The following is a 70,050-nucleotide window of genomic DNA, read 5'->3' on the forward strand; positions in this document are numbered from 1 at the left end:
ACAGTGCCGGGAGTGTCCAGGACAGTGCCACAGGGTCAGCAGGACCCAGTAGAGATCCAGAGCCCACTTAAGGAACAGCCCCCCCCAGCAGGTCTTCTCCCCGAGCTCCAAGGAGCCTCCCCGCCATGGGTCCCCTTCCAGTGCCCCCCAGACATGAGCTCCCAGCAGCCTGTGCTGAATAGGCACTCGGACTTGACCCTGGGGCCCTGGACACTGGGTGTGGGGAGCCAGTCAGCCTCCCCCTCCTCTCTGCTAGGCCGTTGGCTTCCCCTGAAGCCCCCTGGACGGGCTGCTCAGCACCCCAGGCCCATGCTCCTTCCTCAGCAGGTCACCGGGTGCCTGCTGTGGGTGGAGCATGGTGCAGGGGTGGGGCTCTTCCCTGCTCAGAGGATGGTGCTCCTGTGCCTCCCTCAAGGCCCGGGCACATGTCCAGCTGTCCTTCACAGGCAGGAAGTTGGCAAGCCCCTGGCCAAGCTCTGGGACCCTCCTCCACTGTGCCGTGCACCTGTCATTTACACCCATTAGCGTAACCTGGTGGAAACAGCTCCCATCACACCCCGGGGTGTCACACAGGTATCCCCAAATCCTCTGTCTCCACAGCCCTTCGAGGGCCGCCGGCCATTCATACCCATCCTCTGGGAGAAAAATAAGTCTCTCCATAATGCACACCTCTCTGCGGAGGCGCTATAAATATGTACCATGACATCGCCAGCAGCGCGGCTTGTGTGAGTGATGTAATCTTGGGGCGTTGCCTAGCAACCCCACAACGTCTGGGAGCTCCACTCTGGAGTGGGGCAAAGTCACATTTATGCAGTTCAGTTAATCAGCTTCCTGGCAACTCCGCCAAGATGATCTCATTTTATTCATGATTATTTTATGTGAAATGCACTTTTAGCTCTAAGAGAACACAAAGATTTAATTCAAAACCCGCTATTGCTTTATGTTTCCAGGGTGTCGTTAGCACGGCGTCCGTGCAAATAACCATGGTAACACATGGGTAATTAGTATATATGGCACGCGGCATTAATACAGAGCCGGCCGCCTCCCAATCAGCGACGATCGCTGCGTGTTATTACTGGAGTAATTACCTGCACTAACACGCAAATTGAACTAATGGTCAATTGAAGTAAAGTGAATGGCTTTTTATTCTAGTCCCTAAATAATGTGTCTGCCTGGCTGAGTGGTTCAAGGTAAATAAAGCTCTTAAATTGGCGGCTCTCCATCGGCCCTCCGGCCCTCCCCCGTGGAGAGCGAGGCTCGCAGGTCCCTAAGTCGGCAGACAGCCCCACGTGCTCAGGGGCCTCCTCCCCCAGCCTCCCGCCTCCCACCTCCCCGAGGGCTACCTGTGTGTGGGTACCCCACTCTGCACCCCTGAAGTGCTCTGGCCCTTCTTGAGCATCCAGATTTTGGCCTGTCTCACTCATCCACCCCCCAGGGGAGGGCACAGAACTTTCCGGAGCGAAGACAGAGGGCAGAAGGCAAGGGTTCTTCTCCCAGGGATGTTTCCTTGCCCCTGGGGTAGGTGGGGCAGAAGCCAGTCTCTGGCTTCCGATTACAGGATGTGGGGGGGAGGGAGGTCAAAGGTCACCTCTGCTCTTATTAACAGAGCATTTCTGAAATTCCATAGACTTAGAAAGTCTTCAAACAGGAAGTCACCCTGGCCCTCTCCAAGAGATGTGCACATTCCAAATTGGAGCCTCCACACGCCCCTCAGGGAGGGTGAGGAGCGGGCAGTGCAGAGCAACTGCCCGGAGGGTAGACCAGGCCCCAGGGTCAGGTGCCCAGAGGTGGGGAAAGGAGTGAGGCCAGCCTCCCTGGACTCCCGGGGGAGGCCGTGGGGATGGTGAAGGGCCTGGATTTGAAAGGTCCTCCAGAGGGCGGCCACCAGGCCTGGCTGATGATTCCCCAAAGGCAAACTCGGGTGCCAGGGGAAGCGAGTGGGGGCCTCCTGCTCCTGTCTCTGAGGAAGTGGGTTTAAGCCGAAACAGGAAGGGTGGGGCAGGTCACCCTGAGTAGGAGGCCGGAGGAGGAAGGTCACAGTCAGAGGACAGTGGCAAGAAGGCCCTGAGTCTGAGGGTGACCAGAGGCCACTTGCAGAGCCACATCCCCAGCCTGTGATGCCACAGGCACAGCAAACCCCTGGCGCCTGCTTGGCAGGGTGCGGGACTCCTCTCAAGCTGGCGAGCCAGGGCTGCTGCCACCCAGAGAACACCAGGAGGCCTTTGTCCCCAGAGCGACGGCCCACAAACGGAGCAGACCCTCTCCAAACAAGGGCTCCGTGACCCCAAAGCCTGCAGATGCAAGCTGCCCCCACGCTGTCCCCACAAGGCAGCAATGGGCCTGGAAGGTGACCCAGGACCGAAACGAGGGCCCCACCCCAGGACCAGAGCAGAGGGCGCAGGGCACCACGGCCTGTGGGCAGGGCAGACTGTGTCCAGTGAGGCAAGGGACAGGGGAAAGGCTGAGCAGCCCTCTACTGAGGGTGAGCTGTCGGACACTGCAGCTGAGGAGGTGACCTCTGCCTCCACAGCTGGGACTGTGTTGTGCCCGCCGTGTCCGCTGCAGAAAGGCCACGTTAGCACCACATGCTGATGAGGCCCAGGGGCAGATGTTGGACAGCAGTCGGAGCTGGACGTGAAGGAGGTGGAAGGGCTAGGAGCAGACGAAGCAGGCCCACAACCTGCAACCCAGAGACAAAGACACGGAGAGGGACGGATCAATCGCAAATGGCAACATGGCAGATCCCACAACAAGGTGCTCAGGCCAGAAGATGTGGGCGAAAACCTGACATCTGCTGGAAGTAAGTCCCCAGGGGCAGGGGCCACACCTAGGACCCCAGGGACTCAGGAGGCTGAGGCAGGAGGCTGAGGCGGGAGGCTGGCAAATTCCAGATCAGCCTAGGCAACTTAGTGAGGCCCCATCTCAAAATAAAAAATAAAAGGGGCTGAGGATGTGGCTCTGTGGTTAAGCACCCCTGGGTTCAATCCCTGGTACAAAACTAAATAAAGTGAATTAATACATCTGATAATTGTATGGAATTAGATAAAATGGGCCAATTCTTCACAGTAAATAAATATGTGACTCATTGAAACAAATTGGAAAAGAAATAGAAAATTAATAGAAAAAGAAAAACTAGTCCTTTAATCGTAACATGAACTTAATCAGTAACTAAACAGAACTTCCATAAGAGAGCCCAAGGACTGGGTGACTCCACCTCGAGATCCACTAACTGCTTAAGAACAGCAGGGATCTCAGACCTGCAGACTCCACCAGAAAGCAGAGCATATGTGCCTCGAACCATTGTGTAAGGGTGGATGAGTTAGAAATCAACAAAAATGTCCGAGAAGATTCAGGCCAGGAGATGAGCAAGGAACCAAGAGCCCCACATTCAAGAATCAGATTGGAAAAGAGCAGGACCAACTTAGATTTTACACCTCGGGGACCTTGTAGTCCCAGCCCTGGACAGAGGAGAATATGTAGATAGACATATAGATATTCATAAATATATAGTGCAAAAATATGAAGATTAACAAACTGATGCAATAAAAAGGGCAGATTATCATTAAAGAGTTGTCCCTATATCAGAAATATACATGTTATTATCATTAGAAAAGCAGCCAATGTGATCCACCAAAGTAGGGAGAAAGAACAGAATCTCACTACCAAAGACATTTGAGAAAAGTGAACGTTCATACATAACTAAAACTAAAACTGGGGCTGAGGCTGTAGCTCAGTGCAGAGCACTTGCCTAGCATGTGTGAGGCAATAGGTTCGATCCTTAGCATTATGTCCATCTACCAAAAAAAAAAAAAAAAAAAAACACACAAAACAAAACGAAAAATTCTCAGCAAACTGGAAATAAGAGAACTTCCTTAATATAAGAGTACCCATAGGAAGATAGCAGCACTCTTCATCCTTAATGGATAAATGTTGAGACTTTCCCTCCAAAATTAGAAGCAGGCATGGGACTCCTCTCACCATGTCTATTCCATATTGTAGTAGTAGCAGTAGCCAGTGCAATAAAGTAAGAAAAAGAAATAAAAGGTGAAAAAAATAAGAATCCAGGGATAGAACTATCATTTTTTCAAAGATAGCACAATTGCATACATAGCTCTAAAATAACCTATAGGTCAATGATTACATTTACTAAAAATTTAACAAGGATATTTGATATCAAATCAACATATAAAATATTTATTTCTATGTAATGAGATTAAATGAATAAAAACAAAAATTTAGAGCTGGGCATGTAGTCCAGTGGTAGAGCATTTGCCTAGCATACAAAAGGCCCCAATGCTCAATTCCCAGTGACAAAAAAAAATTTAAATGATACCACTTCAACAACATCAAAAGATACTAGGTTCAGCCTCTGGCAAGCACTGATCTAATTTTTTGTCTCTATACCTTTGCCTTTCCTACAATGTCATGTGTTGTGCATGCACAGTACTGTGGGCTGATGGACCACTGAGCTACACCCCCAGCCTCTGTCCTTTTTATTTTGAGACAGAGTCTCACTAGATTGCCCAGGCTGGCCTGGAATTACGATCCTCCTGCCTCAGCCCCCCGAGTTGCTGGGATGGCAGGTGTGCACCACCACTCCTGGCTCTAGGATGTAGTCTAAGCTCTAGGGTATAAACCAGTCTTTGGGTTTGGCTTCTTTTCGTTAGCATAGTTCATTTGGAATTCATTCATAATCTTGCATGATCAATAGCTCATTCGTTTTTGTTGCTGAGCAGTGTTTTACTGCATGGATGCGCCTTGGGTTAGACGATATTTGAGTTGTTTCCACTTTGGAACAATGATAAACTCATCTGTTGTAAACACTTATTCACAGATTCTCCTGAGTCCCGAGCGTGAGTCCCGAGGAGGGGGACGGCTGAGTCATGCCATGAGTATGTATTTAACTTTACAAGAAACTGCCACCCTGTATCCCAGAGTGGTGGGACCGCCTTGTGCTGCCATCAGTGATATCTGAGAGTCCCACTTGCCCCACATCCTCACCAATCTTAGGCATTTTCAGGGCTTTCTATAGCTTTTGTTTTTGTTTTATGAGGTGCTAAGGATGGAACCCAGGGCTTGTGTGTGCTAGGCAAGTGCTCTACCTCTGAACTGCATCCTGAGTCCCTGCCATCAATTTTTAAAAAGCCACTCTCATAAGGCATGGTGGTGGCTCATCTCAGCATCTATGTAATGACTGATCATCCTCAGCACCCTTTATGTCCCCATTTGCCATGCAAATATATTTTTTGATGAGGTGTTCAAATATTTTGTCCACTTTTTATTTGGGATTTGTTTACTTATTATTGAGTTTGGAGAGTGTTTTATATATTCTGAATATAAACACTTTTTTCAGATTTGCATCTTGAAAATATTTTCTTTAAACCTGTGGACTGTCTTGCCATTTAGATTTTTTAAAGTTTTGATCGTCTAATCTAACAAATTTTAAATGAATTGTGATTCTGTTGTTAGATATAAAAAACAATCATTGCCAAAACCAAGATAATAGATTTTTTTCTTCTTTCCTTCTACAAATTTTATGGTTTTAAATTTAAAATTTGCTTCCATCTTTTTTTTTTAAACAAGAGATGGGGGCTCCCTAATGTTGCCCAGGATAGAGTGCCATGACCGTTCACAGGCAGGATCCCACAACTGATCAGTGTGTGCCACCTGGTGGTCCCCTACTCCTGGCAAGTCACCATACTAATGCCAAACACAATGGAGGCCCCTGATTGGCAGGCAGAGTGCACTGCAGCCTCGAATTCCTGGGCTCAAGTCATCCTCTTGTCTCAGCCTCCCAAGTTAGCTGGGACTGTAGGACTCAATCTTCCATTTGGAGTTTATTTCTGTATTGGATGTAAGGTATGGGGCAAGTCTCTTTTCTTTCTCTTTCTCCCTCCCTCTCTCTCTCTTTCTCTGCATGAGAATATCCAACTGCTCCTGAATTTTGTATAAAAGAGTTTTCCTTCCAAATTTTCTTCCAAATTTTCACACCTTTGTGAAAATCAATTAAGCATATACATAAATAATTGTGTATGCAATTTAGCGAATCAATCAAGCATATAATTGGGGTCTATTTTGAATTCCACTTTGTTCCACTGATCCATGGGTGTGTCCTTTTGCCAGGACCACACTGTCTTGATGACTGTAGCTTTAAAGTAAGTCTTAAAATCAGATGGTAGGAGTCCTCCAAGTCTTTTTGTTGTGTTTTTTTTTTCCAAATATATTTTGTCTCTTCCGGCTCCATTGCCTTTTCATGAATTTTAGAATCAGCTTGTCAGTTTCTATGGACATTTCTCCTGAGATTTTTGTTGGAATTGTATTAACTCTCATGTTCATATTAAGTGCAGAGTCCTCCAATCCATAAAAACAGTGTCTCTCTCCATTTATCTAGGTCTTCATTTATCTAGGTCTTCATTTTCCCTTCTTGGTGTTTTATGGTTTCATATAAAGATCTTGCACATGCTTCGTTAGATTGTACCTAAATAGTTTATGGATTTTGTGGCTCTTTTAAATGATTTATTTCAAGTACCTAAGATTTTAATTATTTCATTGTATATTAACCATGTATCTTGTGACCTTGCCAAATTCACTTATTAGTTTTAGTAAATGTTTCATAGATTCTTTGAGATTTTCTTATAGACAATAATGAATGAGAATACAAGCAATTTCATTTCTTCATTTCCAATCTAATTATCTATATATGTGTATATTTATGTGTATATATGTATACAGGTGTACATACTTATATGTTTTGTTTCTTTTTCTTGCCTTATTCCACTGGCTAGGCTCTCTAGTACAATATTGTTAGGAGTAATGTCACTGCATACCCTTGCTTTCTTCTGACCCTCAAGAAAAATATTTAGTATTTCATCATTAATTATGATATTAGTTGTAGGTATTTTATAGATGCTCTTTATAAAATTGAGGAAGATCATTTCTCTCACTAGTTTTCTGAGAATTTTTCATGAACAGACGTTGAATTTTGTCAAAAAATCTTGACATCTATTGATGTGACCATATGGTTTTTCTTGTTTAATCTAATGATATGATTAATTGGATTGATTGATTTTTGAATGCTGAATCAGACTTTCATTCCTGGGATAAATCCCACTGGCAAAATGTGTTATTCTTTTTACATTTTGCTGAATTTGACTTTCAAATATTTTACCGAAGATGTTTATGTCCATGTTCACAGGGGAAATTGGTCTGCAGTTTTCTTATAATGTGTTTGTCTTATTTTGGTATCAGGGCAATGTTGACCTCAAAAAGAGTTGGGCAGCTGCTCTCCCTGCTCCTTTCTGGAAGAGATTGTGTGTGATTGGCATTTGTTTGGTAGACTTCACCAGAAATGACAGTTAGGCCAAGAGTCAGTTTGTTGTTGGATGATTTTTAATAACAAATTTAATTTCTTTAACATCTATACGGGACCATCTATTTTTTTCTGAGTTTTGTAAATTGTCTTTTGCAGAATTTGTCTGTTTCTTCTAAGTGGAAAGTGTATGGTCATAAAATTGCTTATAATATTCCTTCTTGACAACTTGGTATCAGCAGAATGATGTTCCCTGTTTCTTTCCTGATTTGGCAATTTGTGTCTTTTCTCTTTTTTTCCTTTTTCAGTCTAATCATAGACCTGTCAATCATGTCAATCTGTTCTTAAAAGCAGCTTTGCTTTCCTTGATTGTTTCTTCTGTTTCACTCTTGTCTTTACTGTTTCCTTCCTACTTTTGTTTCGAATTCAATTTGCTCCTTTTAAAAAATTTCTTCTTATGAATATTTAGATCACTGATCTTTTTTAATATAAGCATTTAATGCTAAGATTTTTTCTCTATTGTTTTAGCTATATCACACAAAATCAATATATTGTGTTTTAATTTTCATTCAAAATATTTTGCATTAACCTTGGTCTTAGCCCTTCCCCTGTGCTGTGTGGCCCTGGGTGAATGGGATGAGCAGGGATTGCAGGGGCTGAGGGTGAAGAGGGAAAACCACCTGGGACTCCGGGGTTCTGTGTCCAATATCTGGATATCCAATATTCCACCCTGCCCCAGGCCAACCCCAAGAAGCAGCTCAGAGGAGAGGTGAGCCAGACTCCAGGAGGCCACCTGAATGCTCCTTTCTGGCTCAGCCATCCTCAGCTCAGTCTGCCTGGTATGGCACCAGGCCCACAGATTCCTGAAGCCTGGGCACCTCTTGGACACCAAGGGTCACTCAACTTGTGGTCCCAGAGGGGAGCTAGCACTTCCCAGCCCACAATATTCCCTTCATAGCAGGGAGTACTGTGATTCCTATCCAAGGTCACCCAGCCAGGAGGGTCCAGTGTCAGCAGAGGTGCAGGGCAGGGGTCTTCCCTTTTGACCCACAAAGGTAGCCCCAGAGCTCAGGGCTCACTTGTTGCTGGGTGGAATGAAGCCCAGGGCCAGGGCTGAGCTGTCTGGCTCTGGGGAGAGCTCAGAATTACCTGCTGCTGATTCTCCAGCAAGTTCCTTCCAGTCTAGAACCTGGCCAAGGGGCAAGGATGCTTTTGAGGAGAAATACAAGTCCTGCTCCCACAGTCCGCAGTGGCCTGTCCCTGTCCCTTGGGGTTAAGAGGTATCAGGTTCCCAGGGCTGGCTTCCACGCCATGTTTCCCAGGCCCCTCCTGCGTCTCCTGGTGCAAGAAGGGAGGCAGGGGGAGTGAGCCGGCTCCTGGGGGTCTGCCCGGGAAGCACAGCTCCCTGGCAGGCATCCTGCTCAGCCCCAGCCCCCAACCCTGCTGGGCCAACGCTGCCCGCCCCATGGGCCCATGACTGCAGGTCCTCACCCAGGGCCCTGGCTGGGGGAAGGGGCTAGCAGGGCCCGGGTCCTGCGCCCCACCCCAGACACTCCCTCCTGGCCTCAAGGTGCACCCTGTAGGCCACACCTGCTGACTCCAAGGTGCAGACGTGGCCGTGGCCGTGACAGCGCGATCCTGTACCACAGCAGCCACACTCAGCTCAAGTGCCTGCCGCCTGCTGCCCACCACCCTCCCCGGGGCTGACCCACTCCCTTGATGCCACCTAAAACCCACAGTCAGCGTGGCCCTGGTCCATCCTCAGCGCTCCTCCGGGAGACCTTCCCCCAGGGTTCCGGAGCTGCTCTCCAGCCAGGGCTCCTTGGTGCTCATCAGAAACACAACAGCCATGGTTCTGGGCTCTCTCCACTGAGGACTCTCTCACAATTAACCTGGGACTACTACGGAATGCAGGGACCACACAGGGCCCTCCAGGCAGGAGTGGTGGGCACACCGTCCCTTTTTAGCCCACCCTCTCTTCAGTGGGGGAGGATGGAGATGCAGGAAGGACCAGCAGGAGGAGAAAGAGCCTGGGGGGAGGGGTGTCTAGGGGAGGGGGAGGGGGAAGGGTGTCTAAGGGAGGGGGAGAGGAGGAAGGGGTGTCTGAGGGCAGGGAAGAGGGGGCAGGGTGTCTAGGGAAGGGGGAGATGGCCAGGGGTGTCTAGGGACAGGGGAGAGGGGCAGGGGCTCTAGGGGAGGGGGAGAGGGGACAGGGTGTCCAGGGGAGAGGGAGGGGCCGGGGACACCACATGCATTCCCATCTTTGCCCCTACAGCAGTCCCTTTGCCTCTGCATCCCCCAACCCACCCACCTCCCACCTCCCCAGCCACCTGGGCCCAGGCCATGTCACCCTCTGTTCTCCTGCACACCTGCTGCCCCACCCCAGGCCACTCTCCTGCCCCCAAGGTCTTTCCCAGTCTGGCCAGTCCTCCCCGCCTGCCCAGAACCCTCTGGTGCCCGCCCCTTTCGTGCACCTGTGAGTCTCTGGGGCAGCTCCTCCCCAGGTGCCTCCTCCTCTGGAAGCCCTCCTGGATGCCAGGTGCGCTGGGGAGCACCCGTGCCCTGCAGCCCCTCCCTCTGTACTGTCACTGCACGCTGTCTGTCCGCCAGGGAGCACCTGTCCCTGATGTAGGTCAAGGTGGCTCAGAGCCAGTGCTCAGGACGTAGTGGCAAGGTGCTGGCAAGGTGCAGGCAAGGTGCAGGCAAGGTGCAGGCAAGGTGCTGGGATGTTGAGAGCCACATCTGAGTCGGAATGGCCCTGGCATTTTGCCAGAAGTAATGGTTGAGAGGCAAGCCATTAAGATGATGATAATTAAGTTAAGCTGTGTATAATTGCTGTGACTGGATGATGCTGGATTGAAACAGGCTGTGTATTCAGTTGTATATAGACCCCTGCTGTCTGCCTTGGGCGCCCGCTACTTTGGAGTTCTCTCAGGGATTCCTGGGGAGTTTGTGTTGGTTGGGGAAGTTCCAGTGGAGGGAGTTACGGTTCGTGTGTGTGTGTGTGTGTGTGTGTGTGTGTGTGTGTGTGTGTGTGTGTGGTGTTCCTGAAAGGGCCACGTGGGTGGCATTCGGGGGAGTTCGGAAATAAAGTTTGTTCCTGCTTGAGTGGCTCGTGATTTGTGCCCAGCCAGACTGAGGCAATTGGTGGCCCGAATGGGGAACGAACTCGCGACTTTGGCGTTATCAGGCACTCTCCAGAGGCCCCTGACTCTGGGAGGGCAGGCCCCACCTCCAGAAGCAAGGCAGGACTCTAGACAGAAAGCTCTGGACACCACCTGGGCACCCGCAGACCTGGACACAGTGTGTCCTCAGTGAGCACTTCCCCAGGGTAAGAGCCACATCCTGGGGGGACTGAAGGGCACATGCTGGCCTTAGGAAGGGTGCAGGAGAAGCGTTCCCGACAGGGGCGTCCTTCGCCCAGATACAGAGGTGAGCCAGGCACCATCTGGCAGGCTCAGGAGGGCAGAGGGAGGCACTGGGGCTGGACCCCAAGAGCACTGAGGAGCCATGGAGGGCTTGAAGCAGGGGAGGGCCGTGGTCAAGACAGATGGCTGCTGCAAACCCTGAGCCACATCCCCGTGCCCCTCCCCACCTGCACCCCAGGACGTGCTCCTGCCATTTGGACAGCTGAGGACCGCTGCACTGACAGGTGGCTTCAGGACTGGTCTGGCCCCGCCCACATTTAGAACCAGCGGAACTCCCAGGGTCCCACACCCCTCTCCCCAGAAAGAGCTGACCAAGAAAGGGAGATGTAGCCCAAGACCTGAACCAAGGACAAAGATGGAAATTGTCACCCCGTGCACCTGGCCACTGGCCTGCTGTCACCCCCCAAAGGCTCCTGGGGCCTCCCCTGGGGTGCAGCTGGAATTCTGGCCCTGGACACAGGTTCTTCCTCCAAAAGCCCCCACCTCGGGTGGCCTGTCTGGGTAGGGATTCCTGCCAGCCAGGCCAGGACCTCTGGGGCAGCTGTGCTGGGAGACCTGGCCCAGCCAGTGTGGCACTAGACGGCCGGACTCCTGCTGAGAAGAGCACATGGGTGTGTCCTGGGCACAGCTCATCCCGACACCATGCTTCTTCCTTCTTTTCCATGTGGCTGCCACACGGCCCCAGTCGCTGGCCACCTGTGCTCCTGGCTGCACTGGTGTGAAGCCCCTTGGCTCTGCTGGAGGAACAGGGAGGTGCAGGGGCTGCTGGGATGCAGGATAGGGAGGGAGGGCACGGGGCGTGGGGATGCCCTGGGCCTCTGGGTCCTGATCACGGCAGCAGAAGGGAGCCGTCAGGGAGGGTCAGCAGTGGGGAAAGCGCCCCCACCCCACTGTGCTCAGGGGCCACGGTTCCTGTGCCTCTGCTCTGGGCTTTAGTCCCCTGCTCTGGGCTTTGGCCCCTGGCCTCCTGGCCAGGAACTTGGGCCCTGCGTCACCGAGACTCCAGACTGAGCTGCCTCCCTCGGGTCTGCTCAGAGGAGGGGTCGCTTGTGATCTCTGCCCCACTGAGGGGAGGGAGCAGGAAGAGCCTCCTGAGCCTGAGGCCAGGTCCAGGCCACCCCTCCACTGCTGCAGGACCGCAGCTCCCACCCTCTGCTGCCACCCCCACCCCCTCCCACCCCTCCCAAAGGGCCAGAGAAAATACCCAGTTAGCACATCCCTGCGGCCATCCTGCTGCCAGGCGCACAGCTCCACCCTCTGGTTCTCCACACGCTGAGGTCTCCACCCTGTCCCTCTGTCTGTCTGTCTCCCACCCTCCCTCTCCCCAGCAGCCTCTAATAGCACCAGCCTGGGGGGGGAGTGGTGGCCCCGCACACGCCACAAATCTCCTGTATTATCCCCTCTCCTTTATTTACACCGGGCGCACAGTAGCAATTCAATCTGAAAAAGGGCCGTGTTTTCGGAGGCGTGCGGCCCGAGAAATTGATGTTTGTGTTAATCAATCTTGTAGGAGCCTGCGGGCTCAGAAAGGTGCCACACGAGAGATTTCTTCTACTGATTGATTGGATTCCGAGCAGGGAGGGGTGAGGAGAAAATCAAACATTCTGCATGCCTGAAATCCTGGCGACGGGCAGGGGTCCCCAGTGGCCCCCCAGCTGAGGCGCATTTGGGGGTCCTGTGCTCCAGGGCCCCCATCACCCTCTCCTCCTCCCACAGGGAGCCAGGCTGGGGGCCGGGACTCCCATGCCAGTCGTGGGGCTTGGGGGTCACCCTGTCTAGAAGGTCTGGGGACACTCCAATCTTGCCCCACTGCCTTCTGCTGCCCATCTGGGAGGCCCGACCCTCCAGAGGCTCCGGGGCCCTACCCTGAGGACCTGTGTGGCCCAGGGCCTGCATGGGGAGACAGGGCTCTGGGCAGAGCCCCACCAGAGTATCTGGGCTCCGCCTGCAGCAGCCTGTCTGCTGGCCCGGCCGGTGGAAATGAGGTTGGCACACAGGTACAGAGTCGGCGTGTCACCCCCGTTGCCAGCAGCACACCAGGAGGGCTCATTGCTGCCGCAAGCCAGGCCCAGCCTCTGCTGGCCTCCTGGCCAGGCCCCGGGAGAGCCGGAGGTGGCAGGGACCCAGAACAAGCCCCTGTGTATTCACAGGGGCTCACAGGGGACCCAGGGGCTGGCACTGCCTCAGGGGCAGGGTTGGGCAGACACTGCTCCCCAGACACATTTCGCAGGAGAACACCGAGTCCATCCCCAGCAGGAGAATGGAGGGGAACCTGAGCCAGGGCCTCAGGCCCACCGTCCTCTGCAGTCCAAGGACCCGGTGCCAGACGAGTGTGTCACCCAGACAGGAGGACTGAGCCCAGGCGTCCCTGGGGGATCGGCCATCCAGCCACTGCCTTGACGGAGGCAGTCCCGACACGGGGGAGGGGATTGTGCCCAGACCCCCGGGGCCGCTCGAGCTCCCTTCCTTCACGGGCAGCCCCTGCGCCGGCTTCCAGGAAGGCCGGCCATCAGCAGCTCCCACACAGACGCGCCCCTTCCATCCATCCCAGGCATCCTGGTTCAGCTCCTGCTGTGTGCAAGTGGCTAAATCCTCCATGCCTGGCACAGGGCTTGCAGTGTGACCCGTCCCTGGTGAGCGCCTACAGGTGGGGCTGACCACACCTCAACAGTGAGGGGCTGCCCGAGGTGTTCTAGGAAGGTCAGACTCCGCCCTCCTCCTGCACCCACCCGTCCTGTCCCTCAGCCAAGCCCAGCCCTGGCTCTGCAGCGCCCGTCCTCTCCAGAGGACAGCGCCACCTGCCACAACCACGCGCCACAAGAGCCACACCATTCAAAGCTCCCAGCGTGCACCCCGGCCAGACACCACCGAAGGGCAACTGGGCCCTGCTCATAAAATACTGAGGGATCAGAGCGAATCCCAAAGCCGAGCCGAAGGGGAGAAGGCCGACTGGGGACACCTGCAGAGGGGAGCCGGACGCCGAGGGGACGCCCTCGCACTCCGTCCCCAGCAAAGCCAGGATACTCGCCAGGCCCACTCAGACCACCCACTGGGAAATCCCAAAGGTAAAGAGGTACAGCCCTCTCCCACCCCTGCCACAGTGGTAATGCTCGATGACAGTCCCTAAGCGGGATGAGGAGGGAGGCATCTAGCCTCTGGGCTGCCGAGAAGGGAGCACGGCCAAATTTGCCCACAGATGGACAGCCCTGAGGACGGCCACCCCATTCTGCGCCCCTGCCGGGGAGGCCGGGTCAGTGGAGGGACATTCAGGACAGCCCATCCACGGGAGCCTTCCCACCTCTGGAGACCTTGGGGACTCTAGGTCACGTCGCAGATCTCACCTTGGAAGGCACGGAACAGGCAGCAGGGAGCAGTGGGGGCAAGCCCCGGGGACAGCACCACATCCCACAGCACATTCACATGACATAGTGCCACACCTGTGCCACATACACCATGTCACCCGCCACGTCACGTGCCACACAAACCACGACACGTGCCACACATCAAGGCCACACACACACACATCCATACATGACGTCACGTGCCACATGCTTACACCACACCCCCACAAGGGCGGCTCCAGGCTCACCCGGGGGCGCCAGGCAGCACACCGTCCTCCCGTCACCCCTCGCTCTTCCTCTTCTGAGCACTGGTCTCTCTTGGACTCTTTCATGATAATAAAACTAAAAATTACTGCTTTTCAAAAACCCCACGGTGCCTGGACAAGGGCTGTAGGAAAGCTCCTGGGTCGTGTCACAAATCCCACAGATGTTCAGGACCCGCTGCCCGTCCCCAGCCTCGGTCCTCACCTGCCATGGGTGCTGATGCCCAAGGGTCACCGCCATCTTGGGGCAGAATGGGAGCCCTGGCACGGCCACTGTGGGCCAGCCCACCACCCCCTCAGCTAGGGACCATGGCTGAGGCCACCTGATGAACTACTGCCCACCACAGGGACGAGGCGCCCTCCACACCAGTTGGACAGGCCTAGGAGACACAACGCAGGCTGTGCCCAGGACCCAGAGGACACAGGCCTGAAGGGGGCACAGTGGCGAGGCTCTGGCCAGAACCCCGCCCTAGCCCCTCTGCTCCCCCTTGCCTGGGCCTCTCCAGGTGCCCACCTGCTCCAGGGCCCCTGCCTCCGGTACCCGTCAGCCCTTCTGTCCTCCCCCTCTGTCTCCTCAGCTCCCTCCCACACCCCTACTGGGACTCTGCCTGAGCCAGGCCCTGCTGAGGACCTCAGGCCCCACAATGAACAGAGGAGGCCCCCAGTGTGAGGGGACAGGTCACCAAGAGGTGGCTGTAAGGACAGAGACAACCAGGGGCAGGAACAGGATCTGGTGGGGAGCCGGGGTGTGGAAGGAGTGGCCAGGGAAGGCCCCCAGCCCAGCGATGAGAAGTGGGGAGTGGGCAACGGTTCCCAGCCACTGGGCCAGAAGCCATCCAGGAAGCAGCATGTGGAGCTGAGGCCCCAGGGGTGGTGGACACATCCCATGGGCTGATATGTCCCCTGGAAACCACAAGGGTGACCTTACTTGGAAAAAGTGTCCTTGCAAATGGGATTAGGTAGAGGACTTTGAGATGAGATCAGCCGTAAACCCAAGGACAGGTGTCCTATGAGACAGCAGGGGAAACAGGCAGGGGCCACGGGAAGGCAGAGTGGACCACGCACACCCAGGCCAGGGAGCACGGAGGCCACAAGGGAGAGGTGGCCACCTGGAGAGGTGGGAATGACCCTGCCCTGAGCCCCAGCGGGGAGCAAACCCCTTGAGGCCTCCAGGCCTGGGAGAGAGTCAATTCCTTCTGCTTGGAAACCCGGGAGCTTCTCTGGCCCTCCGGGCGGAGCAGGGATTCAGCCTGGGAGGCAGCATCAGAGCCAGGCTGCTGCCTTGGCCAGAGTGTGGCGAGCCCAGCCGGCCCTCCTGCCTGCGCTCCAGGCTCCCCCAGGCCCCTCGTCCAGCCCAGGCCCCTCGTCGGGAGCACTGCGGCCCAGCCCTGGGGTCTCCCGGGTGGGCTGGGCCCAGCGTGGTGCCTGCAGGGAACCGTGGACGTGAGCAGGCTCCAGCTCGGCAGAACCAGAAATAGCAGTTTCCCAGGCCACGGTCACTGGGTCAGGGTCAGGACACTCAGGAGACCAAGAATGGACTAGCCGCAGAAAGCACCAGGCCTCCAGTGGGCCACCACCCCTGCCACCACAGCACCTCACTGCTCACAGGAAGCCCAGCTTGGGACCAGCCCCACCCCCACCCTGGTGCCCTGCGCAGCCTCCTCTTCTGGGAACAGGCCTCAGGGGCAAGCAGGCATCTTGCCGGCCGCCTCAAGTGGCCAGCCCCTGGCCACCATGACACCGAGTGGACGGGAAGTGGGGACACCTCAAGGGGCACCCCTCCACACCACGTGCAGGCAGTAAAGGGCCAGGCTGCCTTGTCCCCACCCCAGGGTGACCTGAGAGAAGCCTGCATGCTGTGGGAGCCCGCCTCACTCCCCTAGGCCTCCCGTGTACCCTCAGCCTGGGCCCAGACCTCCGGAGCTGGCCCCAGGTCCCAACCCCCACTCCCGCCCCACTCCCAGCCCAGAGGCCCTGCAGGGCGGGAGGCCGGCTGGACAGCAGCAGGCTGCGTGGCCGGCCACAGCGCCCTCCGCCTCCACAGTAGCACCTGGGACGGCAAGACGGTGGCCAGTGCTCTCAGCCAGTTCAGGCCAGCCCCCATGCACTCCCAATGAGCAGGCGTCCCCTGGACACAGGGGCTTCACAGCTGCCGCCGGCCAAGGGCCTCCTGCCCAGGGCACTACATCCCTCAACGGCCCACAAGGTGGGCACTGCCATCCCCACTCCTCAGCAGAGGGGTCCAGGGCCGGGCTCGCGGGAGGCCCACAGAGCTCCTGCAGGGGGACGCCAGCCTCCTGGCAGCCAGCTGGCTGGTCTCAGCCGATGCCCACCCACAGAGAGCCTGCCCAGCCCTGCCCGGGGAAAGACAGGCAGGCAGGCAGAGACGGGCCACCTCCAGACTCTCCACAGGCAGCTGCCACCGCACAACCTCCAGGGCCAAGTTGCAGGCGCCCAATGGAAGCTGGGGAGGGCGGCCGAACACTCCTGAGAGCCCGCTGCCGGCTGCCCCAGGACCGCAAGTGAGTTCCCAGTGCATTAGCCATGCTGGGCCGGGTTCTGGCTCCCCGCAGACCTGGTCACCAACTTGGTCCTGTCAAAATCAGGGGCGGGGCTGGCCTGGCCTTTGCTGTCACCAGAGCTGCCTTCAAATCCTTCCTCAGGACTGGCTGGGGTCCTCTCCGAACTTCAGCTGTCTCCTCTGTCATGAGTAGAAGGCAGCGGCCCTCTCCCCAGGGCCAGAAATGCCAAGCAGCAGGCACCAGGAGGGGGCTTTGGTTGGCAGAGGCTGGCACCACCCCTGCTTCCCCAACCAATTCCGCATGGTGGCACTTCTGAACTGATCTTTGAGGGTGGGTGATGGTGGCCAAGGGAAGGAGCCTGGTGCTGTGTTGGCAGGCGATCCTTCCCACGGGGTGGGCCTTCTCGGGGTGAGTGCTCATCAGGAAGCTGACGGCTCCACCTGGAAGACCCAGAGCTGCCCTGGGCTAACCTGCGCCCTGGAGCTGGGCCCGGACGCCACCAAGGGAGAGCAACCTCATGGGCACTGCGGCCTGAGATAGAAGGTGGCACAGGCACTCGGCACACATCAAGGGCCAGAGGGCATCCCCACCAGAACCATGGCCTTTCCCTACCCACAAGCACAGGGCCGTGTGAAGGCACGAGCCTGGGGTGGCACCGAGTGGCACCCCGGCTGGCCAAGACCTCAGCTCGGTGTTGGGTCTCAGGGCCACTCCCAAGAAGGCTCCACTGACCTCTCCGGCCTCGAGGAATGACCCCCTCGGCCAGCAGGCAGCCAGGCATCGCCCTTGCTCAGGCTGTGACCCCTGCTGGGGGTCCAGGCAGCTTCCACAGGGAAGGACTAGCCTCCATCTGCCAGGAGGCCAGCCTCCCCAAGTCCCCACCTGACACAGGTCTCTGGGCCCAGTGCTCCTTCCAAAGCTGCGCCTGCTGCCGAGGGTCCGGCACAGGCTGGCCAGGCTCTCAGGCAGGGCTCCCGGCCCCCCGCTCTTCACCCGCCTCCTCACTCCCTGGGGCCCAGGCCAGGAGTTAGCCTGTCCACGCTCTGGGCTTCTCGCTCCCTTGTGGTGTCATGGCCCACTGTCCCCAGAAGACTGCGCACCATCCCTCAGCACCCCCGGAACCCTGAGGGTCCACAGGAACTAGACACTCAGTCCCGCCCCCATCTGGCCTTCCCACCCTCCAGTCCCATCTGGGCCTCTGGAAGGGGGGAGAAGTCATCCCCCCGCCTGTCCCCAGCCCACATCCACAAACACCTGTGGAAACAACTGAGTAAGAGAGAATTAGGCCAGGCCCGGTGGCACATACCCGTAATCCCAGCGGCTCCGGAGGCTGAGGTAGGAGAATCGCGAGTTCAAAGCCAGCCTCAGCAAAAGCAAGGCGCTAAGCAACTCAGCGAGAGCCTGTCTCTAAATAAAATACAAAAAAAGGGCTGGGGATGGCCTCTTCCACAAATGGTGCTGGGAAAGCTGGAAATCCACATGTAACAAAATGAAATCAAATCCCTATCTCTCACCATGCACAAAACTCAACTCAAGGACCTGGGAATTAAACCAGAGACCTTGTGCCTAATGGAAGAAAAAGTAGGCCCCAATCTCCATCATATCAGATTAGGCCCCAACTTCCTTAATACGACTCCTATAGCACAAGAATTAAAACCAAGAATCAATAAATGGGATGGATTCAAACTAAAAAGCTTCTTCTCAGCAAAAGAAAGTGAGGTGAAGAGGAAGCTTACAGATGGGAGCAAATCTTAACCACACGCACATCAGATAGAGCACTAATTTCTAGGATACATAAAGCACTCAAAAACCTGAACACCAAAAAACCTATTAGCCCAATCAATAAATGGGCCAAGGACCTGAACAGACACTTCTCAGAAGATGTTGTACAATCAATCAACAAACATATGAAAAAATGTTCATCATCTCTAGCAATTAGAGAAATGCACTAAGACCCTCCCACTCCAGTCAGAATGGAGCTATCAAGAATATAAACAACAGGGCTGGGGTTGTGGCTCAGCGGTAGGGCGCTCGCCTTGCATGTGCAAGGCCCTGGGTTCGACCCTCAGAACCACATAAAAATAAATAAAGTTATATTAAAAAAGAATAAAACAACAATAAGTGTTGGCGAGGATGTGGGAAAAAGGCACACTCACACACTGCTGGTGGAACTGCAAATTGGGAAAGCACCATGGAGAGTCCTTGGAAATCTGGGAATGGAACCACCATCTGACCCAGCTATCCCTCTCCTTGGACTATTCCCAAAGGACTTAAAGACAGCATACTACAGGGACCCAGCCACATCAATGTTACAGCAGCACAGTTCACAACAGCTAAACTGTGGAGCCAACCTAGAGGCCCTTCAGTAGATGAAAGGATTAAAAAATGTGGCAAATATACACAATGGAATATTACTCATCAATAAAAGAGAATAAAATCATGGCATCTGCAGGTAAATGGATGGTGTTGGAGAATATAATGCTGAGTGAAGTTAGCCAGTCCCAAAAACCAAAGGCTGAATATTTTCTTTGATATGAGGAGGCTGACTCATAACGGCGATGGGGGGAGCATGGGAGGAAGGGAGGGACTCTAGATAGGGCAAGGGGGAGGGAGGGGAAAGGAGCGGGCAAAGGGGTAGTAATGACAGTGGGATGAGTTAGACATCATTCCCCAAGTACGTGTGTGAAGACCCGAGTGGTGTGAAAATACTTGTGTACGATCACTGACTTGAAACACTGTGCTCGGTATGTATAATATGAAAGGGATTGCATTCTGCCATCATGTATAACAAATCAGATTAAATAAAATTTAATTTTAAAAAAGAAATATTTTTAAAAAAGGGGCCTGGGGATGTGGCTCAATAGTCGAGTGCTCCTGAGTTCAATCCCCAATATGCCCCCACAAAAAAAGAAAGAAACTTCCTGACTTAATTAGGGGCCTTATAAGGAGCCTGTAGCCGGGGCGGGGTGTAGCTCAGTGGCAGAGGCCCTGTCTAGCGTGGCAAGGCCCTGTGCTGGATGCCAACACTGCCAAAGAAGAGAGGGTCCGTGGCTGCTTCATAGTGCATGAAATCCAAACACTAATAAAACTGGATTATAGCTGGCCGTGGTGCACGCCTGTAATCCCAGAGGCACAGGTACCTGAGACAGGAGGATCTTGAGTTCAAAGCCAGCCTCAGCAAAAGTGAGGTGCTAAGCAATTCAGTGAGACCCTGTCTCTAAATAAAATACAAAATAGTGCTGGGATGTGGCTCAGTGGCTGAGTGCCCCTGAGTTCAATCCATGGTACAAAAAAAGAGAGAGAGAGAGAGAGAGACAGACCGAGAATTACAGCAGGACTCCTCCTCCAGGCCATCCCTAGGATCTATGACCAGCCAGACAGTGGGCAGCCCTGAGAAGGTTCTGGAACAGCTCTGGGCCATCCCATGTAGGCATAGAACATGTATCTGATCCAGCATGGTCCTGCAGCCCAGGCTCTGTCCCCCCACCCCACCGCCCCACCCCCTGGCCCTCAGGATGCTCCCAAGGAGCTGGTCACAAGATGTTCACATCCCAGAGGGAGGGCAGCCCCGGTGCTGGGTCCACACAGGGTTTCCGGTCTAGCAGCATCAGGGGCCAGCCAGGGCAGCACCGAGCACTCTAGAGGCAGCTGGGTCAGGCAAGAAGGCCTCCAGTCAAACGCTGGCCCTGGGAATGCTCCGTCCCCTCATCCCCACCGCACGTCCAGGGGTCAGCGGTCACTTTATTAATAGAGGTCCCTGAGGACGGGCCTCATCCCCTGGATGGTCGCCATCCTCCCTTCCTACAGTAGCAGAAAGGCCGCCCCTGTGCAGGCTTGGCCAGCGGCCCGGGGGCATCCCTCAGAGGGAGTGCAGCCTCAGCCACCACCCTGCCCGGGGCCTGCAGACGCTGCAGGAAAGGACAGGCAGGACTCCAGGACCCAGCCAGGGGCCCTCCTCCACAGCCCTGCAGGGCAAAGCACGTGGGGAAGGACTGCAGGGACAGTGAGCAGGGCCTGGCGCCAGCGTGAAGGGGGACGACCTGTGCTGAGCCACTGGCCCTCCATACACAGAGCAGTCCGGGAAGTTACTTGCCAAAAGGCCTGTCCAGCCTCCCTGCTCTGCCCCGCTCTGCCACGCCATGCCACGCAGAACGTGGAGCACAGAGAACAGCTCACCTGCTGTCCTTCCCAGCCTCCCGGCCAGGGCCTCTGAACCCCTCACTGCCAGAAGACAGGAACAGAGAAGCCACAGTGCCAGGAACGACCCCGGTCCACAGAAATGCAGCCCCTGCGCCAGGGAGGAGCTGGTGCCGAGGGTCTGGCTCCCGTGGGCCCAGGTCCTCTGCTGTGACACAGACAAAGTGGACCTCTGACAGAGCCAGGGAGAGGAGGTGGGGACACTGCCGGCTCTCACCAGGAACCCTGCAGGTGGGCCACCTCCAGGCCACTGAGGCGCCTCCCAGCACCCCACCAGCCCAGGGTCACCTTAAGGCATCCCATAAACACTCTTGTAAGCACCGGTTCCTCTCTAGGAAATGAGCCAGCCATGGCCAGGCTCTGCTGAGCCCTCCCCATGACCAAGCCGAGGTGGCTACTTGCAGCTCTGTGGTCAGACCAAGGCACAGAGTGACCAGGCCACTCGCCTAAGCCCACACAGAAGCCAGACAGTCAGCCCCGCCCAGGGGGCTGAGGCCTGGAGGTCGGGAGCCACACGGCTCCTTGCCCAGGGCCTTGCTGCCTGGCTGACCCAGCACCTCGGAACTCTGAGCGGCACCATCCCGCCCCCTGGTGGTGGCTTCGGGAATCACCCAGCGGGGCACCGCAGGAGAGGAGTTCCTGTGGCCCACAGTGGATGCCCACATATTAATGCCCAGAGGCCTGACACTGAAACCCCATTGCCCTGGGCTCTTCCCAAGCAGATGACTGCAAAGGCCAGGGATAGGAACCACTACCCAGGTAGCCCACCAGTCCCTGTAGGGCCCACAGCCACCAACTCCAAAGGGTGCTGGTTCAGTGTGGTGGCCTTCACAGTGGCCTTGAAGCTGACCCTGTGGGCCCCAACAGTCACTCCAGAAGGCTCATGATGGCCCCAGGAGGGACCCAGGTCACCAAGGCCTTCTATTTCAGAGGCAGTGGGTCCCTGATGCCATTCCAGCGCCTGTTGTTACCCTGACTCTACTGCCCCAGAGCCTCCCAGGAGCTCAGAAAGGCCAGCTGTGGTGGAGGTCTGTGCGCTGGAGGCGGGCAGCAGGGGCCAGGCTGCCCTACAACACCCTCGCCCTCGCCCCACAGACACTGCCAGGAAGCTTGTCTCCCAGAGAAACCCCTCCACCTCAGCTCTGCAGGGCTGATCTGCAGATGCCCCCACTGTCTCTCCTCTCTGGTGCCCTCCTTCCTATGGCACCCACAGCTTCCTGCTGCAAAGGGCAGGCCCACCTGGCCATCCAGAGAGCCGGGAAAAGGAAACGGACACATCCAGGTGCCCAAACTGGCCTCAGATTTTCAAACAGCTGCCTGGGTCCTGATTCACCCCCTTCCCCAGATCCAGGGCAGAGAATTCATCCCAGGCCTGAGAAATGCAGGCTCCCCAAAACCCCGGGGGCTTGGATATGAGGCTGTAACCAGGCTGAAGCAGCCTTTGTTCCGAACGGTGTGGATGGACCCCTGCCTGAAGCCAAGCATTTGATGCTTGTCCAAGAGCACTTCCCAGGGCCCAGGGACATCCTAAAACAGGGCTGGGTTCTGGCAGTATGCCAGATGGTGCCCTGTGACCTCTGGCCAGAATTAGGCCAAGGTAAAGCCATCATCAGCCTTCCTGCCTGCCTCTGGCCCCCCTCTTCCTCTCATGGCCCTCCTTCCCTGAGCCCAACGTCCTCCAGACACTCACTTCCTAGAACACAGAACTCAATCCACCAGGCTAGGAACGCACTGGCCTCAATGGGACTAACTGCGCTCACCCCCAGGCCTGGTTTCCACCAGCCCACCACCCTTCCTTACAGAGAAAGGGATTCTGCAATTTTATCTAACACAGAATTCATCAGTTTTCCTCCCTTTTCCCATGGGCATCTCAAGGGACAAGTGGCCACTAGTTGTTGGGGAAAGCTGCTTTGTGGGCAAATGACAAAAGTGCCCCTCCTATTATGAAGCAGCAGAGTTTAGAGAATAAACGCACAGGACCTGACACCACTTGTGGCCTCGGGTGAAATAATGTTTTAGTGAAGCCCATTCTCTGAAACCCTTGGGACATGCACTAAAAAAGTCATCACTGATAGTTCACCCAAGATTCCAGTTACACTGGGCACCTTGGGTTCTACCTAGTGACCCTACCAGTGACAGCTGAAAGGAAAGGTGAGCACAGGCTGGGCTCCTCCAGGTCTGTATGCTAACCCTTGCCAACCCCTCTCCATTCCCAGCTCCTAGGAGCAGGCTAGCTGGGTCCCCAACCCGACCTCCCCAGTGACAACTTGCCAGGTGCCCCTAGGAGGTTCCTCTCCTCTGTGTGCCTGCGTGTATGGAAAGTGCAAGTGAGCAAGGTGACCTCACCTTTTCTTACTTCTAGAACTTTCTCTGTAGCTCCTGATTTAACATAGAAGCCTTTGAGGATGCCCTTGGGAGGAGACTCAGCGAGGAACCTTCTAGATAACTCAGGAAATGCAGAGCAAATCCCATAGCGAACACTCGGATGGTACCATCTGTGCTTCCACCCCAGGCTACATGGACACGGGTGCAAGGGCCTTCCTAGTGTGCCTCCTCCTTCCTGGGGTGGAGGTGCGGAGGCCAGCATGCAGGCTGAGGTGGTGATCCCCATCCTGATGGGGCATGTTCAACAAGGCACTGGGATCAGAGTGGTGGTCAACAGGACCCAAGGCAAAGCACGAGGCCTAGCAGCACCAGGGACACAGGAAATGCTGCCTCAGTGAATGCAGCCAACAAACAGCCCACCGCTCACCAGTCTGCAGGGATCTCAGGAAAGGGCGGTGGCCTGCCAGGGACTTCCAGTCTGGTCCTGACTCTGCAAAGACCCTCGGCTGTCTTCCTCCATCCTGAGTCACTCTTGCTAAGTCCACAGATGAAAACTCCCCACCTGCACCCAAACACAGGCCGCCATGAAGCAGGACCCCAGGCTTCATGCCCACAGATCCCTGGGCCTGATACCTGCATCCAACTGGGAGCAAGAGCGTGTATTTTAACAATCCCAGTGTTGGGAGGGGCCTGGTCTGGCCTTCAGGAGGACCCAGCTGCCCCCTCACACTCCAAACAATCAGAGACCATGAACTTGCAGACTGAGGAAAGAGCAAGCCCTGCGCCTAACACAGCCTCCCGAGTGCAGGGCTACAGCCAAAGCCACCAGCTGTGAGCCATGACACAGGGAAGCTGACAGACAGGAGAGGAGCAGACTGTCCAACCAGCTCCTGCCCACAGCAGGGAGCTGTCGCTGTTGGCCTGTGGTCTCCTCCTTGGGACACCCTCTTTCTGATGGGGCTGGGGGCCAAGTCAGAGAACACCTGGGTGGGACCTCCCTGGCCTCGCACCCAGGTGGTGCCCAGGCCTGTGCGGGGTCTACTGCCCACCCTCGCCCTAGCTGCAACCCCTCCCCAGCCACGACAGTGGTCAGGGCAGGACCTGGCAGTGCTGAGGGCCGAGGGCATCCCTCTTAACCTCACCAGGCCACTGGGACCCCCAAGGCGAAGTTAGGGCTTAGCATTTTCACCCCCCGGGCCTCCGGGTAAGATGGCAGAGTTCAGGGTCTGGAACAAACGGAGGCCAGGTGAATGTGACCAGGACAAATGCGACTGCAGGCAGGTGGCCAGGATGTGAGGGCTGACGGTCCCCAGGCCGCAGGTCCCTGCGGACTCTGGGGCCCGCTCCAACCTCTCCTTCCGCGGCCTGAGGGCAGCCTGAGGGCAGCGTGCCGCTCCCGCGGGCTGCCTCCCCCGCGGCCCTGCCCTCCGCTGCCCCTGCTCCCCGCGCTCGCTGTCGCCAACGCGGGCTCGCCCAGCTCCCCGGCCGGGCACCCGGGGCCGAGGCGCGGCCGCCCTGCCCTCTGCGCGGTGCCCACACGGGCACGCCTGGCGCCGCGTCCTCCCGGCGCTCGGGCCACTCCGGGCCGTCTCCAGGGGAGGAGGCGGGGGTGCGCGTGTGCACACGGCCTGCGGGAGTGAGTGTGTGCACACGGCCTGCGGGAGTGAGTGTGTGCACACGGCCTGCGGGGGTGCGCGTGCGGATACGAGCGCACGCGTGGACACACCGTCGTGGTGTGACGATGAGGCTGGCGCCGCCTGGCCGTTTGAGCTCACTGGCTTTTTTTCAGAAAAGAACTGAGCCTGAGCGCCTGGCGCAGGAACGACAGCCGGATGCCAGTCTGCAGCGCCGCACCGACATCCCGGCCCGGAAGAGAACGGGCGAGCCAGAGGCGGCGCGAGCTCTGGGATTCGAACCCTCAGCGAAAGGCGGAGCGGCATGGCGCAGGCGCGGACCTGAGCGGAAGCGCAGAGCAGGCTCAGCACCCACAGTTCCGCGCGTGGGCCGCGTCCGGAAGTCCGATGCGGGGAATCTCCGATCCTCGTCCTCTGATTCGTTACCCGCCATTTCCACTTCCGCAGACAATTCGGTTCCTCTTCCCGCCGTCCGCGAGACATGTACCCATCCGTAGGAAGTGCGCGCCCGCCCTGTTTTGTTTCCGGGGGAGTAGGCTTCTTAGAAAGACACTCGTGACTTCCGGTGTTCCCCTTATCCTGATTGGCTGGATTTGTGAATTCATTAAAGCATAGGAAAAAAAAATCTGCTCTCTTCTTACTCAAATTAATAAAGGCGATCAAATGTAGTAGTGGTGACTCAATAGTCAAAGAGTTGTGACCACCTATGTCTGCTACTGATAGCGAACAGAAAGTCACCATTATCAAAAGGTGTGCAGGAAAGCGGTCCTTAAATAGCCACCTCGCGCAAACGCCAGCGTGTTGTATGAAAGGAGAGAAGGTTAGCACTCCCCTTGACAAGGATGGAAGAGGCCCTCGGGCCTGACAACACGCATACGGTTAAGGCATTGCCACCTACTTCGTGGCATCTAACCATCGTTTTTTTTTTGTTTGTTTGTTTGTTTTTCCTCTCCACCCCACCCCACCCCCGCCCCCCGTGGTCCAGGATGGAAAGGCACCTGGTACCGTGCCTGCGTGTCGCGGGCGGGTCCAAGAGTGTCCGCAAGTGCGTTAAAGCACAAGACAACTGAGAGAGCGTCAGATCCTGACGTTCTAGGGTGGGACAGTGTAGGGATAGTCACGCTCACAGGACAAACTCTGACCTCCAGGGAACAGCAGCAGAGGACGGGACATGAGGGCTGCGTGATTTTGGCAGGGGAGACAGGATCTGGTTAAGTTGATCAGTTGGCCTCAGGCACGCGCCACCACACCGGGCCTCCCTCTCTCCACTGCTCTGTCTGAAAGCTTCTGTAATAGTGACTACATTTAAGACATCCCGAATTGTTAGCAATGTTAGAAATTTGAGTTATTTATCATCTTTCCCCGCCCCCCGCCTTTTTTTAAAGTTATAGTTGGACACAAAGGTATTTACCTTTTTTATTTTTTTTGGATGGAACCCAGGGCTTCACACCTGCAGGCTAGCTCTCCACCACTGAGCCACAATCCCAGCCCCCAGCTTTGCACTCTTAATGTCAATGATTAACACAAATATCTAACTTCCACAATAATAGGTTATTTTTTAAAACCATGCAAAGCACACTGGGAGACACTGATCAGTCTGAGGGCCAATGTCAAGGACCGTCACCCTCCTCATCTTAACTACATTGTGAGTTAGAAATTTAGGCCATTTTGTGCACCCCTGGTGCTTGCTGGACCCACAACTTGTTGAGATTTGTTTTGTTACTGAGGACTTAACCCCAGTGTGCTTTACCACAGAACTACATTCCAGCCCTTTTCAGTTCAGTTTTTACTATATTGCCGAGGCTGCCCTCCAACTTGCAATCCTCCTGCCTCAGCCTCCAATCACTGGGTGTACAGTTGGGGCCACACTGCCCCACTGGGAGGACTTCTAAACCTCACACCTCTGAAGGCCACCATCAAAGCTTTTTTTTTTTTTAAGTGTGTGGGTGGGGTGCTGGGGATTGAACCCAGAGCCTTGTGCAAGCAAGGCAAGCACTCTACCAACTGAGCTATGTTCCCAGCTTTTTGCTGGCTGTTTAAATGGCATTTCTGGGACTGAAGTGAGCACAAGCTGTTTTCTAAATCAGCTAGTTCTTCACATGGTGGCAACACCTTCACTAGCCTGGGTGAGCAGAATAAGATGATCCAGATTCAGCTCACCCAAAAGATGGAGAGCCACAGTACCTACACCCAGCCAGGCGCTGTTCCCCACTGTCTGGACACCAGAACGTGTCCCTACACATCTCTACCTTTAACACACGCAATTTCAGAGAGTGCCTAATTTAAAACTTTAAGTTGAAATTCAAAAATAAAATCAATCTATTTCATGGGGATCCTGTAGACAACCCCAAATCTATAAATGGCCTTTGATGTTCACTGTGGCTGGAGGCACCCACGTTTTGGAACCCTAATTACAGAAGGGGCTAGCAGAGGAGTGACAGCAGAAAGGCTGAGTGGAAACAGTACACTAAGACTGGTGCCCTTCCTGTGTTGCAGGAGGAGCAGGCACACCACCTCCCCTCACCCACACAAGCTCCCGCAGGATGGAAGGTGGCAGTGCCCGAGGAAAGGCTGCACTCAGCTCAGGTGAGGGATGTCCTGTGTGCACCAAGGACATACCTGCCTGGGAAAGGCCACTCAAGCCCCAGGACAGTGTGAGTTATGGCCAAATTCCAAAACCAGCTTCCCACTAAGCCCTGGACACAGGGATCGTGATGTTGCACCCTTGAAGGACTTCAACCAGCTCCTTGTCAAAGGAAGTGAGAAATAAATCTGTGCTATTTAAAAAAGAAATTCTTATGGGACAAAGTTACAAGACATGAAAATCTTTATTTCCAAAAAGAGGTGTATTTTTACATAAATCTACAACAGAATTCAACTGTAGAAAAAATAAACTATATTCAAGAATACAGCGTTGAGCATAGCAAGCTCCTCCTCCTCCCAGGAGGGGGCTGTACCCTCAGAAGGCAGGGTGGGCAGGCGCCCCTCAGGAAGTGCCAGGGGAGCCGCAGCAGCACAGCCATGAGGCCAGTGGGACCCTCTGGTGACGGTCAAGCAAGTGGCAGTACAGGACTGCAACCGGCATTAGAAGCCACCTCTTCCTGCAGCAGTGGGCTTCGTGAACAGATAACCCACGTGCTTACATCTTTCCAGGAGGAGACAGAAACTGCAGGAAGCTTCCTTATAGGATTTTTACCTCACCCTGTTTAGCCACTGGAGGATCCCCATGAGCCTGGCTAGGGACAGCTGACTGACCCCACTGCCCCTCCAGGAAAGCCCCAACTCCCTCTCCCAGGCCTGTCCACCTGGGGCCCTAACAGGGGAGCCGGCCTGTCCTAGCTGAGGCATCTGCAGACCCAAACCTGGCAGGCTTCCCAAGCACAACAGCACCAGCTCCACGCATTTCTGTAGTCAGGGCACACAGGTGAGGGGACAAGCCTTCCACCGTGTCCTCACCAACAAGGTCTCACCCAGCAGACCTGGGTTGGAACCCCTGCATCCATCCTGCTCGGGGCCAGGCTCCCCAGGAGCACAGTGAGGCAGCAGCTGTGACAAACTGCAGTTGAGGTTCTGAGCTCGGCTGCCACCTCCCAGACCTGCCAGATTGCTGCAGAGGCTCCAGATGGGGTGGGGACTGGAAGGGGCAGGCCCACTGGCAGCACTCAGCATCCCTGAGGAGCCCGCAGCAGAAGCCACCAAGAAGGAAGGAGGTCATGCCTTCAGGGGCAGCCGACCTGCTGGTCCTCAGGCCATCAATAAGGGAACAGGCAACACCTGCCCTCCTCCCTCCTGCACAAATTGGCCTGAGCCCAACCTGTTTACAGCCGCTCAGGCGCCTCCTGCCACACAGGCCACTCCAGGGCTTCCCTCCTTGACAATGGAGAGCGACCCCTCCCACTGGCCTTCAGACAGGAGGCAACAGGCAGGGGCTGGGACAGAGCCCCTTCCAACCTCCTGCCCTCCTCCAGGGGACGAGCTTCACATCAGAACGCCGTGGACAAGTGCATATAAAATCCCACCTTTTATTACAGCTCGTGTGCAGCTGTGTGAGTGCTGTGCACGAAGGGGAAACTGTCTGCAGCCACCAAGCTGCCAGGCCACCAGCCTCCAACTCCCAAAACACAGGACTTCACACGGGCAACCTTACAGCGCTGCACCTTCCAGGAAGACTTGGAAACGCGCCGGGAACTACAACAGGCAGGGGTCGACGGACAGGCAGGCAGGCAGAGCTGCGGCGTGAGGACACCACGCAGCAGGCGAGGGTAGGAGGGGCCGGGGAAGTGGCCCAGGGCCCCAGGAGGGGACTGTTCACAGCGCTCCAACTGGGTAGTAAAATATCAAAAATGTACAGAACAATTACTGGAAAAAACACAACCCATGATAAATTGAACTTCACTCTTGTAATAAAAAATTAAAAATCTGGTTGCCTTTCTGAGCACAACAGACTGGGATCTCCTCCCAGACAGGGCAGAGTTGGCAGAAGTGTCACAGCAACCTCTAGAACCTTCTGGTGGCGTGCACTTCCCCTCGGCTACCTCAGGCCTGAATTGGGCCCCTCTGCCACGTTTCTTGCCCATCAGGGTCAACGTCCCGACAGCCCCTGTAGCACCAGGGCACTTAGCAGTCACTCTTCCACAGTTTAATGGTCTTGTCATTTTCTAGCGCAGCTGAGGCGATGATGTTCTCTGTTGGGTGACAAGCCGTGGAGATCACAACGTCTGCAAACAGAAAGGGGTCAAGGCCAGCCTCACTGCCCTGCTCGCCTCGGAGAACAAGGCCACACCCTGCCCAGCCAGTGACCACCCAGGAAGGGTTCCAGGACAAGTGCTGGAAGTGCTGCTAGCAGCAGGGGTCACTCTTCTCTCAAGGTGACCACTGTGCCTCCCCCCACCACGGAACGGAGCCCAAGCCCCACCAGGATGCTCGGCCTCCTTAAGGCAACTGCACACCCGGCAGGGACGTGGGCACCAAGGAGCTGGCACAGCAGGCTGGCACTGTCGGGTGTCTGCAGCCTTACGTAAACCGAGCCCCAAGACTGCCACCTCAGGGAGAAAGCGTAGCACCCCTCAGTCTTCCAAAGGAGCGCCACACCCTGCTCCCAGGACCCAAGGGGAAGAGCAGGGACAAGGGCAGCTAGGGGACAGCGGAGGGCACTGGGAATGCACAGGAGCCACCCCCTCAGAGCCAAGGACGCAAGGCGCCTGCTCAGCACACTGCTGGAGGTGGGAAGCGCCTCCTCAAAGAGGCTGGAGCCTCTAGAAAATGCAGCTTGCCACCAGGGGACCATCGCACACTTCAGCCACCTGGGGAGTCACAGAGCCAATGGACATCTGGCAAAAGGAGGGCAGGTGAGGCCAAGAGCCCTAGGCATGAACCAGGAACCACAAGCCAGAACTGACCAGCTCTGGGGCCCAGCGCTACACACCTGGCAGCAGGCCTGGAAAGAGGAGCAGGAAGCAGGGACTTCATCCCCAGAGCACGCCTCCCGCCCCTAGGCAGTCACCCCACAGGGGGCCCACCTGTGTGCCCCTGCAGCTTCTGGACAATCTCCTTCGTCTGCAAGTTCCAAATGTACACCAGGTTATCTTCAGAGCCAGACACGATCCACTGAGTCACCATAGCCGGGGACAAGAGAAGACAGGCCAGAGCTCAGCATGGGGACAGCTGAACTTCCAGCTACATACCCGGGCGCCGTCCTTCCCGTGGCTGCTATGCTCAACCCAAAACACAAAGCTCCCCGTCTCCAGCAGGACTGCCAGTCGCCCTGACCCCTCACCCCAGCCTGAGCTGAGACTCAAGAGCTCAATCCCCCGAGGGCCTCCAGGGTGTGAACTGCTCTCTTCAGCCACCACCCTTGGGCTCTGCTGTGGTTCACACTCCGCCCAGAGTCACCATCTACTCTTAGGTACTGGACAGAGTCAGAGCTTGACACCAGAGTCCAGGCCGGGAGGACAGGCCTGGGAGGACAGAGGGCTTAACGCAAGCCACAGTCGTAGCATCCCAACTCCAGAAGACAATGCTGGCCAGTGACAGCTCGGCCCCTCAGGGAGGCTGGCCCCAGGAGTGAGGTGGGCCCAGCAGCAGGGGAGGAGGTGCCCCTGCACTGCACAGCTGTGACCCGACCCTGTTAGAACACACATACCTTGTGGGCTCAGGAAAACTTGAAGGACATGAGCCACCTGTGGGGTGGCAACAGGAAGAGAGGAGGAGGGTGGCAGGCTGCTCAAAGGGGACTCACCTTCCCACCAGTCACAGAAAAGTTGGCAAAAATGCAGTACTTCTCATTCTTGTGCCCAGTGTACGTCTTCAGGCACTGAAAAGGCAGATGCAGCAGGGTCAGAGCCCAGGTCCCTGCATTCTGGAGAACGCTCAGATCCAAGCACAGTCTGCTGGCTGAACTTGACTCTGGAAAGTATTCTAAATACACAGAACCCACACAGCCCAACCCCGGGTCCAACCACAGTCTAAGCTTCAACCTGCAGGCTGGTGGCAAGAAACCCCAGGTCTGTGGGCCCCGCAGCCCCTTCTGCTTCGGCTTCCCAGACTGCCGCACTACCGCCAACAACCCCGGGCCGGAGCTCACCTTGCCCTTGCTGTAGTCCCAGAGCTTCAGCGTGCTGCAAGACAGAGAGGGGTGAGGAGCTGCCGCCACGCCACCACAACCGGAGACCACCAGCACCAGGCACGAGGCCGCTGGGATCGGAAGCCCAGCCCACCAGGGAAGGGCGCCCAGACCAGGGGGACTCAGGTCTACCAAGTCCAGCAACCTGATGGCACGCTGGAGCCAGCAGGAGAACCCCCCACATGAGCAGCTCACAGCCAGACTTCAGTTTCTGGGGGCTGTAGCCCCTCCTTCAGCTGCCAGTCCCCAAAAGGTGGGGCAAGTCCTCAGTTCCAGATCCCACAGACCAAACCCAGGGTAGTGAGATTCACCCTGAGCCCAGGGAGGGTGCAGACCATGGAAAACACCCAGCCACGTGGGCCATGCCAAGCATGCACGCAGGGGAGACCTCTATCCAGTCTGCACGCAGGGGAGACTCTCTATCCAGTCTGGGTAAACCAGGTACTCAGGAGCCGAGGAGCAGCTCAGGGGCAGAGCGCCTGCCCCGCCTGCAGCTCCAGGCACAAGCTAGACCAGCTATAGCCCAGACACACTAGGTCTGGACCACGCCAAGCACAAGGAGCCTTCAGAGCTCCACGCTGGTGGGAGACACCCTGCCCCTGACACAAATCAAGCACTTACTTGTCCAGAGTGGCAGCCAGGATGTATTTGCCATTTGGAGAGAACTTCACAAAGGACACCGGGGGGTTATCATCATCTGTGCCAAAAACAGGCAAGCCCACTCACACACAGAGCAGGACAGTCTGCCCAACGGCTGCTCCCCGTCACCAAGTGTGACAACCATGTGAGGCTGCTGCCACCAGTGCAGCACCACCACCCTTGGGAGCCCCTGAAGAACCACCAGCACCCATTCCCCATCCCAGAGCGGCCTTGTAGTGTGTTCTCAAGGCGGAGTCCTGGACCCAAGGGCCCTCAGATGCCAGGACTTGAGGAACAAAGTGCCTGAGGGTCCTCCTCAGTTGGGGGACAGGCATTGGCTGCCCCACACAGACTGAGGTTCACCAGTCCCTGAGGAGGTCAGGCTGGGAGACCTCCTCAGGGGAAGCTGGGCTGGAGCCATGGCAATGCCTTCCTCTGGTGTGGCTGAGGGCCCAGCCTCTGTGACCCCCAGCTCTGCTCCTCATGCCCTGGTTTTAAAGCTCAACGCAGGGCCTGCAAAGGCAGGGCCACCCGTCTCCGCTGAGGACACGTCGAGGTCCACTTCAGGGACGCTAGGATGCACATTCTCCCAGGGGGACCAGGGCGTCTACCCTTTCCCGGGTAAGGAGGGGAGGTGCTCCTGGGAAGGGGCTGTCCAGCCTGCCAGGGTCCCCATGCCCCGTGCCCCGAGCACACGGCATTACCACCAGGGGTCTGCCAGGGCCTCCGCTTGCTGGGGCTGGTCACCCACACTGAAAAGGCACACGAGGCAATGTGAAGCTCGGCCCGCTGGCTCACCAGTGCAAATGGCGTCCGGTGCTTAAACCCAAGCCACTTTAACCAGCAGGACACCGGACACACCAGCTGCCTGGCCACTTGGGCCCCAGCAATCTAGCTCACTAGGCCGAGGAGAGACGGCCACCCCACCACTTCCGCCCCAACCCTGCCCTGTCTCTCAGGCCTTCTTCTAGTCAACGCCAGGCCCAAGTCCCGGCCCAAGTCCTGGCCCTGCCACTTGCAGTCCACGTCCCACAGCTTAATCAGCCACAGGTCAAAACTACTACAAAAAACAAAAATATTCCAGAAAATCTCAAAGGCGAGACTTGAATTTGCTGTGAGACTAGCACTGTCTGGTCCCCGTGGACGAGGGGGCTCAGCGCACAGAGACCCTGCTCCGGGCACCTGCCAGCCTTGCACTCTGGTCAGCGTGGAGCCCCGCGCTGCAGGTCCGCCTCCATGTGACCACTGTTTCCACTGCACACAGGAGCAATCTAGAGATGAGGATGTGTGCGGGCCCTACTCTAGCCACGCCTTTTTACACAGGGGACCAAGCTCCTGAGGAGTCTGGTATTCATGGGAGGTCCTCAAACCAATCCCCCAGAGACAGAGCAATGGCTGCACTTGCTGTGTGGCTTCAGAACAGTTACTTGACTTCTCTCTGCCTACAGTACCTGCTCTGTGACAGGCAGATACACCTGAGGGCAGCTCACTGTGAGGACAACAGTGTGGTAGCAGGAGCACGCAGATATGCATGTGTAGCACCTCCCTGGTCTCTGTGCACCAGGACGGGTCCTGGCAGCAGAGCTGGGCATGCACCAGGAGACAAGCTGACAGACACGGACATGAGTCTGCTGTGGGTGGTAAGAAGATAGGCTCCCAGAGCAGGAAGGCATAAAGGCCACTGTCCCCCACTCATGGGGCCCCACCAAGAGCTTCAGGACCATGACTAGCCTGAAGACAGCTTCCCAGGTGGACACACTGAGGGGAGGCCTGTGGGGTGACCACCACCCAGCTTCCTCACGGCTGTCCCTTCTGCATCCTAAGCTGAAGTTGCAATTCTCCAGGCCTGCAGAGACTGGGCCCTGAACACCAAACTTCCTGGGAACACCCTTCCAGCCACAGGCTTCCACCTGCCCCACCCCATGCCAGGTCCTCCCCTTCCCTCATCCCCAAGAAGCCCTCAGGCTTCAGCAGCACCCAAACAGGAGAGCACACTTCCCCAGAGAGGCAGCAGCCAGGAGCAGGGCACAGGTACTTGAGGACACAGCGGAGCAGCCCTGAGCAAGACCAGACAACACAGGCCAGGGGGCCCCAGACTGGCCTGAGAGAAGACAGCAGCAAGTTTCACAAAAGGAACAAGAGAGCTCGACAGGAAGTAGATGCTAGTAGGAGATGGACAACAGTGAAGATGAAGAGCTGCAGGCCCAGCCCCACCCAGCCCCACCCCTATGGCACACTCACCAATGAGTGTCTTCAGGCACTGGCCCGAGGCGGTGTCCCAGATGCGGCTTCAAAGCAAGAACAAAACCATATGAGAAGGCCAGCTGCCACCACTGGCTCTGGTACCAGCCCCACTGCACTCACAACCTGGGCAGCTGTTCTCCTATGTTCTAGACACTGACCGGGCACCACGCCAGTGAGCACAGGAGGCCTCCACGGCCCAGGGACTGGGCTAGGCTCTTCTGCAGGAGGCAGCCAAGGCTGAAGGTGCGCTGCAGGGCTCACCGGCAGGTCTAGACTCCACAGACCCCCAACACACAGGCAGGAAGGGCAGGACAGACCCTTGTAAAAAGGAGGCTGGTGCCATTTCCTGGCGACCCCGTTAGTTCAGTAACAGGAAAACAGGAGTCATGCCAGGCTCTGACGTCACGCCCGTCTCAGGGTTCCTGTGACCTCTGCCAACATGCACACTGGAAGCATGCCCCATCGTGCATTGTCTCAGCACCCACACTTCCAGAGATGCCGGGTGGGGGTGCTGGCTGAACGTGGGAACTTGCTAACCATAACACGTGGACAGGTCATCTCCCAGTGTAAGTCCCCCAGTCCCCAGGCTCGGCCATACTCCTTGTACCCCAAGGCGACAACGCCCCAGGCTACTCTAATATGGCCTCTTCTCCCCAGCCATAGGAGGGACCCCACAGCACTGGGATCCCCAAACAAGACCACCTGTGTGCTTAGGAGGCCACCTCAGCTCCAAGAACCCACTGAGCTGGCAGCAGCCCTTCTGCCCTGCAGCCTCACCCCTTTACCTAGCCGCAGCAAGAACTCGGGGGGACTCTCTAAGCAACCGCTTCACACTGCAGAGGCTCAGGGCAGTGCTGCCAGTCCCACCCTGCACCAGACAGGTGTCCTCCATCAGATGCCCGTTCTCTGAGGTCCTGGTCTCTGATAAGCACACTCCTGAACAGCTCCATGCTTTGCTGCTCTCACACCAGAGCACCCCATCTTCTAGCTGGTGACTCCCAGCAGACAGGAGAACAGCCCCTGGCCCAGTGTACAGCACAGATCGTGGCAGCAGGGCTGGGGCTCACAGCCCAGCTGTGAAGCCTGGGTCCTGCCTGTCACTGGCCAGCGGAGGGACAACTGGCAAGTGTTATGCCAGCCTCAGTTTCCCAAGCACAAAGTGGGGATGACAAGAACCAAGGAAGGACCCTCAAAAAGGGGTAAATGGGTAAACGTGGGCAAAGCACCTTAGCAGTGCTTAATTTTAAATTTTAAGGACACGTAAATATCTATGAGGAGACAGAGCCCCATCTAACCTCACCCAACTGTTCTCCTGTCACACTAACTAGAAGAGCTGAGGGTGCCAAGTGAGGGGGACGGCCAGGCGCACTTTGCTCCTGGCTCAGGCAAGGGGTTTACCTGTCACCACACACTACAGGGTTTTCCAGATTCCACAAATGACCACAGTGGCATCTCCCACTACAGGTGTCCACAAGGAGGTCTGCCAGATCTGCTCAGGCACCTGTCTCTACTGGTAATGACAAGGAGGCTGGCGCCTTCAGTGTTGGGCAGCCAGCTCTCGGGTGTCTGCCACCCCCTCCGTCATCACCCTGAGTCCCCTGGCCGGGTAGGTGTGGGGCACCATGTGGGGCATGCTCAGATTCAGCCTGCTGGTTGTCCTTGGCATTCTGGCATCAGTGCTCATGAGGGAACAGCCCTCCAGCTCTGGGCAGGAAAGGTATGCAAGGCCCCAAAGATGGATTAGATCAGGGAGCTCCTCTTTCTAGTGTGGGAAAGTTTAGATAACCTTAAGAGTGTGTTATTTATTGAACTCAGGTATAAAATCATGAGGACCAAGGACACCTTTACTTTAGATCTTCAACCACGTTCTCCAGCTCTTCAGTGGTAATGGACCACCTAGCTCCAGATTCCTCACCGGTTCCAAAAGCAAGGCTCACCAACCTGTACAGCCCACCCTCCCTGAACTTGTGATCTCCCTTTGTATTTTAAGTCTTGCTCATTTTTGCTTTTTTGGCCTTAACAAATACATCGTAGCCTGGCACAGCGGCCACACCTGTAATCCCAGTGATTCAGAAGGCTGAGGCAGGAGGATCACAAAGTTTGAGACCCGCCTCAGCAACTTAGCAAGTCCCTGAGCAACTTAGTAAGAACCCATCTCTAAGTGAAAAAAAAAAAAAAAAAAAAAAAGGCTGGGGATGTGGCTCAGTGGTTAAGCCCCCTGGGTTCAATCCCTGGTACCAAAAAAAGAGAAAATACCCATTTCCTCTTTGCAGCACACAATACAGTCTATGCACAGCCAACTGCAGTTAAGGGTGTCCACCAGATCTGCCAAGTCCCAAGTCCTCCTCCTATGAGTTACAGGATACATTAAAAGCACTCACGGGCCTGTGGTATGACCCAGTGGCAGAGTGCTTGCCTAGCATACACGAGGCCTGAATTCCATCACCAGCACCACAAAACATAAAAATTTTAAAAACATAAACATCAAAAGATTTTTAAGTCGTACTGGATGTGGTGGTGCATGCCTGAAATCCCAGCAACTTAGGAGGCTGAAGCAGGAGGATCATAAGTTCAAGACTGGCCTGGGGAACTTTTTGAGATTCTGTCTCAAAAAATAAGAAGGGCTGAGGACAGGGCTCAGTGGTAGAGCACCCTGGCTTAGATTGCCAACACGGGTTAAAAAAGAAAACCAGTCATATTCTCCTCCCATTTCTGGATTTTATCACCATGCTCCGGCGGCCGCGTTTCTGGGCTCTTTCTCACTGGCCCTGCTGCTGGTTCTGCCACATGCTTACAGACCCTGCTCCCCTGTGTGGTTCACGCCTTCCCACCGACATGGCCAGGCATGCTCTTTGTCCCTCTGTGCTACAGGTGGACGCTCTGCTAGCACTCCTCCCTCACTTCCCACTGCCAAGTTCTGCCAGCATCAGTGGTCCCTCCTTCCCCCACCACTCAAGCCAGGTCCCCAGCCAGGACTCATCGGAGGCTTCCCGCCTGGGCTCTCACCTGCCCCAGGGGTCTTCCCATCTCCTCCAACCCTGAGCATCTACCTCCTCCAGGTCAGCATAACACCCAGGGGACCTGGCTGGGACACCCCCTGCCAGGTTAATGGCACCAGAGAGTCGTCTCGAGCTAGGTCAGCCCCTCTCCACAAGCTATGCAGGACACACTCGCAGCTCTTGGCCACCGCTCCCCCACCAGTCCTGGCTGGTCTCCCTCCCTAGCTCCTCCCACACCTGCACTGAAACTGCAGCCCACTGGGATGTGCTTCTGGAAGGTGAACATGTGTCCCTTTCTGTAACTGCACCCCAGGGCCAGAAAGCTCAAGAGCAGGCCTTGAATGAGCACCTGGTGATTACATGAAACAAGATCCTCTCACTCACCAGAGACCATCGTAGCTACTTGAAACTATCAAGGATCCGTCACGATTAAAATGGACCTAAGAATTAAAGAACAGGAGGAAAACAGAAATTATTCCAAGTCATCCGCACACCACTCCTCTCCCCAGCACCTTCCACCCAGGACTCACGACAGGGTGACACAGGCCTCACCACTCCTAGGTACCCAGACATACACAGCCAATCAGGAGCAACCAGTTCAGCGATGCCCCACCTGCCCTGTCCAGCAGAGTCAGTGACAGAGGACTGAGCCCTAGCACGAAGCCAGACCACCCCACAGGATTCATGCCAAACCACAAAGGCCCACAGGACTCTAGAGGGGCGGCTCCCAGGCCTGTCTATCTGTCCTGCTGGGGACAGCCTGACAGGGCAAATACGGCCGAACCTAACTTCCCTGACTCAACAGAGAGGAAAGGCAAAAGGCAGGAATTCCGGTCCCTCTCCTTCATACACCTGTGCCTGCCCACCAGAGCCACCAAGAAGCTGAGCCCCAGACACCTAGCTGACTGCTGATCCCAGGCCGGGAACTGGAGAGCCCACATGAGCTCTGAGCTGGACAGAAAGGATCCAGGTGGTTCCACACCTGCCTCAGAAGAGGTTGAGTTCCGCTCATGCCACTGGCCCAAGCCAACCTCCAATGACCAACGGCTCACTCCATCTAAAGGTCCTAAAGGTCCGGCCTTGCTCCCCAGAGAGGGGAATGATGTCATTTACCTTCCTTTTCTCCTGGAGGGGTACTAGGACTAAAGGTCTGGTCTTGCACTTGCTATACAAGTGTTCCACCATGGAGCAACACCCCAGGACAGCACTTTAATAGAAAGGACACTGCACCCGACAACAGTCCTCCTCTTCAATGACTCATTTCAGCTCTTAAATTCTCCTTTCCAAGTAAGCCTTAATGGGAATAAACGGAACCACAATGCCAGGAGTTGAAGTCCCACAATGCTGGGCACGGTGGCCACGCCTGCAGTCCCAGCAGCTCAGGAAGCTGAGGCAGGAGGATCTTGAGTTTAGAGCCAGTCTCAGCAAAAGGAGGCACTAAGCAACTCAGCAAGACCCTGTGTCTAAATAAAATACAGAACAGGGCTGTGGATGGGGCTCAGTGGTTGAGTGCTTGAATTCAATCCCCAGGACCAAAAAAAGAGAAAGAAAGAAAGCACAAGTTTCAATCATTTTTAGTGAAGACCTGGGCAGACACGACGCAGAACAAGCCTTGCTCCATGCTTTGAGGGACACATTTCCTTTGTAAGTCAAGCCACAGGGAAGCCCCGGGTGCCATGATGCAGGGACAGGGCTGGGCTGTGTGCTCCCCCATCTGGGCACTGAAGAGTTCAGCAGACTCTGACATGGAGCTGCCCCATGTAGCCGCAGTCTTGTCCCTCACCCACCAGAGGCCTGCAGCACCTGGCTGTGACAACCAAGTCTCCAGACATAGCCAAGACCACATTCAGCAGGGGCTCCTGGGAGACTGCTACCACACAGGGCAGCACCTGGACCCATCGCTGAATCCTGACCCCGGGGCTGTGACAGGCCCAAAAACATGCCTTTCAAATACACTCAGGAGGTACTGCTGCTGGCCAAGGGGGCTCACCCAGGGGACATCAGCTAGACTCCATGGGGGCACCACAAGCCACAGTGGTGGCGAGGTCCCTCACAGCTCCAGTCCACAGAACAGGTGAAACTGGTAGGCTCATTCACCCTAAGACGCTGTTTAGCATGTAGACTAATAAAAAGCATGAAAAAGTAGTTGACACTTCTCCACTGTGCTGCCTCCGTACCTTGCAGTCACAGCACTACCCCTGCTTGACACCACATGAGACTGTGGCCTCACCTGGACAGAGCAGCTCTGAGCTTCCTGACAGTCATCACTGCTTCTACCAGCCCACACGGAGCTGCTCCTGCAGCACCAGGTCCTTAACCAAACATCTGGGGGCTGTCCCTAAAGTTCTCCCCAACTAACTACAACCCATCTGCCCACACTCAGCCCTTGCCTTAAACACACAAAACAGCCTGAGGATTTTGAGCGTTTTCTCGTTGAGGGCACTCTGCTCCATGGCAACGAGCCAACACAGGCCCAAACTCAAAAGTCCAGTTCATGCTCCACTTACCTACCTACTGGCAAAAGTGGCCCATTCAACGTGGCTTTTCCACTCAACAGACATTCAGTTCAAGGTAACACAGTCCACACCACAGACTGGGAGAAAGAGGTACACCAGCGAGGCAGAGCTCACAGGGGGACCAAGTGCCACCTCAGATGAACTGCCAGGAAGACCTCTGAGCAGGGGAAACACGGCTACAGCCAGGCAGCGCCCAGGGGAATGGACAGAAAGACCAGCGTGTGGCATGTGGGCATGTGGGCAAGGCTCAGCAGAGCAGCAGGGCGGACAAGGTGGAGGGGGGCAGAGAAGCCAGCCAAGCACCCACAGCCCAGCATCCAGCTCGAGACACGCCTGCTCAGCTGTCCCACAAGTGCCAACGCAGTGCAAACTGGGCACTCCTATAGATACAAACAAGGTCACCAAAGGCATCCGTCAAAGTATGTGGCCTTCCATGTTGGCCCACAGATATACACAACCAGAACACCCAAGGGACCTTATGAAGCAGCAGACATCACCACTGTCATCTAAAAACAGAACAGCAGCAAGGAAGGCTGAAGACGCACACAAAACAGAAGCCCAGGCACCAAGGATACCAGCTCTTGTCACCAGCTAGGGCAGAGCTCAGGAGACTCCTCACCTGCCTGCCTTTCCACTGAGTGTGCACACACAACCTTTGCAGGAAATCCATGGAGGACAGCCCCACAGCCCTCACCGCTGGGAGGCTCCCAAGCCCCTGCTTCCTTGGGGACACTGTTTCCTGGCTCACTCACAAGCCCATGTGAAAACCAGTTCTACCTGGGGTCTCAGATGCTGGGGGGCAGGGGCTGGCAGCAAGGCTGAGCCAGTCCTGTGCACACTGCTGCCTGCATGCCTCTCACAGCAGAGTGCCCTATGCGCTAGCAGCGGCTCTGGGCCAGCAAGGGCCAAGTCGCCTGTCTGTCTGCTATGTGGTCTTAGCTGGGCAAAAGCCTTCCAAGGCCAAAAATGCTTAAAATCCTACACCACCAGGACTTCAAAGAGTGAACAGCTCCATCAGGCACAGAGATGCAAACCTGTAATCTCTGCTACTCAGGAGGCTGCAGTAGGAGGATCACAAGTTTGAGAGGCCAACCTATGTAATTCAGTGAGTCCCTGTCCCAGAATACGAAAACTAAAAAAATGATTGGGGCTGTGGCTAGTTTAGCACTGGTGAGGCCCTGGGTTCAGTTCTCAGCACCAAGAAAAAGAAAAGTGAGCCACTCGTGCTGACTAAAACAAACCACATGCCTGATCCTTCTGCAATCCTTCCATCCACAGTGTGGCTACAAAACCACCTGGGGCTCTTGTTAACACAGAGACCTTCGAGCACCTTGTCTGTGGGGTGCTGGGATGGAACCTAGGGTCTCATGAATGCCCAGGAAGCACTCAGCCAGAGCTTCACCCAGCCTTGGGCCACTCTTTTTTTTTAATGTGTTTTTTCTTTGTTGGGTGTGAGGGTACCAGGGATTGAACTCAGGGGTACTCAACCACTGAGACACAAACCAGTCCTATTTTGTATTCTATTTAGAGACAGGGTCTCACTGAGTTGCTTAGCACCTTGCTTTTTTGCTGAGGCTGGCCTTGAACTTACAATCCTCCTGCCTCAGCCTCCTGAGCCACTGGGATTACAAGCGTGTGCCACCGGCTTGGGCCACTCTCTTAAATAACAGTTTGTTACATTCTATAGAGTATGACTCCTGTCCGTTTGTTCTGCACACTGGGATGGTGCGTGTGCAATGGCAGGACACAGACCCCATGGCCCTTGCCATCAGGGGTCCCCACGGTTCTCTCCATGACTGGGCAGGCCCCGCCACCCATCAGCTCCCCGCACACAGAACTCACCTAACTGTGGTCACCCAGCCCGACACAGAGCTCCCTCTTCTCCTACACCCTTCCAGGCATAGCCTGTGGGAGTCAGTTCTGGGGGAAACCCCCCTGAAAGCCATGGCCACTGGCCTCCCAGCCTTCAAGGGGTCTTGGGGTACTCCCCACAGGCACCCACTCCCTCTCCTCCACAGCACACAGGCCTAAAAGGTCTCTCAGCCCCAGAGGCTGCACACCAGCAGAAGTATGCCAGATGAAGCCACATGCACCCATCAGGGGACTTACAGCTGAGACTGGATCTGAATGAGCCGGCAGAGTCTTGAGGCACTTCCCCGTCTTCACGTCCCATATCCTCACACTTTCATCAAACTGAAGACAAGAGAGGCGACTGAAATGACTATGGGAAGGAGGGGTGATGACAGAGGCCCCAGAACCCAGACCTGCCTGTCCCATGCTGGACATGGGCACAGGACACAGCACACCCACAGCGCCTCCCAGAGGAGAGAGCAGCGCACTTACAGACCCTGAGACGATGAGATTGGACTGTGGGTTGAAGTTGCAGCAGAAGACGTAGTTACTGTGCCCCTTCAGCGTTTTCAGACACTTGCCCTACAACACAGCAGGATGAGACCACGTGGCTCCCAGGGGCAGTTTCCCCAGACACCAGCGCTGACTGCGAGCAACCGAGCAACCGCCATCCCGTTCCACCTGTCCTGGCCCCTACCCCTCCTCAGCCACCTCCGCCCACAGAGGACCAATGACACTCACCGAGCTCACATCCCAGATCTTCAAGGTTTTATCATCAGAGGCAGAAACGAGGAGATTGGAATCTGATGACCAGGCTACGTCCGATATTCCCTTGAGGAGAAAAACACAGTAACCATCCTCTAGGACAAAACACCACTGGCCAGCAAAAGGCCAAAGTCCCCACACTCATCATTCCCCTGGGGAAATCCTCTGGCCAGTGTTAGCCACAGGAAGACACACTCGTGGCCCAGAGGAGATGGCAGGGAGCCCAGAGAAAGTGGCTCTGCTGGCCTCAGAGACAGGCAGGTGCACACCTGTGGAGCTGGATGGCTGGAGAGCAGCAGCAGGCAATCACACACTGAGGGCACTAAGCTGCACCTCCCTCCCAAGAGCACCAGAGCCACCTGCTCCCCACACCTACCAGCTTGTGACCAGAGATGGTCTTCTCAAACTTCCCGTCATAGGCTCCCCAAATTTTAATAAGTTTATCAGCAGCTGAAAGAAATGAAAAGGAGCTGATGCTCAGGGTAGAAATATAGTTGTCCCATTACCCAAAGGCCAGAGCCTGAGCTGTCCCACACCCTAAGCCCCTGCCAATCAGCTCAGATCACTCAGGGACCCGAAGGCACAGTCACAAGTAGAAGGGGCAAGCCCCCCACCACCACTCTGCCCCTTCACTGCAGGAAGGTAACTGGCACAATTTCAACAAGCAGTGATTCTTCAGTTTCAGAGAAGGGACACGCCATTTACCACCAGCCCCTGGGAAGCACACCCACCCCACTCTTATCTGTGATTCAGACCACCCATCCCATTATCTGAGGTGCTCCATGATACGCACATGAGCTTGCCAGCCACTCTCCATTGGGGCTGAACTTCACGGAGGACACAGCTTTTGTGTGGCCGGCCAGGGTGAATTTCAGAGCATAGTTTGGTTTAACAGGTGTGGGCTGTTGGAGAGAGTGCAGCTAAAGTGAGCCTAAGGAACCATACTGCCTGGACTCCCACATTGAGATACCAAGCGCCCACCAACCACCCAACATCATCCTTCACGTTGAACAGGTCTAAGTCTCAGCCCATTACATCCCCGTCAAAGCCCTGATTCTGCTGTAGTCCCCCCTCAGCATAGTAACTCCACCATTCCAGATACTTGTCTGAGGTCCCTTGGGGCCCTGCCCTGTCCCCCACACTAGGCATGGCCACCAAGTCCACACAGCTCCAGCATGCCCAGGCCTCCCAGAGGGCGTCTGAAGGCCCTGCTTCCTGTGCCTGGGGAGGGGGTCTGCAGAACAGACGGAACATGGGACTGGATGGGATGATTACTCAGAAATGTTTTCTGGGTACCACAGATTTACAATCAGAACCAACCCCCCACCATTGCCCCCTAGGTGACAGATGTGGGAATCCTTGACACGGCACACAGTAGGCAGTCATTACAATAAGTGGCCGATGAATAAAAGTGGCTTCTCACAAAGAAGCTTATCTGAGTAGAGGAGGCTGGACAATTGGCTTGCAATAACCTCCCAGAGGCCCCAAGGAGACCCAGGAGCACACCTTGCTCTGTGTAGCGGATGAGGAGGGGGTGGGCTGGGCTCTTGCAGCCTCTGTCTCGGGCTTCTTCTCCTCCGTGGCCATTGCTCTGAAGCCCACGTGGCAGGAAACCTCTGGTGGAGAGTCACAAGGGAATAGCCTATCTGCTAAGCAAACCCTTTAATGGAGGCCTAAAAACAAATCATTTTTTAGAAAATTAATTTCCAGAACTGGGTGTGTAGCTCACTAGCATGCACAAGTCCCTGGGTTCTATCTACATACTATACCCCTCCCAATTAATTTCCAGGAGAAAGGATAAGAAAGCGAAAAACCTGACCATACTGAGACCTGCCGCGAAAGAAGCTGTTCCAAACTGGAGAATGTAACTATTACCCTAACTCCTGCCACCACTTCTCAGTTGGAACCAAGATATTCCTGCTCTCACCCCTTTTGTGATCCTAAGACACACAGCAGGGCTTCCTATTACGCTATCCAGGCATCTGCAGAAATGCAGCACAAAGCATGCAAACAAAACACAAGGGATTCCAGGAGCCTTTGACACATCAAAAAGAAAAAAAGAAAAGAAAGGTTTTGTGACAGAAACCAACCTGTCAAATGTCAGGACACTGAGCTTCAGGGTGCACAAGCCTGGGAGCACATCCAAACCATAAAATGAAGCCTAAGGGATGCAATCATGTTAACAGCTCTGTGTGAACACACAGGAGTACGCAGCCAGTGGTCAGCACCTATGGGTGGGCCTCGCTGCTCCCTGCACAGACTGCAGATGCAAGGCTGCTTTCCGAACACCAACATTCACAGGACTCCAAGCCCATGCAGTACTACTGAAAAACCGCAAGAATATACCAGAGTGGGCTCTGCCCCAAGAGTTTCCACGTCCTGCCCTCGGAGAAGCAGCCTAGGGTGCAGCTTGGGCATCCTGCGTTAAGACTCACACTGCTGAGGGAAAAAAACTGCAGCTCAATCCAGCTTCGGCTTAACAATGTCAGTCCAAAACCAGTGACTGTTTCCTCTAACATGACAGACCATGCTACCTGAATACACCTCATGAAGGTGCTATACAACCAGGGACACACTGTTAAAAGAGAAGCCACAGTCATGCTTGCAAATGCCGCTGGTTGTCCTGATACTCAGCTCTACCATTCGAAAATGAGTCTGCACACGGTAAATTCTAGCTTGGAGCTTCAGACTTGCACAGGCCCATGTAACACTAAGGCGAAACAGGCCATCAAAAGGAGCATGTCCGGTCTTCAAAGGGAGAGAAATTACAACTCCACCGCACAGGTCACTGGTGTAGCCACGCTGTCACCTGCAACAGAGTCCACCCAGAAATGGATAGTGCTGTGCCTAAAGCCCAGGGGCAGGGTAGGCGTCGGGGTTCTGCAGACCTCTCTGGGGACAAAGCACTGGTAAATGCCAGCTGCTTGCTACTTATCCTCGATACAACCTAGACACTCTGAAATAACCCCAAGGCCACCATCTCCTTTGTGGGTTGAACAGGCATCAGAGAGACAGGAACCAAGGAGACCCAAACAAAGCTGAGAGCGGAGAAGACCTGAGCCCTGCCCCAACCCCGGTGAACCACACCAGCACAACACAAGGGGCTGTGGCCCTGGGTCTGGACCACTGGGGGCTGCGGAAGCGGTTCCTTCTCCCCTAAAGCAGCGTTCACCTGGAGGTAGGCAGGCGGCCCCTGGTGAGGAACAACACAGGATGGTCTTACAAGAAACCTTCAGGCGCGCAAAACACTTAACATGTAAGAAAACCAGCTCCCGCTGCACCGGGTGGGGTCCAGGGCCACCTTCCCTGAACGCCCGGGTTCTAGGAACTGCTGAGGCAGCAGGCCAAGGGTCGGGGGCTGGGCCTTGGGGAGAGAGCGCAAGAAAGGTGACCTGGGTGGCCTCCGTCGCCCGCCAGCAGCCACGGCCCCCGTCGGCGCGCATCAGGCCCCGCGCCCTGGCGGGGCAGTCGGCCGCTCCCGGGGCTCCCCCCTCGCAGGCTTCGGGCTCGGCTCGGACCCGGCGCGCGGCTGGGAGGGCACCGGCGGCCGCGCTCAAACCTGCGCGAAGGTGGCGGGGCTGCGCGCCTCTGCCGCCGGGACCGCAGAAGCCGCGAGCGGGGTGCGCTCCGCCTCAGCCCGCGGCCGGGGTCCCTCCGGGCGACGCGGGCGGCGCACGCGGGACACTGAGGGCGGGCGGGCTCCCGGGGTCGGCGGCAGGAATCACACGGCGGCGGCGGACCGAGGCCCCGGACACGTGCGGCGGTCCTGCGGGAGCCCGCCCGCCCCGCCATCTCTGGCTCGCGCCGCCTCTTACCTGCCGGCCGCGGCGGGACGGGCGGGCGGGCGTCGCGGCAGCCGCCGCCTGGCGCGAGCGCGGACGAGCTAGACGCGGTGGGGCGCGGGCGGCGGGCGGCGGCGCGCGTGCGCGGGGGGCGGGACGGCGGGGTGGGGCGACGGACGGCAGCGAGGGCCATAAAGCCTTGGAGGGCGCACCGCCTTAAAGGAGCCGCATACGACCCGCGTTTTCTACCGGAAGCGTTAGCTTAAGCTTGGCGGATGTGGGCCATTCGCCTGTTCCTTCTAGGGTACGCTGGAGCGTGTTGCTGGGTCCCTTGCGCCGGTACGGCCCGGGCCGGCGCCCCAGGACAGGCGTCCGCGCCTGGTTCCTCGAGGGCCCACGCCTGACCCCTGCAGGCCAGCGCTCCTGGGCCGCCCCAGCCCGAGGCCAGGTGGCCTCCCTGTCCGCCCGCTCAAACTCGGACTTTATTCGGGAGAGAAGGCTCGTTCAGAGAGCTGTGCACCCGTGTCCGGGCACGCTGGGAGAGTGGCACCTGTGGAGAAGGAGCGGGGGCTACTTGAGAATAGGAGGGGCGGGGTGGACACGTTCAGTTGCCGAACCCGGCCCTCCATCACCTAGACTAGCTTTTAAAGCCTCTGGCACCTTGTAACTACCCCTTAGATGGCGCCAGATGACTGCGGTCAAAGGGGGAAGGTGACCAGAATTCCTGCTCCTGGCACCCAGAGGGATTGTACGTGAATTCCCGGTCCCTTCTGTGAGCCTGCAGGCTGCTCTGCTGTGGGTGAGTGGTGGCACAGCCTTCTCTCCTGGGGTCCTTCTCTGCCTCCCTTTACAAATGAGGAAGGGGACACCCAGAGAGGAGGCCACGCGGGCGGGAGGAGAGCCTAAGCTGGTCTTCTGCAGCCCCATGGGTCTTCAAATCTTAGGGTGGCATGACCCCACAGCCCCAAGGCTCAACACAGGCCTAGGTAGGGTACTCTACAGCCTTCTGTCTTCCAGTTAAAAGAGCACCAGGCACGCCTGTAATTCCAGCAGCTGAGGCTGAGGAGGCTGAGGCTGGGAATCCCAAGTTCAAAGCCAGCCTCAGCAATTTAGCAAAACTCTGTCTCAAAATAAAACCTAAAAAGGGCTGGCTCAGTGGTTAAGTGCCCATGGGTTCTGCCTCTGGTACAAAAAAAAAAAGTGAGGGCTGGGGTTGTGGCTCAAGTGGTAGAGCACTTGCCTAGCATGTGCAAGGCACTGGGTTCTATCCTCAGCACCACACAAAAATAAATAAATAAAGGTATTGTGTCCAATTACAACTAAAAAACAAGATTTTTTTTTAAAAAGCGTGCCAAATGATACAGGAACTGTTAAAGCTCCATCCTTGTCCCCATGCCAATCCAATAACAAAGACATGGTTTTGAGGAAAAGAAGTTTTATTGCTTTCTAGCAAAGGAGAAGCACAGAGAACTCCTGTCCCAGAAGCTGTGATTCTGCCCATCAAGGGGATCAGGAGGCTTTTAAGGAGATGATTCAAAAGCTTGTGTTCTCTGTTGGAGCTGTAATTCACTTGTTAACTTGGGAGATAGTCATTTCTGAGATCTTCTGGAACCATCCCCAAAGTCTGAATTACTTTGTTCCTGTGGTGTGTATGTGTGTGCTCAAGGACAGGTAACTCTGCCTAGGATGGATTGCTAATCCTGCTTCCCCCTGAGATTAGGGAGAAGGAGCAATTAGGGAGTAGCAGGGAGAGAAAGAGAAAGAATGTGAGGATGGTCTTGGGCCTGAGCCTAAGCAATTCCATTTTAAAAACTCCAGTTTGAAACCTGCAGTCTCACCACACTTGCCTAACAGAGCCCTCTAGTATGGCTCCCCGGCACAAACAAGTCACTTCTCCCCACCCTGATAAACTCAGAGTGAAGCCTCTGGAAAGCTGGCCTCCTCAGATAGGAGGGAAAGACCTGAGAAAAGGTACAGGTGAAAAGATCAGGGTGGGGACCACCAGGCCAGATGTTTTAACCCCAGGGTAAATGATGTCCCTGAGAAATCCCGTGGTAGCTGATAAGGATTGAAGAGGGGTCAAAAGCCCCAAAATTAAGTATAAATAATAGAGCAAATGAACAGATATTCAGCCAGACGAAACTGATGCCTACAAGCTGGAGAGCCTGATGAGGACCTGGACTGACATCCCATCACCTGTCATTCTTTGCTGATCCCCTGCGTCTTCCTCACTGCTCTCCAACTCTACAGCCATATCTTGACCCTGGTGAGAGCCGTAACTTCTCCCTACAGCCCCCTCCTCAGCCAGCCGCCTGCTGCGTCCCAGGAGAAGCCTGCCTTGGTTCCTGACCTGATCACCTCCGTCTGAGTGAGTGGGCATCTGTGGACTTAGAGCCTAAGGCTGGAGACTTTAGACCTGGCACTTGAGCTTAATTTGCAGAGGGAATGTCTGTCATTAGCCTGTCATGATTAAGTGTGTTTGCAGGCTTAGAATTAATTAATCTAGGATTGTTTGCTGTGAATTAATTAATCTAGGATTGTTTGCTGTGAATTGATTATGTCTATTGCAGTGCCCAGCATTAAGGATTGCCGTTTTCTTGATTAAGAACCTACAGAGTGAAATTGTATTGAGCGAGTTGAGTGAATAAAGCATTGACTAGGGCAGAAGCGCGTGGACATTCTTTATTTCTCCCCCTGGACTGCATAGGTCACACCTTTTGCCCACTGCAACAAAGAAACATGTGCATTAAGAGTAAGTTGCAGCAGCAGAGCAGCAAGTGGACCTCTGTTACAGGAACCTCTACCAAGATAGCAAGCCAGAGGGTGGGCGGTTGCCATAGCTACAGGAGCCCAGAGAAGCAGTTAGTCTGAAATCCCCTCCCATAAAGGAAACAGAGACAGCTCCCTGTGGGTCTGTGTGCCCAGGAGGCCTGCTCCCTTGGGCCAGGTGCCCTGGAGCACAAGGCAGTGACTATGGCAGAGGAGGAAGCCACATCCCATGAAGAATGGCTTCTCTGTCTCTCTCCACCCACCTGCCTGGACCAGACAGGGACTGGGCAACCCTCCACCCCTCTCAGAAGGCTTTCAAATCCTTCCATATGCGGCCCCTAGCCCCACCTCAGGCCTGGTCTTTTCCAAACCACTCCAGAGGAACTTCTAAAAACCCAGCTCTGATTTGTCACTCCCCAGTTGAAGACTCCGAATGGGCTTCCCATTGTCCTCCAGTCCATAGGGACATGCTCAGACTCCCACTCCCCCTCCACTCCAGCCCTCCGCACTGTGCACTACAGGTCCCACCCAGTCAAATCCAAAATACTTTCCAACAACTCCCGAGGCTGAGGCAGGAGGATCACAAGTTCAAGGCCAGCCTCAGCAATTCAGCAAGGCCCTAAGCAACTTAGCAAGACCCTGTGTCAAAATAAAGAATAAAAAGACTGGGGACATGGCTCAGTGGTTAAGTGCCCCTGGGTTCCATCTCCAGTACCAAAATACAAAATCTTAGTGGCCCTTAGGGGTTCTTATGGGTTGGTGGGTGGATGGGGGGGCTAGATAGATTTGAGATAGGAATCTAGGGACACATAAAAGGGAGAGATACAGAGTCTCAAGGAAAACACGCATGAACCATTGAAATGCAGAAAGCACCCTTGATGGTTTCAACTCCTGTGCCACCTACCCATCCCCTTGGCCCATGCCCTGGTCTGCAATGAAGAAACTTGAGGGCAATGGGCAGGCCCAGGAAAACAGGCATGAGAGTGTGTAGCTCTGCCCTGGCTCCCCCTGTAGTCCAGCCCCAAGCAACCACCCCTCTATAAATACTAACACCCCCACACCAATGGGCGACTCTTCCTCTGGATATGGTCCACATTCTCCATTGACTGTATTTTCCCTGCTTACCTCAAAACTCTCGAGATCACCCACATTCTCCTGGAATGTGTCTCCACTTTCCTAAATAAGCCTGTCCGTGCCCTTGACTAGCGCATGCTGAAATCCTTTTCCCTCAAGTGCGCCAAGAACCCTACTGGTCCTACGTTGAGTTCTCCCTTCTCTCCAGGAACTCCCAGGCCTGTCTCCGGGGACAACTCTTCTCTGAGGACATCTGTGGGTCATGGGATGAGATACGTGTTGGTGGATGGGTGGATGAATGCGTGGATGGTTGAATGGTGGATGGGTGTGTACTCAACTTTTTCTATTGTGACAAATACCTGAGAAAAACAACTTAAAGGATGAAAGATTTATTTTGGCTCATGGGTTTCAGCCCATGGTGGGCTGGTTCCATGGCTTTGGGCCTGAGACTGGGCAGAACATCCTGGTGGAAGGGCAGCGGAAGGCTTTCCTGTTCACAGCAGCCAGGAAGCAGAGACAGAGGACAAGATACACCCTCCCAGGCCCCACATCTGCAGTTCTGACCACCTTTCAGCTGTCCGTTCAGTTATCAATGGGTTAACCCACCAATGATGTCAGAACCCTCATGATCCATCACTGCCCCCAAAGTGCCATCTTTGAATATTGCTGCTTTGGCAACCAAACCCTAAATGCATGAATTTTGGGGGCACATTTCAGATTCAGACCCTAACAATGGACAATGGATGGTGGCGGATGCATAAATGGATGGATGGGCAGGTAGGTAGTCTGTGGAAGGAAGGTGAGTGGGTATATAAATGAATGATAAGTGCTAAGGTTGAAGAAGAGAGGACCCCATGAACAGGAGGAGGGTGTCTCTGAAGTAGGAAAGCTGAAATTTAAAGCATTACCTTCTTTAGGACTTAAAGCTTTTGGAAAACCACATTTTACCCAGGAGCATCTCCTGGGTAGCAGTGGACTCCCCAACTCAAGACATCATGTGCCGGCAGTGGAGAGAGCCAACCCCAGGGGGGAAGGTGTAAGGTTGACCAAAAGGAGGCAAAATTTTTTTTTTCTACCAGGGATTGAACTCAGGGGCACTTGACCACTGAGCCACATCCCAGCTCTATTTTGTATTTTATTTAGAGATGGGGTCTCACTGGGTTGCTTAGCGCCTTGCTTTTGCTGAGGTTGGTTTTGAACTTGCAATCCTCCTGCCTCAGCCTCCCAAGTCGCTGGAATTACAGGCATGCACCACCACGCCCAGTTAGGGGGCAGATTTAAAAAGGCTGCTGAAAGGCTTAATTGAGATTTTGCTCTTGGGCGGGACCCTCAGACCAACAGGGTAAGAGGAGGGTCTGAGGAAAAGTGCTCCGGGGCTGGACGGGACTGGAATTTCTATTGGGCTTAGGGCAGGAAGGGAGGGCTGGGGATAGGAAAAGGGGTTTTAGAGTCCCTTGTCCTACAGGGGTTGGGGGAATTGGGGGGACACCCCCCAAGATCCAGAACTGGCCAGGAGACTGCGCTGATTCGCCAGCGGTTCTGTCAGCGCCTGATTGGGGTTTCTCTTGCATGGGTTGCTTGTGCTTTGTTCCTCAGCCACCTCCATTGACCTAACAGATGGTGCCCTGCAGCAGGACAGGTGCTGGCTCTTAAATGGCCAGCCCAGCCAGAGCTGGGGGTGGGTAAGAGGTGGATTCTGATGGCAGTTGACCAGGGAGTGTCTGGAAGTCAAGGGACCTGGGGGGATGCCCAGGGCCCGGGGTTCTGGGAGCTGCTCACCAGATTTCCAGGCTGGATGGCCTGCCACCACTGGGCCACTGTTCAAGGTCCAGGAGCTGCTGACACTGCCAAAGACCCTGGGGCTCCCAGCCAGCCCAGGTAGCTGGGGTTGGTGTAAATCCCCCACCCCCATAACTCTGCCAGGACTGCCTTTGGGGGATTCATGCTAGTCCTCTGGTCCCTGGGCCCTCTCTCCTGTTCCTGCACCTTCATGATGGTCATCAGGACAGGCCCTGGGTCTCAAGGGCCTTCAACTGACAGCTTCTCCTAACTGGGACCAGGCCTTGGTAGTCGCCCTCTGCTGGCCCGTTTCCCAGGTGCAGAGAAGCAGGTTGGACAGGAGGAGCCAGTCTTGTCCCGCCTGAGGATGGGTCGGTGGCATCTGCCCAGCGCCTGTTCTCTGCCTCTACAGCCTGGCCAGGTGACCTTCCAGGCCTTTTCCACATCCCTTCAGCTCCCTTTCACCCCGCAGCCTGCTCCCTGCATCAGGACCCCTCTCCGGGCCTATCTAGGTGGCCCCTCCAGGTTAGCCCCGAAAGTGAGTACAATCCCGGGTGCCGGACACCCTCCGGGTTTCAGAACAGAAAGGCCGGCCCCGTGCAGCCCCGGTCCCCTGACATCGCAGGATACTTGGTCACGTGGGCTGCCCCACCTCGAGGCACCACTGTCCCTGCTGGCATTCGGGGTCGCTCACCGCCCCTGTCCTTCACTACTGACAGCAGCTACAGCGCAACCGGACGCCTGTGGAGGCGCGCGGCTGCCGGCGGCTCGGGCGGGTGGCAGGACGCTCGCGCTCGCTGGGGTTACGCGCACACCCGCGCCACCTCCTCCTGCGCAGCCCCGGGGGCTGCGTCCCAGGGCCCGACCTCGGGGCGGACGCAGGCCGAGGTCTCTGCGTGGGCTCGCTGCGCCTGCAGGTGGCGCTACGGCTCAGCCACCGCGCCCGGAAGCGGCAGGGACGGCGCGGTCCCGGCGCGGCCGGCAGGTCCCCGGCAGGAATGCCTGGAATGCAGCCCTCCAGCGCGGGCCGCACCTGGCGCGGCCGGCCGGCCCGCCCACCTCCGGGGCCGAGGGGCTGTCCCTGTGTGCAGAGGCCCCAAAGGCCTCTCTCAAAGGCCATTTTTCAAATGCTTGAGATTTGGGGATCAAAATGGTTTATAGAGCCATTTTCAAAGAAATACAGATTTGGCTACTAATCTTTCACCTCTCCTTTCCCATCATGCCAAATGATTTCCATGTATCTGTGTTCTTAAAATCCCTGGCAGCAATTCCTCTGAGTGCCTACTGAATGCCTTTTACTCACCTGAGGATTTTAAAAGCCTCCTGTGGCCCAAACATGGGCATTCTTCTGAATTTTATAAATGATGAAAATGGGGCTCAGAGAGCCTCCATGCCTTGCCCAAGGTCATACAGCAAGAGATAACAGGCTGAGGCTTTACTGTTCTTCCGTGGTCGTGTGCCCACCCGTGTCCTGGAGCCACACTGGCCCTTTCCTTGTGGGCATGATGTGCCCACAGCAGTTTTGCTGCCTGCCTATCGAGCTGGCGTTTCCTCCGGAGCAGAGGTTCCCACCCTCTCCCCTGCTGCCTCTTGGCCTGGACTGCAGGATTCTGTAGTTTCACCATGATGACTGTTTGTTCGGGATAAAATCCAGGACCGCCCTGGCTGGGGCTGGAGGCAGGAACCTTCTCAAAGGGGTGGCCTGTGTTTGGGGGAGCGTGCCAGCCACGCCTGAGCCCCACACAGAATGGGAAGCCCAAGGGGGCTGAAGAAAGGAGCACCGGGCCCCAGCAGGGCCTGCCTCTGCCTTTCCCACAGGCCCCCAGAGCATTCCCCAAGGGAGGAGCAACCGGCCTAAAATAGAAAAGCTGACACAGGAAGCAGGGGGCCAAAGCCATAGGCCTTTCCCTACTGGCTGCCTATGCAGCTGCAAGCCAGCTCACTCCACCCCAGCTCCCCCAAGGGGGCCCCTCCATCTGCCCATCCTTCCCTCCAAACCCTGGGGTCTTTAACCTCCTCCTCCCCCACCTCCAAAAAAAAGCCAGCTCTGGGTGGAGGTGGCAGGAGTGTGGAGGAGGCCTCTCTGAACCCAGGGTCTGGAGTCTGCAGCTTCTTTGCAGCTGTCTTGCAGGGCCACTCCACCCTGGGCCAGCAGTGGAGCTGGGAGTGGCCTCCCTGCCCAGCCCTGTGGCTAGTGCCTCCCGGCAGGCGGGGCAGGCGGGGCAAGGCTCCCCACTGTAAGCCTGCTATTGGGAGGCCGGCTGGCTTGAAGTTGGGGCGAAGGAGGAGGTGTGGTGCAGAGGACGTGGAAGGTTCTGGGTGGTTCTGACCCCAGACTTTGATTTCCTCATCAATCTTGGGGCCTCAGGCATGGGAACTATGAGGGTGGTGGAGGTGGTTTAACTGAGAGAAACCATGGTCCCAAAGTGAAGTAAAAATGGACGCCTATCGTTGGAACCAGGATTCTTCCCAGTTCCCTTCCAGGAAGCCCTGCGAAAGGGCTCAGAGTGCCGGGATGCTCAAGCAGCACTGTGGGTCACAAGGAGGTCACAGGTTGACAGGCCCTGGTACATGTGCTGGGACAGCCACAGCCACAGAAGATGGAGATAGCTGGAAAGTCCTGCTGCGGGCAGAACAGACTGAAGGTGTGGAGAGAACAGCACTAGAAGTATCCACACCCAGGACCACGCCATCAACCCAGCCACTCAGGAGGCCAGGCGAGGCCAGGAACGCAACCTAATGAAATCTTGTCTCAAGAATAAAAAGGGCTGGGCTGGGGTTGTGGCTCAGTGGTAGAGCGCTTACCTAGCACAGGCGGGACCTGGGTTTGATCCTCAGCACCACATAAAATAAATAAATAAATAAAGGCATTGTGTTGTGTCCATCTACTCCTAAAAAATAAATATTAAAAAAAAAAAAGAATAAAAAGGGCTGGAGTCTTAGCTCAGCGGTAGATTACACCTGGGTTCAATCCCCAGTACCAAAAAATAAAAATTAAAAAAAAAGAATTGTACAGGAGGATCCCCTCTCTTTAAACCAAAGCTGCCCTGGGGAGGGGGGAGCAAGGTCTTGTGGGGGCGCCTGTGGGTGCAATAGGCAGGACTGGGGGTCTTTCCCCCTCTATCTGTTGGGCCAAGGCCTTCTCCATCCCACGTCCTGCTTTGGTGAGTAAAGAACACAGGGAGCCCCCTTCATTCCACAGCAGGGGATCAGGAGGTAGCCCAGGCCCAGCCCTTCGCACCACTGATACCGCTGTTGACCGGTGACGAGTCCTTGCTTCCCCAGTGTTGAAGAATAACACCAAAGAAGCACGCCGAGGCAAGGTCAGAGTAGAAATTAGAAGTTTATTAAAGGACAGCAGAAAAGACTTCTCCCGGAGGAAGAAGGGGACCCAAGAGGTGGAATCCATGGAAGTGCGGTTGTCTCCCCTTTTTATAGTTCTTTCCTGATGGAATGTAGGTTGGAAGGCCGAGGGGTGGGACACAGGTGGGCCAAACAAGTAATCTGGGCAGGAAGGACTTCATTATCACTTCTTTGGGATGGGCTATCTCCAAATCTGTTGGGGGCTGTTCATTAACATTTCTTTGGGATGGACTTTGGGCCTAGGGGCTTTTCCGGGGACTTCATTAACATTCCATGAGTTGTCCTGCGTTTCCCGGAATCATTGTCAGCATGGCCTCCATTTTACATCTTACTCCATATTAGACCCAATTTACCTAACTACACTGACTACCTAACTTTAAATCTGGCTTCACCGCCAGCATCCCAGGAAACTTCCAGGGTACCAGGTGCGGCCAGGGGCCCTAGAGGGAAGCTGCCTACCCCCCCCACCCCACCCCCACCACCACCCCTGTCTGGGAGCCCTTGAGGAGACCAGGCCCAGCCAGTATCTACACCACTAGTTCCAGGGTCTTGAACAGGCTTCTCTGCTCACCCAGGGGCCCTGGCAGGTAGGGTGTGGGGGGTGTCCCACATAGAACTTGACCAGAGGTCCCCAGACCCAGGCATGAGTGGGGATTACAGCCACTACCAAGTGTAGAGGGGGACCAAGAGGCTGGAGGCGGAAGAAGCCTCAGCCAGCCATGCCAGCAAGAGTGGGGCTCAAGGAAGGAGCCCGGGGAGACGGAGCTGTCCAGAGCCCTCTGCAGCCCACAGCCAGCCCTGGGTCTCTCGGTGACCTCTGCACTTCGCCTCCTCTGGCACAGGCAGGAGGCCCACAGGAGAGAAAAGTCAATTCTTTGGGGCAACAGGGTAGAAGGGCCACTTTTTCCCCCCTAATATTTATTTTTTAGTTTTACGTGGACACAATCTGTTTACTTTACATTTCTGTGGTGCTGAGGATTGAACCCAGTGCCTCATGCATGCTAGGCGAGCGCTCTACCACTGAGCCACCACCCCAGCCCCTGGTGGGTCCTTTGAGATGAGCTCAGGCACCATGAGTCTGAACTCCACAGCCAGCTCTGGGCAGTGCAGTGAGCCCAGCCCCCATGGGTCAGGGACTGTGACCCTGGTTAGGAGATCCTGGGAGGAGGAGCAGAGGCTGTCCCTGGGTTGGGCAGCATGTAACAGGTCCTGGGCAAGGAGGCTGGGCTGCTCAATTTTCGGTCTTAGAGGTGTTGATATGGCTGTGTCCCTTTGAGTGCAAATGTCTGACCTCCCCCAGGTGCTGGTCTCAGCAGGAAGTAATCAACAGCTATGTGCACAGATGAGCCGGTTCCAGGCTCCTTGCCTGAGGCCACCTGGGCCACCTGGGCCTTGTGCCTCTCAGACAGAATCACATGGAAGCCAGGGATATGCAGGTCCCCAGGACCCCGTGGGTCAGGTGGAGCCCAGGAATCTGGGATCCATCAGCCTGCAGGGTACTGGCCACATTTGGGGATCCCTGCCCTGTGTCCAGCCCATGTGACTTCGTCACAGTCCCTTCTGGCTCACGGTCTCCCCTGTACCCTCCGCAGGCACACACTCAGCTCTCCCCAGGCTGAGACCCCCACGGTTCCTAGATCTGGCTCCCTCACTCTCAGGGTGGCCACACTGCCCTCCCAGACTCATCTGCCCAGAGCTCTGGATCTCCTCCCAGTGGAGAGTCTTACCATATTGGTCCCTACCTAGGCCATCTCAAGCCTGGGCGGGGGGGGGGGGGGCCCTCTTGGGCAGTGTCATCCTCATCAGCTATGTCCATGAAGACTGTCCCTTCAGCAGGGTCCATGGTGGCCAGGGGAGTTCAAGAGCAGCTGTGACTACATGCTGTGAGTGGCCCAGCGTCCAGAAAGCTATCCATTCAGGGACTCTGGGTGGGCCCTTCAGTCCCCTGCTCCTGTCCCCAAGGCCCTACATCCCTCCCACTAGATGGTCCACTGGTGTAGGGGTCCAGATTTGCCCTGCCAGGGGGCATGGGCATCCCCTGTCATTCAGCACTCTGCAGGGGAGCAGCCTGGGCCTGCTTCACCCCACAAGGCTGGGAATCAGGCAGGGCTCAAAGGCACCCGGGGAGTCAGTCACACACACACTCCACCTCAGTTCCTCGTCTGTAAAGCTAAGGATTCTCAGGCAATCATGGCCTAGAACCCCGCAGGCACTCAAAAGCCCTGTTCATCACAAAACAATGGTTTTTCTTTTTCCTTCCAAAATTGGTAGGTCATGAAGTTGCATAGGAAGGTGACAGAGTTCTGTGTCTCACACAGGTGCAAGTCTGCGTGCCTTCACCGCCAGGATCAGGACGGGAGACCAGTGGGGCCCAGCTTCCCTCTGCCTTCTGATGCCAGACCCTCCGCTCCCAGCCCAGGCAGGGATCTGCCTTGCACCTGGCCCAGGCCATCTTTTTCTGGTTGACGTGCAAGCCTTGAGGTTCCCCAGCGCTGCGGCAAGTCTCAGAGAGAGTTTGTTCACTGCTGGGTCGAGTTCCACTGCATGCAGACCACACAGGGCCTGACCCTTTTACTCCTTCCGGGTGATGGTGAATAGGCATGCTGCACACATTTCCAAAGAGGTGTTTTGTTTTTTCATCCCCAGCCCTTGCCTTTGGTTCTGGGGATCAAACCTGGGGACCCAGGGAGGGATGGGAGGGGAGGGGGCATGGGGCAGGAAAGATGGTGGAAGGAGATGGACATCATTACCCTAGGTAATGACTGCTCATATGGTGCAATGCTACATCTTGTACAACAAGAGAATTGAAAAGTTGTGCTGCAGTCGTGTACCAGGGATACATCAAAATGCATTCTGCTCTCATATATACCTATTTAGAACAAATTAAAAAAAAAAAAAAACCTAGGGATCCTTTACCACCGAGCCATATCCCCAGCCCTTTTTATTTTATTTTATTTTATTTTTTTTGAGTGGGGAACGGGGATTAATAGAGACAGGGTCTCACTGAATTGCTTAGCTCCTCGCTGTTGCTGAAGCTGGCTTTGAACTCACAATCCTCCTGCCTCAGCCTCCCAAATAACTGGGATTGAGGCATGACCAACAATTTTTATTGTGGTAAAATACATAAAGTCTGCCTCAGTTTTAACCATGTCCAAGTGTGTAATTTTGTAATATCACCAAATTGGTGACATAAGCACATTCATACCTTCCTACAGCCATTGCCATCACCCACCTCCAGAACTTTCCATCATCTCAAACAAACTGTCCCTTTAAGCAGTAGCCACCTGTTGTCCCCACCCCTAGGGCCCTGGATCTCTGTTATATGTTCTGTCTATGCATTTGCCTGTCCTGGGCGTTTATATGAGTGGGCTCACACACGCGTGTCCTCTCTGTACGGACATCCCGGAGGGCCGACGTCTGTCAGAGAGCAGCGTGGATCACATTCTCATCGCTTTTTGTGGTTGAATGACATCACATTGTACTCGTGGGACCCTTCATGTTTTGGTCCTTTCCTCTGCAGATGGACAGGCAGTCGTTTCTGCCTTTGGTCACTGGGGTGCAAGTGCAGGTTAACGGTGCCTGGTGGAGCCCTGTTCCCAGTTCTCTGGGGCATCTCACAGTGACTTGAAATTGCGTTTCTCTACTGAAGGATGATGTTCTCCTGTTTCCAGTTCTGTTTCCTCGTTGGTAAAGTGTCTGCTTAATTTTTTTTTAATTTAAATTTGATTTTTTTTTTTTTTTTTTAGTGCTGGGGATTGAACCCAGGGCTTCGGGCATGCAAGGTGAGCTCTACCCCTGAGCCACATCCCCAGTCCTTAATTTTTGAATGGATACATTGAAAACATAAAAATCATACATGTCAATTTGGGTGCCGCGTGATGTTTCGATACATGCACGTGCTGTGTGATGTTTGAGTGGGGTTAACATACCTGTTTCCTCAAACTTCCGCTGTTTCTTTATGGCGAAACATTCAGATTTCTTTCTTCCAGTTTTTAAATGCACAGTGCATTGTGCTGACCCAGGGTCGCCCCCGTGCAAACGGCTCACGGGGCTTCTTCCTGCTGCCTGACTGCAGCTCAGGCCCATGGCCTCCGGTACCGGCTCCGACTCTCAGCCTCTGTGGACTCAGCGCTCCACACACAGTGAGATCACGCGGCACCCATCCTGTATGCTGTGGTGACCCTGCCCTGGAGCTCTCCACCCTCACCCCACCCACAGGGAGACTGCGTCTGGTGCTCCTCCTCTCCTTCTGCCTTGGTTTTACCCTGCACTCCCTTTCCCAGCTTCTTTAGAAGAACCAGGACAACTGACCTTGGACCATCCTTCAGCTCCCACGGAAGCCCCTAGAAGCCCTTGAAGCCAGGCGTTACGTTAGCTGCACCACACAAAGCTTGATGTGCTGAGTCTTCATTTTTTGAATTGCTTTGTTTCTGTTACATTTAGGTGTGTCCTGAGTTCCTCTGGGACTTCCCCTTCGACTCACAGTTCTAGGGTGTGTTTGTCTTCCAAGATTTGGGGGTCCCCTGGTTCGGATGAGCAGCCCCTGAGGACCTGTGTAGTACAGCTGGTTCCCCAGGGGGTGCTCTTGGGAAGTGTTGGAAACTTTGAAAGGTGGGGCCTGTGCCTTCAAATGGGGTGGGGGACCCCAGCCCTGTCCTCTGTTCCTGGTTTGAAATGTAAGCAGGCTATTCCGCCATGCACTCCTGCCACCGTCACCAGAGCCCCACAGTGAAGGGGCCACCTGGTCTTGGACAGAGGCCTGCAGCATTGTAAGCTGAACAGACCTCTCTTTACTTGTACGTTTTGTTATACCAACACAGAGCTGGCCGGTGCAGGGCTTTGGCCCTTCTGCTGTGAGTGTGTGTGTGTTCAGCGCTGGGCACGTCACTGACCTGTAATTCCATATCGCTGTGGTCAGAGAACATGCGTTGTGTGATTTCAAGTTTTAATAATGTTTCAAGGTCCGGTTATTCCAGGGTATAATCTACACTAGGGGATGTTCTGTGAGCACTTAGAAGAATGTGTCTCCAGCTCCCGGGTAGAATGTTCTAGAAACGCCACCGACCGGGTCAGGTTGAACGAGGTACTTTGAGTTTGCCTCTTTCTCTTCTCATTCTTTGTCCACTTGCCGTGTAAATAGGGCTGTTGAAGAAGCCAGCTCTGATTAGGTTTTCACGTTTTCCCTCTCATGCATCATGCTTTGCTTTGTGTGGTTCAAAGCTCAGTCATTAAGTGCACAGACACTCAAGGCGGCTGTGTCCTCTAGTTGAATCTCATCAATCACTGTGCGGTGTCCTGTGGCCCCTGGGCCTTTTCTGAAGTCTGCTCGTCCCTTACCAGCTTACCACTCCAGAGTCCCCTTGATAAGCTCTATGCTTGGGATCTGAAATGTTCCTCAAAGGCCACATGTTGAAGACTTGGTCCCCAGTCCCTGCCCCTTCTGCTACTGGGAGGTAGGTGAGCCTACAGGAGTTGGGGCCCAGTGAGAGGAAGTGAAGTCACTGGGGGTGCCCTTGCGGGGGATGCTGGGACCCGCCCCTCCCCTCCTGGCTGGCTTCCAGGCCTCCTCTGCCCCATGACAAACTGTGCCACCTCAGGCCCAGAGCAATAAGGCCATGTGGCCATGACTGCACCCTCTGAAGCCATGAGCCAGATTAATCTTTTCTCTTTTTAAGTTGATTATCTCAGGTCTTTTGTCACAGTAAGGGAAGCCAGCTATCACATAGAGTGTATCATTTTCTATCCTTTTCCTTTTCCTCCCCCTCCCCATCTTTTTAATGTACCTTGGTATCATCAGGTTATAGACTTTACTCCATTTTGACAATATATCTTTGTTGTGTGTGTGTGTGGGGGGGCAATGGGGATTAAACTGGGGACATTTGCCACTCAGCTGCATCCCCAATCTTTTTATTTTTTTATTTTGAGACAGGGTCTCACTAACTTGTCCAGGCTGGACACTAATTTGCACCCCTCCTGCCTGAGCCTCCTAGTACAGCTGGGATTACACTGTGTATCTTTTTTTTTTTTTTGGTGTATTTAGGCTTACCTTTGAAAGGCTGCACAATTTCAAAGAGTGCCCCGCCTCCAGGGAACAACCCCTTACCTCATGGCCTTTGGGGGACACTTACCCAAAGCACAGCAATCCCCAAATACTCAGAATATAAGCACCTTGTGTGTGTGGTGCTGGGGAAGGACCCAGGCAAGTACTCTGAACTGCACCCCAGCCTCCAAATGAACACACCTCTAAAATTATGGATCAAAGAAAGTCTCAAAGGAAATCAGGATATATTTAAAATGTAACAAAATTAAAATAAAACATCAAACTTTGTGAGATGCAGCAAAAGCATGGCTTAGAGGGAATGTTGTGGCACAGAGTGTCTCTTTTTCCTTAATATTTATTTTTTAGTTTTCGGTGGACACAACATCTTTATTTTATTTGTATGTGGTGCTGAGAATCGAACCCAGTGCCTCACACATGGCCAGGCGAGCACGCTACCACTTGAGCCACATCCCCAGCCCGAAGAGTGTTTCTATTAGGAATGCAGACTGGTCTCCATCAACAATATGAGTTCCTCCCGAAGGAGCAGAAAAAGAGGGTAGGACAACACCAAAGCACACAGGCCAACCACAGTGACTCCCACCCGCTGTCCCAGCTGCTCCTGAGGCTGGGACAGGAGGATCTCAAGCTCAGCCCCCGCAACTCAGTGAGACCTGTGTCAAAATAAAAATCGTAAAAAGAGCTGAGGATGTGGTCAGTGCTTGCCCAGCATGCATGGGCCCTGGGTTCAAAACCTGGAAGGCAGGAAGGAAGGAAAAGAAAGAGAGAAACAAGGGAAATAAAGAGAAAAAGAGAGATGTCTGTGTCAAACTGACAGTGAGAACACAGCTCATTAACATGGGGATGAAGGAGACAGCACTGCAGACCACAGGCGGGCGACGACAGGAGGGAGCACCCAACAACGTGGAGGGAATGAGTGATTTTCTTAAAAAGCATATATTTTGGGCTGGGGTTGTGGCTCAGCAGTAGGGCGCTCACCTAGCACGGGCGAAGTGCTGGGTCTGATCCTCAGCACCACAGAAAAATAAATAAATAAAACAAAGGTATTGTGTTCAACTACAACTAAAAAATAAGTATTTTTTAAAAAAGCACACACATTGCCCAAATTAACCTGAGAGGAAAGAGAACCTAAAAGTTCTTTCATTTATTAAATAAGTTGAATTTTTAGTTTGAAAAATGATGAAAAAGAAGAATTTAGGCCAGAAAGAGTCACGGAAACATTGAGGAATAGGTGAGCCAGGGAGAAAGCCGCTACCTCAGAAGCCGGTCCTTCGCCGGCAGCATCACTTATCTCCTTTCTTCTTGCCTCAAGTGAGCACGGACCACCTTACCTTATTCCTGACCTTCAGGGAGAAGCCTCCAGGCTTTGTCCATGCAGTGTTGACTCATGACATCGACGTGTTACATAGGTGTGACATCCATTCCTGACCAAAAAAAAGGCACTTTAAAATGGGTGATATAAAGAAAGAAGCTTTGCCGGACGCAGCAACACACCCCATGATCCCAGAAGCTCGGGAGGCTGAGGCAGGAGGATGCTGAGTTCAAAGCTAGTCTCAGCAAAATGCCATGTGCTGAGCAACTCAGCAAGTCCTTGTCTCTAAAGAAATACAAAATAGGACTGGGGTGTGGCTCAGAGGTTAAGCGCCCCTGAGCTCGATCCCCAATACCCCCCCAAAAAAGAAAAAAACTTCCTTGATGTCACATTCCTCGCGACAAAAACACTCAGGGTCACTCCAGGGGAACTGGGCTGTGCGAAATAACCACACAAGAGACAGAAAGACCTTTTTCTTTGGGGGGTCCTGTGACGGCTCCTCTGACCTTAAGGGTCCGCAGGAAGAGATAGAGCGAGAGCATGTGCTGACCCCTTTTATTGAGGAAAAGCTATTCAAATGAGGCAAGGGGGTCAGGTTTCAGGGGGCTGAGTCTATCTTCATGAAGTCCACTGTCAGCAGGTTGACTGACACCTGGGTAGGCCACACCCAAGGGCACAGTAAGAGAAGAGGACACACAAAGGGCATTCCATGGAACATTCTATCCCAAACAGGGCAAGGAGTGATATCACAAAGGAACAGGTGAGCATAGCTTGACCCATTGGCTGCAGGAAGGCACGCCTACGCATGAAGACACATTCTGCTACTTCGAGGATTAGGGCACCCATCTAGGGCCACTGCGAAAGTGACCAACAGAGTCTCTACCAATCCCAGGAAGGAAAACGCTGGTCACTCAGCACGAAGACCCCCACTCCTTGACTTAATTAGGGGCCTTATAAGGAGCCTGTAGCGGGGGCGGGGTGTAGCTCAGTGGCAGAAGCCCTGTCTAGCGTGGCAAGGCCCTGTGCTGGATGCCAACACTGCCAAAGAAGAGAGGGCCCGTGGCTGCTTCATAGTGCATGAAATCCAAACACTAATAAAACTGGATTATAGCTGGGCGAGGTGGTGCTCGCCCATAATCCCAGAGGCACAGGTGCCTGAGACAGGAGGATCTCGAGTTCAAAGCCAGCCTCAGCAAAAGCGAGGTGCTAAGCAACTCAGTGAGACCCTGTCTCTAAATAAAATACAAAATAGTGCTGGGATGTGGCTCAGAGGTTGAGTGCCCCTGAGTTCAATGCCTGATACCCTCCCCGCAAAACTGGATTATTAATGTCTTAAGTGGCTGGTGGGTAGATGGAAGCAGGTAGCTAGTGGATGGGTGGGCAGATGAGTGGATGTGGGTGGATGGAGCAGCAGGGAACTGACCCCAGACCTGCAGTGGCTGTGACGCAGGCAGCAGCTACTGAGCCTTTCCCGTCTGCAGACTCTGGGGCAATATTCCACCACAAGATCAGGGTCAACCCTCCAACAAGGCATCATTCCTCAGGGGAGGAGGAAGCTGAGGGACAGAGAGACACACTGCCCAGGGGATCCAAACCCAGAGCCCTCGGAGTGGACCAAAGGTGGCCGCACAGCTCTCTGTCACTCAACTATCCGGTAGTGCAGTGGAAGCTGGGAGCCAGTGGCCAAAGTCAGAGCACCCTGGGCACTCATCTGTCGAGCACATGCTGGATCAATGCACCTGACAAGTGCTACTCGAGGGCTTGCTTTTTTGCAGAGCCTCATGCCAGGTGCCAGGGGTCAGTCTTGAGCAGCAGGACAGACAGACACTAAGGGGCATGAATCACCCCTCCCTACCCTGGCCTCAGGGAGGACACAGAGCCGGCTTCTGTTGTCCTCCTGATGTTCCACCCTATAACCCACCCTACACTCAGCCCTTGGTCCTCAAGATTCAGTCAGTAGTGACAGATAGCAGAGTGGACACTGGCCACAGGAGGGGAGGAAGCGGGGGAGACACCCAGGGTCTGGGGGTGTCAGCTCTGGTCACAGTCTCAGGCCAGCAGGGAGGAAGGGCCCCTCCCACGTGGCCCCCCTGCCTATGTGCCTGCAGGGTGCGCTCATGTCCCCAGCAGGCTCAGCTGCCACCAGGCCGGCATTCAGCTCTTCTGCGGGTCCTCAGGCTGCCTGCAGCCCCCTCCCTCGGTTTCCCCAGCTCTCAGTAAAGATGTGTGCGCACTCCTTCGCATTCCCCACCTCCCCCGCCCCCTGGCATGGTGCAGACGAAGGCCACATTGCTTATGTGGCCTGAGCCCCAGAGTCCTCCATCTGTTGGGGTGGGGAGACGGGCGAACCTGTCCTGCCCCATGTGACCCAGACTCCCCATGCGTGGACACCGGGAGCCCAGGCACTGCCCTGCCTGGCACAGATACTAGCCTCCCTCACTGCTGGCTCTGCTGACCTGGCCTGCTGCCACTCAGGCTCTGGAGGTTGGGCCACTCGCAGCCCAGGACTGTCGAGGAGGCTGGTTGCCATGGTTACACCCATCTGGCTGCTGAGCCAGCCTGTGCCTGGGAAGTTCACTGCAGCAGACGCACACACAGGCTCCCTCTACCTCAGTGTGCGTGGGGCCACACAGAGAGCACCCACTGAGCGCCTACTGTGTGCCAGAGCCCAGGGCGCCCTGCACCAAGCCCACCATCTTGCCAGTCTCCAAGTCAGCCTGAGAGTCTGACTGCACTGGCTCAGGGACACTGGCCAGCTCATGTCAACTGGAGGTGTGTCTGGGGTCAGGAATGACACCTGCTCTGACCCCCATGGTCATTGCCATTCCCTGCGCCAGGGCTGCTGACCCCACTGCCTTTCTGCCTGGAAACCTGGACCCAGGCCCCCCCAGAAGAGGGCCAAGGGCACAGAGGTCCTGGACACAACCTCTGTGTCCCCAGGGGTGTGATGTGGGGAGAGATGCCCCGCTCCCACCCTGGCCGCTGCAGAATGAGAGAACTTTCTGGGCAGGTGGTCTGCACACCATCAAGTGCCTTGCAGCCACCCAGAAGACCCCAACAGCAGCTCCCTCCAAAGGTTCAGGCACAGCCAAAATTTCCTGGTTCTGACTACCTCAGAAGGCTCAGAGCCCCTGACTCCCTCCTTGGTAGGCCTCCTCAGGACACTGATCACACAGCTCTTCGAGTTCAGGTCTTCTGGTTCAGCCCCCCTTGGGCGTGCCTTATGTGGAGGCCAGTGATTGCCCATCACGTTCTCCAGAATTCCAAGCCTGGTTTGATCCTGGGGACACAGGGAGCACTTAGGGAACTGTTGGGGGTTTTGTTTTTGTTTTTTTGAAGAGCTGGCTCTCACTATGCTGCCCAGGATGGGCAATCCTGGGTTCTAGCAATCCTCCTGCCTCAGCCTCCTGAGGAGCTGGGACCACAGCTGTGCACTACACCCCACACCCCCGGCCTTGGCTGGACGGAGAATGGTGGCTGCTTGCCTGAGAATCGCTGGCTGTGTGCCCAGTGGCATTACCGGAGCTTACTGCTGTGGCCAGGTGTGGCTCGTCCCCTCTGCAGCTCTGTTGAAATCTGGTCCTTAGTGTACTTGTGCTGAAAGGCAGTGGGACCTTGAAGGAACAGGTATTAAGAGGGATTCACGCCGCTCGCACGCAGCTGAGCAGTTGCTGCCCGTCAGAGCAGGTTGCTAGGAGGCAGGGCTGCCCCTGGTGTTCCTCCTGCATGCTGCCTCTTGCCCTCTCTCTTTCCACTGAGAGCTGAAGTGGCAGGAGGCCCCGGCCAGATGTGACCACCTGACCCTGGACTTCCAGCCTCCAGAACCATGAGCCAGATGAACTTCAGTCCTCTCCACCTCTGTAACTAGGTGCACACAATGCCTTTATTTTTATTTATTTATTTTTCTGTGCTGCTGACGATCGAACCCAGTGCCTCGCCCATGCTAGGTAAGTGCTCCACCACTGAGCCACAGCCCTAGCCCCTAATTTTTTTTTTAACTGGGGATTGAACCCAGGGGTACTCCTCTCACTGGGCTACACACTCAGCCCTTTATATTTTTCTTTATTTTGAGACAGGGTCTCAGTTACTGAAACTGGCCTGGAACTTGTGACCCCCTGCCTCAGCCTCCAGGGTTGCTGGGGTCACAGGCGTCTGCACCGTGCCCAGTTTTAAATTTCCTTTTATAGATACAAACTGACTAGCACACCACCCCACGGGGATGCTCGGCAGAGATCACCACAGAATGGCGTGAATTGGCAGGGGAGTTGGTGTGACAGCGATTGATGCAGCCTGGAGCATCACGTAGTGAAGCAGGGAATTGCTCGGAATCTATGGAGGAGAGCAAGTCGCAGGGACCCCGGAGCCAGCCTCAAGAGCACCCAGCAGCCAAGGCAAAGATGAAATAAATAACAGAATTGGGTTACAACCCTAAGTAACAAAGAGATTAGTCCCTACTGAAGGAAACAGAAATGGCTCAACATATGAGGGAGGAAGGACAAATCTCCCTCAGAGAGGGTCCCAGAGAGCGTGTGTGGTCACTGTCCCCCCCCCAGGAGGTGGCCCAAGCCCTCTCCCCTGGGGTGAGTGGGAAGAGTTCTGCCAACCCCGATCTCCAGAATGCCTCGCCAGCACCTCTCAAAGCTGACAGTCTGGATGACAAGACGGGTGAGCAGTACTGAAGGGGTTGTGACCAGAGGCAGGCCGCCCAGGGACAGTGGTGCAGTCCTGATGCACTCCAAGCTTAGTTAGTGGCAACGTACCGATGCCAGTCTCTTTTTAAAAATGATTGAACACATGCTGTTTATATATACCTAATACCTACTATTTAAGGTGTATAACTATTTTTAGAAATATTTTTTAGAATGTTAACTGATGCATAGTAATTGCACATATCAATGAGACATGGTGTGACATTTCAATACAAGTACACAGTGACCAGAATAGGGGACTGGGGTGTCCGCCACCTCAAGCATTGATTATCTCTAAGCCTTGGGAGCCTTCACACCCCCTGCACTGCCTGTTTAAAGTGTAGATAAACTGCTGCCGACCCTGGCTGCTCCACCAGGCTACAAACGTTACAAGTAGCCCCTCTTGCCCTCCGGGCAGTGCACACCCGTGATCCCCAGCTGGGGAGGCGGAGGCCGAAGGATTGCAAGTTCAGCAATTTAGCAAAACTGGGGACATGGCTCAGAGGTTAAGCGCCCCTGGGTTCAATCCCTGGTACAAGAAAAAAAGGAGTTGCTCCTGCTGTCCAGCTGCGCCCGTGCCTGCAGCCATCGCCCCTCGGCTGCCACGTGCGGCGTTCGGGACCAGTGAGATGGACGCTAGCCAAGCACACTGGCCATCATCACGCAGCTGCCCCCTTCCTCACATGGCAGGGCCTCAAGTGGCTCCTGGTGGTTTCCAGCAGGTGACATGCCCTTGTTAGCTGCGGTCCTCATGCTCCTCCTAGCCCTAGACTCCCTCAGCTGCTCACTTACAGCTCTGTCCCCTGGGCCTGCATCCCTCCCGTGTCCCTGCCCCTGGCCACATGGTCCTACACCTGCTCCTGGGTGTGCTTCTTCTTTTTTTTTTTTTTAAAGAGAGAGAGAGAGAATTTTTTAATATTTATTTTTTAGTTTTGGGTGGACACAACATCTTTGTTTGTATGTGGTGCTGAGGATCGAACCCGGGCCGAACACATGCCAGGCGAGCGCGCTACCGCTTGAGCCACATCCCCAGCCCCCTGGGTGTGCTTCTGATTTTTCTTTTTAGGATGCCACACACAAATGGGGCCATCCAGTGTCTTTCTGTGCCTCTCAAAGCTTACAGTCTGCATGACAAGACGGTTGACACTTCCCCAGGCTCACCCATGCTGTCACAAGAGGCAGGGTTGAGTGATACTCCAGGACCTACTCACACACTCCTGAGTCTCATCACCGCAGGTGGACACTGGGGGACTCCAGGAGTAGCCCTGCCCCAGCAGGAGTGCAGGTGTCTCTCCAGGCGCTGGCCTCGGTCCACCTGGATGCGTCCCAGGAGGTGGCTGCTGGATGGTAGTGCACGTCTATTTCTTTCTTTTTTCATTTTTTTTAGTTGTTGATGGACATTTATTTACTTGTTTATATGTGGTGCCGAGAATCGAACCCAGTGCCTCACACAAACTAGGCAAGCTCTCCACAGCCCCACCCCGGGCAGGTTTATTTCTAGGTGGGCTTTTTTTTTTAATATTTATTTTTCAGTCGGATACAATAGCTTTATTTATTTTTATGTGGTGCTGAGGATGGAACCCAGGGCCTCGCACATGCTAGGCGAGAGCTCTATGGCTGAGCCACAACCCCAGCCCCCACTCTAGGTGGGTATTTTTGGTTTGTTTGTTTCACTTTTTGTGCTGGGGATGGAACCAGGGTGCTCTACCACTGAGCCTCCCTCCAGCTCTTTTTATTTTATTTTTAGATAGGGCCTCCTAAGTAACCTAGGCTGGCCTCAGACTTGCTATCCTCCTTCTTCAGCCTCCCAAGTCTCTAGGGTCACAGGCTTGGCCCCAGTGACAGATTCCCTCAAACCTGTACATGGCCACAAATCTCTCTAGGGAGAATGGCTCTCACGACTTAATCACCCTGGCAACCCCATTTCTAATTCTGTCCCCCGGGGCACCAGGTTAGTGATGGGGTCACCTCTCACACACCTGTTGGCCATTTTATAAAAAAATATTTTTTGGTTGTAGTCGGACACACCACCTTTATTTATTTTTTATTTTTATGTGGTGCTGAGGATGGATCCCAGTGTCTCACCCGTGCTAGGTAAGTGCTCCACCACTGAGCCCCAGCCCCAGCCCCTGTTGGCCATTCTTACATCTTCTCTGGAAAAATGTCCATTCAGGTCTTTTGCTCACTTTTTAATCTGATTTTTTTTTTGTAAGTTTGTACTTATTTTTTGTGGTGCTGGGGAAGATTTTTTGGTTCTATTTGATATCGAGTTATGTGAGTTCTTTCTGTATTTTGGGTATCACTCTTTTGCCAAATATGGTGTTTGTGAATATTCCTTCCAGTCTGCAGGCGGCTCTCGGTCTTGTTGACGGTCTCCTCTGGTGGGCAGCAGCCTTTGAGTCTGACCTCCCGCTTGCTTACTTTTGCCTTGGTGGGCTGAGCATTTTGACCTTGCTGGGACTGAACCTGGTCTCAGCCAGGCAGCAGCCCTGCCACCACCACCACCTCGGCTCTTGGGGCAACATCCACAAGATCATTGCCAAGGCCAATGTCAGGAGGCTTTCTTCCTG

At 55.0% G+C, this 70,050-nt stretch overlaps 1 protein-coding gene, 1 long non-coding RNA gene and 1 other non-coding gene across 5 annotated transcripts; 2 read left to right on the plus strand and 1 right to left on the minus strand.

Moving 5' to 3' along the window:
* The first annotated feature begins 25,817 nt into the window (after positions 1–25,817).
* Positions 25,818–25,943, plus strand: LOC124107572 (U6atac minor spliceosomal RNA). Its single transcript, XR_006856466.1, has one exon. It is a non-coding gene; the product is annotated as a U6atac minor spliceosomal RNA (small nuclear RNA).
* A 1,885-nt stretch (positions 25,944–27,828) lies between these two features.
* Positions 27,829–46,563, minus strand: Wdr5 (WD repeat domain 5). Its single transcript, XM_046465619.1, has 14 exons — positions 46,471–46,563; positions 44,162–44,328; positions 43,449–43,557; positions 43,032–43,105; positions 42,632–42,721; positions 42,383–42,472; positions 42,149–42,232; positions 37,908–37,963; positions 34,522–34,568; positions 32,263–32,338; positions 31,603–31,636; positions 31,258–31,332; positions 30,539–30,626; positions 27,829–29,737 (listed from the first exon to the last, which is right to left on the minus strand). Exons 2-14 carry the CDS (start codon positions 44,240–44,242, stop codon positions 29,637–29,639), a joined length of 1,005 nt encoding a protein of 334 aa, XP_046321575.1. The 5' UTR covers positions 44,243–44,328; positions 46,471–46,563; the 3' UTR covers positions 27,829–29,636.
* On the plus strand, positions 45,706–49,104 carry LOC131425007 (uncharacterized). Of its 3 annotated transcripts, none has more exons than XR_009228751.1 (2): positions 45,706–45,911; positions 47,116–49,104. It is a non-coding gene; the product is annotated as an uncharacterized LOC131425007 (long non-coding RNA). The 3 variants fall into 3 exon arrangements; XR_009228752.1 differs by lacking the exon at positions 45,706–45,911 and adding an exon at positions 46,634–46,741; XR_009228750.1 differs by lacking the exon at positions 45,706–45,911 and adding an exon at positions 46,651–46,776.
* The last annotated feature ends 20,946 nt before the right edge of the window (positions 49,105–70,050 follow it).

The sequence above is a fragment of the Marmota monax genome, unplaced genomic scaffold, assembly GCF_021218885.2.
Source record: "Marmota monax isolate L192 unplaced genomic scaffold, Marmota_monax_Labrador192_F-V1.1 WCK01_AAM20220418_F8-fsc00167, whole genome shotgun sequence".
NCBI classification, from domain to species: domain Eukaryota; kingdom Metazoa; phylum Chordata; class Mammalia; order Rodentia; family Sciuridae; genus Marmota; species Marmota monax.

What these genes read in the sequence shown, in the direction of transcription:
- Wdr5 (XM_046465619.1), bottom strand. Translation starts at nt 44,242, where the DNA reads ATGGCCACGGAGGAGAAGAAGCCCGAGACAGAGGCTGCAAGAGCCCAG. An exon ending in CATCCGCTACACAGAGCAAG is followed by an intron (nt 43,558 to 44,161) that starts GTGTGCTCCTGG and finishes TCTCTCCAACAG; the next exon opens with CCCACACCTGTTAAACCAAA. An exon ending in AGATCTGGGATGTGAGCTCG is followed by an intron (nt 42,473 to 42,631) that starts GTGAGTGTCATT and finishes GCTGTGTTGTAG; the next exon opens with GGCAAGTGTCTGAAAACGCT.